The sequence below is a fragment of the Zea mays genome, chromosome 10, assembly GCF_902167145.1.
Source record: "Zea mays cultivar B73 chromosome 10, Zm-B73-REFERENCE-NAM-5.0, whole genome shotgun sequence".
In the NCBI taxonomy this organism is placed as follows: domain Eukaryota; kingdom Viridiplantae; phylum Streptophyta; class Magnoliopsida; order Poales; family Poaceae; genus Zea; species Zea mays.
Window position 1 is genome coordinate 111,471,492 of NC_050105.1, and position 71,780 is coordinate 111,543,271.

General features: G+C 51.3%; 1 protein-coding gene across 1 annotated transcript; it reads left to right on the top strand.

Annotated features, from left to right (window-relative positions):
* The first annotated feature begins 19,851 nt into the window (after positions 1 to 19,851).
* On the top strand, positions 19,852 to 22,905 carry LOC100383202 (splicing factor-related). The gene is made up of 2 exons (NM_001175864.1): positions 19,852 to 22,064; positions 22,725 to 22,905. The coding sequence occupies exon 1, from the start codon at positions 19,879 to 19,881 to the stop codon at positions 22,021 to 22,023; it is 2,145 nt and encodes a 714-aa protein (NP_001169335.1). The 5' UTR covers positions 19,852 to 19,878; the 3' UTR covers positions 22,024 to 22,064; positions 22,725 to 22,905.
* The last annotated feature ends 48,875 nt before the right edge of the window (positions 22,906 to 71,780 follow it).

Genomic DNA, 71,780 nt, shown 5'->3' on the forward strand with positions numbered 1-71,780 from the left:
GGGATATCTAACAAATCTGAAGCTGATAGGCTGAAGTTTGGTCTGTTCACAGTGTTTCCATGTGTGCAGCCAGCCTTCAAAAAAGCAGCAGCTGTGCCCCGAGAAGCTACCAGGGTGCAGAAGTCAGCGTGCCCACCAATAACTTCATCAAGGGCATCAACTTCGCCTTCAATGTGTTCTAATGTTCTTGGCAAGTTTTCAGCTGAAGGTGTAAATTTCGAAGAGCTAGCTCCGACAGAGTGAAATACATCCTTTAGCCGTTGCACACATCGGATGCCGAAGCTTAAGCATTTTTCCTGAAGTTCTGTAAAGGATTTCTGCAGAATTGAGTACTTATCCACTTCAGTCTTCAGGCTTGCTTCAAAATATTTCTTTTCTTGCTCGAATTTTTCTGATTGACGGAGCAATTCATTCTTTAATTTGTCATTTTCAGTTTGGACTTCAGCCAAAGAGCCTTCCATGGTCTGAATAATAAAATCCTTCTTTTCTAGTGCACCTTCGTGCTCTTTGACCATGATTTCAAGATCTTGAATTGCGACGTCTTTCTTTTTCAGATTGGCTTCATGATTTTCAACTTTTTCAGCCAAATCTTGAATGACGGTTTTGTTTTTCTCGTCCTCCAGATCTTGTTGCATCTTCAGAACTTTGCTTAATAATATGCTCTGTCGAGATGATCTTCGTCAGAACACGACACAAAAGTTAAATAATAATAGTAATAAAATAATAAAAAATATTCGTTACCTTGAAGTTAGCATAAAGCAAACTTCCGGCGATGTGTTGTCGTTGGTAACGGCATAAGTCCGTTTCCAGCTTCGGCAAGCCAATGCTTTTGGAAAAGGATCTAACAATTTTGGCTTCGGTGCGGTTCCGAAGGCATCTTAATTTCCCTTCGTTGACCCCACCAAAAAGCATAGCCCCTGATTTGTATCCGCAAGATATGGCATATTTTTTCAATTCCTCCTTTTTGGCGTCCGTTAATTCTTGTCCGAGCAAATCTTGAAAGTTAAAATCTTCTTCTTCTGAAATTTCATCAATTTGTTCTTTCCCCTTCTCAGTTGCCGTATTCACTGTAGCCACGGTAGCTTCCTCTTCAGCCATTTTCAGCAGAATGTTGTCAATAACTTCAAGAGTGGTTTCCAGGTTCGACTCTTCGGTGGCCCCGGCTTCAGCCCCGGTAGCTTCGGCTTCGCCAGATTCAGCTTCAGTAGTTTTCATTCCCGTAGCTTCGGCTTCGGCAGTTTCAACAAAAACAATTTTTGACACCGTTGCCGGTGGCGGCGTCTGGTGGATCACATCTGTTACTTGAATAATTCTCCGCTTTTTTGGCTTCGCAGGACTTTCTACTGCCGAAGCTGCCTTGTCCTTCTGAAAAAACCTCGTCAGTTCCAGTGCCAGCGGACTTAGCCTGAAAGGCAAAGGTTCAGTCATTACCTTCATAATTTCTTCTACTTCAGCAGCAGAAGGAGAAGCAGGAGTTTCTTCTTCTTGGACCGGCGTTTCCGGCTCTGGCGATGCACTTTTTCTCTTTTTTGTCGTAGCCACCTTCGGCTCAGGATTTAACTCTTCAGCACTAATGTTATCAGAATCTTTCTTTTTCTTTTTTGCTGCCTTGATGACTTCTTCGTCAGTAGTGCTAGCAATCCTTTTTCGCTTCGGGCCCCCAGCATCTCCGCCCAGTCGACCGTAGTCGGCATATTCAAATCCTATGGCATCAAGTACCCTGTTCAGCCTTCGTTTCGGCCGAGTGCCGAAGGCCGCTGTCATTAGTTGGTCCTCTTTCTTAGAGTAATTCCCAAGAATTTCATTGCTCATTATTTCAATCGTATCAAGCCATTCTTGGCAGGGTACTTTAAAGTATTTCTTGAATTTGTAATGATAGGGCAGTCGGACGAGTTCCCCCTTCTTCTTTTCCCCTTTAAGCTTCGACATTGTCCAATCTTTCATAGTTGGAAAAACCCTGAAGGCCAAGAATTCCTGCACTAAATCTCTAGTGCCAATATGTTCTGCAATAATTTTGAATTCGCCCAGAGCAGCCCAAGTTGGACCTTCTACTTCCATTCTGCATCGGGGTCTTGTTTCTCCGAAGGTTAGTTCAAGAGGGCTCTGAACCAGCTTCTCTTTGTCTTCGTCAACTTTGACATAAAACCATTCTGATTTCCAGCCGGCCGACCACTTGCTTCGGTAGCTAATCACGGGAAACTTTGTGGTTTTCCGATAAGCAAAGTTATAGCAACCAAAATTTTCGTGCAATCCATCTTTTCTGGATTTTGTTTGGTAATGCAGCTCATGAACTCGACAGAAGCTATCAGCAAATGGCTCCACCGCCTGGCTTCGGAGAGCCCAGATATAGACGCTGAGCCTGACAATCGCGTTGGGAGTCAGTTGGTGAAAATATATGCCAAATTTTTGCAGCACATCAGAGATCATTCTATTTAAGGGAAATCTCAACCCAGCTTTTAGGAAGCTCTTGAAAATGACTATTTCATCCTTTCCTGACTTCGGGGTAGTTTCTTCCCCCCCCCCCCCCCGAAGCGAAGTAGCTTCTTCTCATTCTCACTGAAATAACCTGACTTCACCATCTTGGAGAGATCAGCCTTGGAGACAGTCGACTTTCCGAAGTCCAAGTGGCTGGGTTTGCTTGGCACGGCAATATGGTAATCGTCATCGGGATCAGCTTCCTCAACATTTCCTTCTTCCGCTTCGGCAACAACTTCTTCTGTCTCAGCAACAGTCTGCTCTGCCTCGGCAGTACGGATTGTTTCCGAGGTCACCAGCCCAGATCGTTGCATCGCTTTGGAGATAGGAACAGTCTCCGATCCTTCAGCTTCGCCTCCCTCACGCTCAACCCTAGCGGTAGAGCGCACTCTGGCCATTTAATTCTGAATTTTTTGGGAACTAAAAACTTTTTCTTCCGAAGTTTTTTCTTCTGACGAAGTAGGCTTTAAACTGGAGCTTCGTTTGATTGCGAGAGTCAAGCTTCGGCTATGGTTAAAATTTTGGCAGCAAAACAGTGCAATAGCAATGAATGTTGTGGTAACTTCACACCTACCCGTCTGTTTATATAGTGCTGCAGGTAAGAAGGTGAATCGTCAGGATTTTTACACCAGGCGAACAGTTGCTTGCACCCGCTGCACGGTGGACCGCACAGACCAAATAGTAACTCTGTAGGGTGGGACCGCTATGCGCTCGAAAACTGAATCGTTTCTCGACAACGAGCTCAGGGAAGGTGTTTTTCGGACCTTCGGCTTCCTGAAGCCTAAGAGACTTTTTTCACGGATCAAGCTCGTTACGAAAAACGATCTAGCACCGCGAAGGGGCTACTGTTGGGACCATGCTTCGTCGCCGAAGGTCCTGCAGGAAGAAACAGCTTCGGCTGAAGCTGTCCGCATGTGACGACCGAAGGTTCCTCTTCATGAAGCTTCGGAATTACAAACCGACTTAAAAGTAGAATGACCTTTTAGTCCATAAATGTTTGAGTCGTTGTTGTAAACTTTTATGAGGGGCGTAATTGTAATTCCTCACACGCTGTGTCCCGTGCCTATAAATAGTGAACAATATTCCTTTACTGTTCACGCATTCCGGTAATTGCAATCACATCATTCTGGAATCAACCTTTGCCAAGGCAGAGGTGTAATTGTATCTAATATTTGAATACATTAAGTTGATATAATGTGAAATTAATGTTGTTCGTTCATAATTTATTTGTCTTTAATGCTTCATATTTCATATTACTTTATATAATTTATTAGAGTTCGATTACGAAGATTTAACCTTCGTAATTGTATCGTCTTAAACCTTTGTCGGCGTTTCGAGACCGGGGGGTCCCTAAGCCGACGAGTGAGTGTGCTGCGTGCCCCAGCCCAGATGGGTCGAGCGCGTGGGCGAGCGCGAAGGGGGGAGAGGCGAGGTGGCCGGAGACGGGCGTGAGAGAGGTGGAAGTCCCGCGGCCTTCGTGTTCGTCCCGCGCCCAGGTCGGGTGCGCTTGCAGTAGGGGGGTTACAAGCGTCCACGCGGGTGAGGGAAGCGAGCGGCCCCAAGAGAGCGCCTGTCCCGTCCTCGGTCCCGCGCGGCCAACCCCCTCTGAGAAGGCCCTAGTCCTTCCTTTTATAGGCGTAAGGAGAGGATCCAGGTGTACAATGGGGGTGTAGCAGGGTGCTACGTGTCTAGCGGAGAGAGAGCTAGCGCCCTAAGTACATGCCAATGTGGCAGCCGGAGAGATCTTGGCACCCTGCTGGTGTGATGTCGTGGCTGTCGGAGGAGCAATGGAGCTTGGTGGAAGGACAGCTGTCGGAGCGGTCGAGTCCTTGCTGACATCCACCTGCTTCCGTAAGAGAGCTGAGAGCCGCCGCCGTCATAGAGCTTGGGAGGCGCCATCATTGCCTATCTGGCGGAGCTGGTCAGATGGGACACCGGTCTTGTTCTCTGCGGCCCGAGTCGGCTCGGGGTAGAGTGATGATGGCGCTCCCTGTTGACGTGGCGGGCCCGCGCCCGAGGCCGGGCGACGTGGGGGCTCCTCCGAAGCTGGGGTCGAATCTGTCTTCCGTTGCCGAGCCCGAGCCCGAGCCCCTGGGTCGGGCGAGGCGGAAGTCGTTCGGCAGAGGTCAGGGCGGAGTCCGAGCCCTGGGGTCGGGCGAGGCGAAGTTCGTCGTCTTCCGGGGCCGAGCCTGAGTCCGAGCCCTGGGGTCGGGCGGAGCGGAGTTCGCCGTCTTCCGGGTCTTAGCCCGAGTCCGAGCCCTGGGGTCGGGCGGAGCGGAGTTCGCCGTCTTCCGGGTCTTAGCCCGAGTCCGAGCCCTGGGGTCGGGCGGAGCGGAGTTCGCCGTCTTCCGGGTCTTAGCCCGAGTCCGAGCCCTGGGGTCGGGCGGAGCGGAGTTCGCCGTCTTCCGGGTCTTAGCCCGAGTCCGAGCCCTGGGGTCGGGCGGAGCGGAGTTCGCCGTCTTCCGGGTCTTAGCCCGAGTCCGAGCCCTAGGGTCGGGCGGAGCGGAGTTCCCTATGGCGCCCCTGGCGAGGCCTGACTGTCTGTCAGACTCACTCTGTCGAGTGGCACTGCAGTCGGAGTGGCGCAGGCGGCGTTGTCCTTCTGTCAGACCGGTCAGTGGAGCAGCGGAGTGACGGCGGTCACTTCGGCTCTGCCGGGGGGCGCGCGTCAGGATAGAGGTGTCAGGCCACCTTTGCGTTAAATGCTCCTGCAACTTGGTCAGTCGGTGCGGCGATTTAGTCAGGGTTGCTTCTTAGCGAAGCCAAGGCCTCGGGCGAGCCGGAGATGTGTCCGCTGTTAAAAGGGGGGCCTCGGGCGAGACGGAAGTCCCTCGAGGTCGGCTGCCCGAGTCCGAGGCTAGGCTCGGGTGAAGCGTGATCGAGTCACTCGTATGGACTGATCCCTGACTTAATCGCACCCATCAGGCCTCTGCAGCTTTATGCTGATGGGGGTTACCAGCTGAGAATTAGGCGTCTTGAGGGTACCCCTAATTATGGTCCCCGACAGTAGCCCCCGAGCCTCGAAGGGAGTGTTAGCACTTGCTTGGAGGCTTTCGTCGCACTTTTTTGCAAGGGGACCAGCCTTCCTCGGTTGCATTTTATTCCGGTGGGTGCGCGCGAGCGCACCCGCCGGGTGTAGCCCCCGAGGCCTCGGAGGAGTGGTTTCACTCCTTCGAGGTCTTAATGCCTTGCGTAACGTTTCGGCTGGTCTGGTCGTTCCCTCATGCGAACTGGCCGTAGCCCGGGTGCACGGTCGGGGCCCAAGTTCTCGGGCTGGTATGTTGACGCTGTCAACGGTTCGGCCGGAGCCGGGTTTGCGAGAGCAGCCCTCGAGCCTCTGCACAGGGCGAGAGGACGATCAGGGACAGACTCGACTTTTTGCATACGCCCCTACGTCGCCTTTCCGCAAGGAGGAGGGGGGGAGTGCGCCATGTTACCCTCGATGGGCACCGAACATGGTGTCTCCGGTGAGCTGCAAGCGGGTAATTCGAGTGGACGTCCGTGCCCCGTTCGTTGGGGGTCGGCTAGGGGCCCGGAGGCACGCCCAAAAGTACCTGCGGGTGATCTGCCGGACCCGGTCCCCTGGCGACGGGGTCCGAGGGCTCGATGCCTCCCTCCGATGGGATTCCATTACAAGATCGCTCCCGCTGGTCTCGGAAATGTCCTAGGGTACCTCGGGAGCGCAGCCCGAGCCTCGGTTATGTATCGAACGTACCCCTGGTCATCCCTCGCTCGGCGTCTGAGGCGACTGTGAACCCTTCGGGGGCCAGCCTTCGAACCTCTGATCAGTAATGGGCGCGGAGCCCGAGTAGCCTGAGGCGGCCATAGAGCCCTTCGGGGGGCTGGCCTTCGAACCCCTGACCAGTAGTGGGTGTCGGGCCCACACGATCTGAGGCGACTGTTGAACCCTTCGGAGGGCCAGCCTTCGAACCTCTGATCAGTAGGGGGGCTCGGAGCCCGGTTCCTTCACAGGGAAGGATCCTTTTCGGGGTATCCCCCTTTCCCGGTCCCTGTTGCAAGAGATAGAGAAAGAGGAAAAAAGGAAAAGGATACGAAATCGAACGACGTGGCGTACCTTTTTTGGCGCAGTTATTACGGCGAAGGCGAAGCGTCGTCCGCTTCTCCTGCCGGAAGCGCCGCCTGTCCCGCCGCGGAGTTAATGCGACGGGGCGAGTGGTTGGCGGGGCGGCCGTTGCGCGTGCGCGAGCCGTTCGAGGAACGGATCACGGGCGCACCGTCTTCACGCCGTGGGAGGAGGCTCTCTTGCTGTCCCTGGATGGGACGTGAGCCTGGCTGACGACGTGACTGCTGCTCCCGTCCGCCTGCCACCGTCATTACTGCCGGCCCACTTTCGGCCGCATTGACCGTCGCGCCAGGCTAGCGCCGCTGGGTCGTGCGCTGGGTCGCCTCGAGTCGTGGCATAGGCTCCGCAACCGAAGAGGTGCGACGGTGGCACAAGTGGTGGCGCGGTTGCTTGCATGCAGCAACTGGCGCGCTGGTTGCGTGACGCGTGGGCGTGGGCCTCCAGGCTGGCGTGTCAGAAGTCGGAGAAGCGCGTCCACCTGGCGCGGTTGCATGCCGCCTGCATGGCTGCCCGCCCCTCCCGCCCGTTGGTCTGGGCAAAAGTGGGGGGTCGCTTGTAACCGCTGGGCGGTTGTGCGCACCACGCGCGGCGGTTTGGCTTCTTCTGCTCTGAGCCGGTCTGCATGACGTGCGGGACCCAGCCCCCGAGTCGCAGGGGTGGGCCTTGGAGCGTGTTGGAGAAGACTTAGCCCGCGGCGTTTGGGGGCGCACGTAGGAAGAGTTGCCTTTAAAAGGAGGGCGACCCCTTTCGGAAGGCAACCATGTTTTCTTCCTCCCTCATGCGTCGTGTCTTTCCATCTTCCAAGCCCCCGGATGGGGGGTATCCGCCGTCTTCCCGCCTCCCCGTTGGAGGAACGCAACTCCGTGTGAGTTGGTACCTTTCAGCCATCGTTCGGCTTCAAGGATTTTCATCACACAGCCTGGTTCCTCCCCTCCGCCGGTGGTCACCCAAGACGGTGACCTCCAGCTCCTGGATGGGGAGAGGCAAACCAGGCTGTGATCCCGTCCCCAGCATCGGGCGTGTTCGTCATCCTCGCTGGGGCGGGGAGCGAGGCGAGCCGGGGCTCTACCTCCTGCGCGGGTTGGCAAACCACCTCCTCTTCCAGCTTCTGGTGGTGGCAATCGTCCTCCCGCGCTGCGACGGAGCCGTCCTCCAGTCATGCCGGGGAAGGCGAACTGTTGCTGTCCAGCTAGGATGCAACATTCCGCCCTTTCCCTCGCATTCGCGGCGAGGACGGCAGCGAGGATCTGCCAGAGCGCTTGGGAGCGGCCCGCTCTTTGGCTTTGATGGCTTGTTCGCGTCCCTTGAGCGGGACCGCGAACAAGAGCCCTCTGGTGGCCGCGTCCACCCGGGACCATGGCTGCTGTTACAGAGGTCGCTGACGAGCCTCCCGATGTTCGTCCCCCCACAGGCCCGAGGTCGCTCGTACCCGCGGGGACGGAACCGGAGTTCCGTTTGTGAGGGCACCTTGAATGCCAGTGTTTATGTTCATTGTGGCTGTCGAGGCCTGAACACGTATGTAATTTCGGCATGGAGCTGTGTTTTTTCCTTATTTTCGAGCACTAAGTCTCGCCTGTTGATTATCTGAACCGCTTCACCAAGCATGAGTCGCCCCGTGTCAAGGTGACGAGTGAGGTATCCGTATCCCGGAGGTGTAGGAGTCCCTCGGCTCGATCGGCCTTGTTGTCTGAGGCTCCTCTAGCTTAGTTAAAGAGACCCCTCGTCCGCTCTTCGATGAGCCGAGGCCAGGGGTAGCGATATCAGTACGTACAGAGGCGGGGTTGGCTCGAAAATGGGAACCTGGTTGGCCGGAGCCTAGCCGGGTTGTCCGTCAGCGGAGCCGACGCCGGAGTCGATCAGCCGAGGACTCGGGTCGGGCTGGCGCCCTTGGAAGATGGTCGGTCGAGGCCCCAGGGGTAACCGGCTAAGCCGCCTGCTCGGGCCGGATTCCCAGAGAAGTCCTCGGATCGCGCCGCCGTCCGAGGCTGGGTCGGACATTGCTGAAGACGTCGTCGATGCCGAGGGTGCTACGGCCCCCTTCAGTGTGAAGACCCGAGCCTGCAGGATCAGATTGTCTTGTAGCGTGCGCCTTCTGCGGCCGCTGAGGCCAGAAAACACACCCTCGCCGCGCTTGTAAAGCTGCGTCTCTTTTCCTCTTATTCCGAGCATCTGGACTTTTTCGTCGGTAATAGGGATGTTTGTGCGGGCGAGAGTTGCTTCTCGCGGAAGGTGATGAGTGAGGTATCCGTATCCCGGAGGCGTAGGAGTCCCTCGGCTCGGTTGGCCTTGCCGCTTACGTGTACTTTCACCCGTCCATGAGGCCCTGTCTCCGATTTAGTCGAGAAAGCTTGAAGGACCGCTTCGGCAGAAGAGCTTCCGAACGTAAAGACTTGTCCGGTCCACGGAGTCACTTTATCCGAACGCGAGTTACTTATCGCAGAAGGTGATGAGTGAGGTATCCGTATCCCGGAGGCGTAGGAGTCCCTCGGCTCGGTCAGCCTTGGCTGCTTACGTGTACTCCGTCGTTTCCAGGATCCGCTTTTCGAAGTAGTCAAAAAGCACGAAAGAAATTCTGCTAAAAAGAGATCTTTTTTCGAGGAAAAATTCGACGCAGAGGGGGTCTCCCCCCTTTTAGCCCCTGAGGGAGGGTCGGGCTTTGCCGAGGCGAGGCCGACCCTTCCTTGATGACTAAACTTTTGCGTGGTTGCGAGGTATATGAACAACTTGAAAACATCTTAAGGGTAGAAGCGACGTAGCTGTTTGATGTTCCAAGCGTTGCCGTAGACCTCGCCTTGATTGTTGGCCAGCTTGTATGTTCCGGGCTTCAAGACTTTGGCGATGACGAATGGCCCCTCCCAGGGGGGCGTGAGCTTGTGCCTCCCTCGGGCGTCTTGCCGCAGTCGAAGTACCAGACCGCCCACCTGGAGGTCTCGGGACCGGACCCCTCGGGCGTGGTAGCGTCGCAGGGACTGCTGGTACCGCGCCGAGTGTAGTAAGGCCTTGTCCCGAGCCTCTTCCAGCTGGGCCAGTGAGTCTTCTCGGCTAGCTTGGTTGCTTTGTTCGTTGTAGGCCCTCGCCCTCGGGGAGCCGTATTCCAGGTCAGTGGGCAAGATGGCCTCAGCCCCATAGACCAGGAAGAACGGCGTGAAACCCGTGGCTCGGCTTGGCGTTGTCCTCAGGCTCCAGACCACCGAGGGGAGTTCCTTCATCCATCGCTTGCCGAACTTGTTGAGGCCGTTGTAGATCCGGGGCTTGAGCCCTTGTAGAATCATGCCGTTGGCACGCTCTACTTGCCCATTCGTCATGGGATGAGCCACGGCAGCCCAGTCCACCCGGATGTGGTGATCTTCGCAAAAATCCAAGAATTTTTTGCCGGTGAACTGGGTACCGTTGTCGGTGATGATGGAGTTTGGGACCCCGAAGCGATGGATGATGTTGGTGAAGAACGCCACCGCCTGCTCAGACCTGATGCTGTTCAGGGGTCGGACCTCGATCCACTTGGAGAATTTGTCGATGGCGACCAGCAGGTGCGTGTAGCCCCCGGGCGCCTTCTGCAAGGGACCGACGAGGTCCAGACCCCATACAGCAAAGGGCCAGGTGATGGGTATCGTCTGCAGAGCCTGAGCGGGCAGGTGGGTCTGCTTCGCATAGAATTGGCACCCTTCGCAGGTGCGGACAATTCTAGTGGCGTCCGCCATCGCCGTTGGCCAGTAGAAGCCTTGCCGGAAAGCATTCCCGACAAGGGCTCGGGGTGCTGCATGATGGCCGCAAACCCCCGAGTGTATTTCTTGCAGGAGTTCCTGACCTTCGGCGATGGAGATGCATCGCTGGAGGATGCCCGAGGGGCTGCGGTGGTAGAGCTCCTCCTCATCGCCCAGCAAGACGAACGACTTGGCGCGTCGAGCTACCCGCCGAGCCTCGGCTTGGTCGAGGGGTAGCTCTCCCTGGCGGAGATATCGCAGGTACGGGGCCTGCCAATTTCGATCAGGCGTGGCCCCGCTCTGCTCTTCCTCGACGTGCAGCGCCTCGCCCCTCGGGGGCCGAGGGTACCTCGGGCTGAGCCGAGGGTGCCTCGGGCTGTGTCGAGCGTGCCTCGGGCTGTGCCGAGGGTGCCTCGGGCTGTGCCGAGGGTGCCTCGGGCTCGGGAGCGTCGTTGATCTTGACGGAGGGTTGATGCAGATCCCGGGAGAAGACGTCCGGGGGGACCGTCGTTCGCCCCGAGGCTATTTTAGCTAGCTCGTCTGCAGTCTCGTTGTAGCGCCGAGCGATGTGGTTGAGCTCGAGCCCGAAGAACTTGTCTTCCAGGCGCCGAACCTCATCGCAGTAGGCCTCCATCTTCGGGTCGCGGCAGTGGGAGTTCTTCATGACTTGGTCGATGACGAGCTGCGAGTCACCGCGGGCGTCGAGGCGTCTGACCCCTAGCTCGATGGCGATCCGCAACCCGTTGACCAGAGCTTCGTACTCGGCCACATTGTTGGATGCCGGGAAATGGAGGTGTAGCACGTAGCGTAGGTGCTTCCCGAGGGGCGAGATGAAGAGCAGGCCCGCACCGGCTCCCATCTTCATCAACGACCCGTCGAAAAACATGGTCCAGAGCTCCGGTTGGATCGGAGCTGTCAGCAGCTGGGTGTCGACCCATTCGGCCACGAAGTCCGCCAACACCTGGGACTTGATGGCCTTCCGAGGGGCGAACGAGATTGTTTCGCCCATGATTTCCACCGCCCATTTTGCGATCCTGCCCGAGGCCTCTCGGCACTGGATGATCTCCCCCAGGGGGAAGGATGACACCACAGTTACCGGATGAGACTCGAAGTAGTGTCGTAACTTCCGCCTTGTCAGGATCACAGCATACAGCAGCTTCTGAACTTGTGGGTAGCGGATCTTGGTCTCGGACAGTACTTCGCTGACGAAGTAGACTGGCCTCTAAACGGGCAATGCATGCCCTTCCTCTTGCCTCTCGACCACAATCGCGGCGCTAACCACCTGAGTGGTCGCGGCGACGTAGACCAAGAGGGCTTCTCCATCAGCTGGGGGCACCAAGACAGGCGCCTTCGTAAGGAGCGCCTTCAGGTTCCCGAGGGCTTCCTCGGCCTCAGGGGTCCAAGCGAAACACTCGGCCTTCCTTAAGAGGCGGTACAGAGGCAGACCTCTTTCGTCGAGGCGTGAGATGAAGCGGCTCAGGGCCGCAAGACATCCCATGACCCTCTGTACGCCTTTTAAGTCCTTGATGGGTCCCATGCTGGTGATGGCTGCGATCTTCTCCGGGTTGGCTTCGATGCCTCGCTCGGAGACGATGAACCCCAGGAGCATGCCCCGGGGCAGCCCGAAGACACACTTCTCAGGATTGAGTTTGACTCCTTTCGCCTTGAGACATCGGAATGTCACTTCAAGGTCGGAGAGGAGGTCGGAAGCCTTCCTTGTCTTGACTACGATGTCATCGACGTAGGCCTCGACTGTGCGACCGATGTGTTCGCCGAACACATGGTTCATGCACCGCTGGTACGTCGCGCCCGCATTCCTCAAACCGAACGGCATGGTGACATAGCAGTACATGCCGAACGGCGTGATGAAAGAAGTCGCGAGCTGGTCGGACTCTTTCATCCGGATTTGGTGATACCCTGAGTAGGCATCGAGGAAGGACAGGGTTTCGCACCCAGCAGTGGAATCCACGATTTGATCGATGTGAGGCAGAGGGTAGGGAACCTTCGGACATGCTTTGTTGAGACCAGTGTAGTCTACGCACATCCGCCATCTCCCCCTTTCTTCCTCACAAGCACAGGGTTGGCAAGCCATTCGGGATGGAATACCTCTTTGATGAACCCTGCTGCCATTAGCTTGTGGATCTCTTCGCCAATCACTCTGCGCTTCTCCTCGTCGAATCGGCGCAGAGGCTGCCTGACGGGTCGGGCCCCGGCCCGAATATCCAGCGAGTGCTCGGCGACATCCCTCGGTATGCCGGGCATGTCCGAGGGACTCCACGCAAAGACGTCGGCGTTTGCGCGGAGAAAGTCGACGAGCACTGCTTCCTATTTGGGGTCGAGCCCGGAACCGATCCGGATCTGCTTGGAGGCGTCGCCACTGGGGTCGAGTGGGACGGCCTTAACCGTCTCCGCTGGCTCGAAGTTGCCGGCATGACGCTTCACATCTGGCACCTCTTTGGAGAGGTTCTCCAGGTCGGCGATGAGGGCCTCGGACTCGGCGAGGGCCTCGGCGTACTCCACGCACTCCACGTCGCATTCGAACGCGTGTTTGTACGTGGGGCCGACGGTGATGACCCCGTTGGGGCCCGACATCTTCAGCTTCAGGTAGGTGTAGTTGGGGACGGCCATGAACTTCGCGTAGCATGGCCTTCCCAGTACCGCGTGGTAGGTTCCTCGGAACCCGACCACCTCGAACGTCAAGGTCTCCCTTCGGAAGTTGGAGGGCGTTCCGAAGCAGACGGGGAGGTCGAGTCGTCCGAGGGGCTGGACGCGCTTCCCAGGGATGATCCCGTGGAAGGGCGCAGCGCCTGCTCGGACGGAGGACAGATCGACGCGCAAGAGCTTGAGGGTCTCGGCGTAGATGATGTTGAGGCAGCTGCCCCCATCCATCAGGACCTTGGTGAGCCTGACGTCGCCGATGACGGGGTCGACGACGAGCGGGTATTTCCCCGGGCTCGGCACGTGGTCCGGGTGGTCAGCCTGGTCGAAGGTGATGGGCTTGTCGGACCAGTCTAGGTAGACTGGCGCCGCCACCTTCACCGAGCAGACCTCCCGGCGCTCTTGCTTGCGATGCCGAGCCGAGGCATTCGCCGCATGCCCACTGTAGATCATGAAGCAGTCGCGGACCTCGGGGTATTCTCCTGCATGGTGATCTTCTTTCTTGTCGTCGTCGTGGGCCCTGCCACCCTCCGCGGGTGGCCCGACCCTGTGGAAGTGGCGCCGAAGCATGGCGCACTCCTCGAGAGTGTGCTTGACGGGCCCCTGATGATAGGGGCACGGCCCCTTGAGCATCTTGTCGAAAAGGTTAGCACCTCCGGGGGGCTTCCGAGGGTTCTTGTACTCGGCGGCGGCGACAAGGTCCGCGTCGGCGGCGTCGCGTTTCGATTGCGACTTCTTCTTGCCCTTCTTCTTGGCGCCGCGCGGAGTAGACGCCTCGGGAGCCTCTTCCGATGGGCGGCCCTGGGGCTGCTTGTCCTTTCGGAAGATAGCCTTGACCGCCTCCTGGCCAGAGGCGAACTTGGTGGCGATGTCCATCAGCTCGCTCGCCCTGGTGGGGGTTTTGCGACCCAACTTGCTCACCAGGTCACGGCAAGTAGTGCCGGCAAGGAACGCGCCGATGACATCCGAGTCGGTGATGTTGGGCAGCTCGGTGCGCTGCTTCGAGAATCGCCGGATGTAGTCCCGGAGCGACTCTCCCGGCTGTTGCTGGCAGCTTCGGAGGTCCCAGGAATTCCCGGGGCGCACGTATGTGCCCTGGAAATTGCCGGTGAAGGCTTGGACCAAGTCGTCCCAGTTGGAGATCTGCCCCGGAGGCAGGTGCTCCTAGGGATGTAATCGGATCGAATACGGACGGATATCACTGAAATCATATTTGTTTTCATATTTTTATTCGGATTCGAATTCGAATACGGATAGCTTCAGATACGAATACGAATACGGATATTCTCGGATACAAATACGAATAGTTGTGTGTCGAATACGGAACTAGTCGGACACGGATATTGTCGGTAACGAATTTTTTGTCGGATATCATGTAATACATCATTTCACACATATCATGGTTCTAATCATGTATCCACTCCTTGAGTCCAAACATTTTTTAGTATTATATGTGTACATATGTCATGTTTTTTTTGTAAAAAATCATGAATTTTTAGCCTATATGCGTGTTATTAATTTATTTTCAATAAAATCATCAAATGCAAATAAGTTACCAAAACTAATAAACATTCTATAAAAATATAACATGAAGTCTACATATGAAAATGATAAAGTGAACTTGGATACTTAGAGTGATTTCACGTGTAATTCACACAACAAGTGAAAGTGAAATGAAAGAAACACTATCATATTGTAGATTTTATGGTCCAAATATTTTGGAGGATTATATGTGGACATGTAGTATGCCTCCATAAATTTTCATGAATTTCTGATGCTATTTGTGTATTATTAATTTCTTTCTACAAAAAATAAAAAAATGCACACAGCTATCCGGATAAGCTATCCGGATATCCGAGAAGATTTATCCGAGAAAATATCCGGATATTCGATATCCGACGGATATCAGACATATTGTATTCGAATTCGATATCCGAACAAAATATCCGTATTCGTATCCGTTATCCGAAAAAAGTCCGGATATCCGAAAATTCTATCCGAACCAGTGTTCACCATCTTCGAATCCGGATCCGGACGGATATTTTCCGAACCATATTACATCCCTAGGTGCTCCAACCAGGCGCGAGCAGTGTCGGAGAGGAACAGGGGGAGGTTTCGGATGATGAGGTTGTCGTCGTCCGTTCCACCCAGTTGGCAGGCCAGGCGGTAGTCCGCGAGCCACAGTTCCGGTCTCGTTTCCCCCGAGTACTTCGTGATAGTAGTCGGGGGTCGGAACCGGGTCGGGAATGGCGCCCGTCGGATGGCCCGATTGAAGGCCTGCGGACCGGGTGGTTCGGGCGAGGGACTCCGATCCTCCCCGCTGTCGTAGCGCCCCCCACGCCTGGGGTGGTAGCCTCGGCGCACCCTTTCGTCGAGGTGGGCCCGACGGTCGCGTCGATGGTGCTCGTTGCCGAGGTGGCCCGGGGCCGCAGGCGCGGTGTTGCGCGTGCGCCCGGTGTAGACCGAGGCTTCCCGCATGAATCGGGAAGTCGCGGCATGAGGTTCTGAGGGGTATCCCTGCCTTCGGGAGGCAGTGCTCTCAGCCCGTCGGGCCGCAGCGCCTTCCAGGAGATTCTTGAGCTCTCCCTGGATTCGCCGACCCTCGGTAGTTGATGGTTCCGGCATCGCGCGGAGGAGCATCGCTGCGGCTGCCAGGTTCTGACCAACCCCGCTGGATGCGGGCGGCGGCCTGACCCTGACATCGTTGACGACGCGGTGCTGGAGACCTTGGGGCAGGTGACGTATTTCTCCGGCCGGGGGTTGGCCCGCCCATACCCGTCCGACGTCCCGACGGATCAGCTCAAGCGCTCCTGTTCCCTCGTTGAGCCTGGCCTGTGCCTCGCGGACTTGCTCGAGTTGTGGGTCGTGACCCCCCGCCGGAACGGGGACCACAGCTAGCTCCCGCGGGATGTCGGCGCGAGGCGCCGGCCTAGGAAGATCACCGTCCTCCGGCATGCCGAGATGGTTGCCTTCAGAGGGATCCCCTAGCTCGATGTGGAAACATTCGCGGCTTGGGCCGCAGCCCTCGTCGTCAAGGCTGCGGCTTCCGTCGGAACAGTCGGAGAGGCAGTAGTTACATGCGGTCATGAAGTCCCGCATGGCACTAGGGTTGCCAAGTCCAGAGAAATCCCAACAGATGCTGGGATCGTCATCTTCCTCGGACCCAGAGGGCCCGTAGGTTGAGACGTCCGTCAACCGGTCCCAAGGCGACCGCATACGAAACCCCAGTGGGGTTGCACTCGCCTCAATGAGAGCGCCCGTCAAAGCAAGGTTGCTAGGCGGGTTGAGGCCGAGTCGAAATGACGTAAGATGGGAGTTAGTCAGTACCTTTTGGTCGACGAGGAGCGACGTAGTCACATCGGGGACTGGTTGCACCGTCGTCCTAGGTACGAGGGCGACGTCCTGCAAGCTTTCAGCGAGCGCGCTGGCGTCGTCTTCTTGCTCGGGATCAGCGTGTCGCGGGGGGACGGCGCTTGCCTTCGTCTCGAACGCGAGGTCGACGCCCGGCGTGCCTTCCGTCTGGGCGTCGGGGGCGTCGATTCGCTCGACGGCTGACGAAGCGCGGCCTCCCGCTTGGCCTTGGTTGCCCCGCCTCCTCCTCCGTTGGCGGGGGAGAGGACGGAGCGAGCTCGAATGTTGTTCTTCCACCACGCGGGGAAGATGTCGTCGATTCCGCCGCCGGCGGGCGGGTTGTCGGCCGCCATTGTCGTTGTCGCGCGGCGGTGGAAGGAGTATCATGTCGTAGCTGCCGTCGAAGGACATGAACTCAAGACTCCCGAAATGGAGCACCGTCCCGGGCCGGAGAGGTTGCTGGAGACTGCCCATCTGGAGCTTGACGGGAAGCTGTTCGTCAGCACGCAGCGTGCCCCTACCTGGCGCGCCAAGTGTCGGCGTTTTGAGACCGGGGGGGTCCCTAAGCCGACGAGTGAGTGTGCTGCGTGCCCCAGCCCAGATGGGTCGAGCGCGTGGGCGAGCGCGAAGGGGGGAGAGGCGAGGTGGCCGGAGACGGGCGTGAGAGAGGTGGAAGTCCCGCGGCCTTCGTGTTCGTCCCGCGCCCAGGTCGGGTGCGCTTGCAGTAGGGGGTTACAAGCGTCCACGCGGGTGAGGGAAGCGAGCGGCCCCAAGAGAGCGCCTGTCCCGTCCTCGGTCCCGCGCGGCCAACCCCCTCTGAGAAGGCCCTAGTCCTTCCTTTTATAGGCGTAAGGAGAGGATCCAGGTGTACAATGGGGGTGTAGCAGGGTGCTACGTGTCTAGCGGAGAGAGAGCTAGCGCCCTAAGTACATGCCAATGTGGCAGCCAGAGAGATCTTGGCACCCTGCTGGTGTGATGTCGTGGCTGTCGGAGGAGCAACGGAGCTTGGCGGAAGGACAGCTGTCGGAGCGGTCGAGTCCTTGCTGACGTCCACCTGCTTCCGTAAGAGAGCTGAGAGCCGCCACCGTCATAGAGCTTGGGAGGCGCCATCATTGCCTATCTGGCGGAGCTGGTCAGATGGGACACCGGTCTTGTTCTCTGCGGCCCGAGTCGGCTCGGGGTAGAGTGATGATGGCGCTCCCTGTTGACGTGGCGGGCCCGCGCCCGAGGCCGGGCGACGTGGGGGCTCCTCCGAAGCTGGGGTCGAATCTGTCTTCCGTTGCCGAGCCTGAGCCCGAGCCCCTGGGTCGGGCGAGGCGGAAGTCGTTCGGCAGAGGTCAGGGCGGAGTCCGAGCCCTGGGGTCGGGTGAGGCGGAGTTCGTCGTCTTCCGGGGCCGAGCCCGAGTCCGAGCCCTGGGGTCGGGCGGAGCGGAGTTCGCCGTCTTCCGGGTCTTAGCCCGAGTCCGAGCCATGGGGTCGGGCGGAGCGGAGTTCGCCGTCTTCCGGGTCTTAGCCCGAGTCCGAGCCCTGGGGTCGGGCGGAGCGGAGTTCGCCGTCTTCCGGGTCTTAGCCCGAGTCCGAGCCCTGGGGTCGGGCGGAGCGGAGTTCGCCGTCTTCCGGGTCTTAGCCCGAGTCCGAGCCCTGGGGTCGGGCGGAGCGGAGTTCCCTATGGCGCCCCTGGCGAGGCCTGACTGCCTGTCAGACTCACTCTGTCGAGTGGCACTGCAGTCGGAGTGGCGCAGGCGGCGCTGTCCTTCTGTCAGACCGGTCAGTGGAGCAGCGGAGTGACGGCGGTCACTTCGGCTCTGCCGGGGGGCGCGCGTCAGGATAGAGGTGTCAGGCCACCTTTGCGTTAAATGCTCCTGCAACTTGGTCAGTCGGTGCGGCGATTTAGTCAGAGTTGCTTCTTAGCGAAGCCAAGGCCTCGGGCGAGCCGGAGATGTGTCCGCCGTTAAAAGGGGGGCCTCGGGCGAGACGGAAGTCCCTCGAGGTCGGCTGCCCGAGTCCGAGGCTAGGCTCGGGTGAAGCGTGATCGAGTCACTCGTATGGACTGATCCCTGACTTAATCGCACCCATCAGGCCTCTGCAGCTTTATGCTGATGGGGGTTACCAGCTGAGAATTAGGCGTCTTGAGGGTACCCCTAATTATGGTCCCCGACAACCTTCGTCCGAGGTGCATTAATTCTTAAAGGAATAATGCTTCATTGGACGAAGGGTATTAACATTTAACATTTTATGTTGCCTTGTTCTTAATTCATAGCATTTGAGAACGAGTCCCCAACAATACAATTTATATTCAATATTAAAAACATCTTAGCGTGATAATCTACTGGTTAGACAGTTTCACCTGGTGTCTCCCGCCCTTCTTCCATCAAGGCATGGGTTCACACCCCACCTCCTGCACTGTTTTTTAACATTTTACGCTGATTTAATTAAATGGATCGACGGGCTAACGGGCTGGCCTGGCACAGTTAGCAGGCTGGTGTGACGTGCCTGTGCCATAGTTGTGGCCCGTGTGCATTTAGCCCGTGTCGGGCGTCGTTACGCTGATTTAATTAAATGAATCGACGGGCTAACGAGCTGGCCCGACACAGTTAGCAGGCCGGCATGACGTGTCTGTGCCATAGTTGTGGCCCGCGTGTATCTAGTCCGTGTCGGATATCATTTGGTATCTATAGACGTGCAGCGGATTAATTTAAAATAGCTGTGATAAATTATTTGTAAAAAAATGACGCATGACGACCGTTGAAACTGGTGCTTTAATGTAATATATAGATATGGATTTTATAGAATTAGAATGAGCGTTTATAGGTCAAATCTGAAAACCGATCTAAATATTACTTTTTTGTTTTATTACTTTCCGAAATTTGTTTAAGTTTTCGTTTGAAATCCGTTGCAGCGTTTTCATATTTCGTTTCAGCGGGCTAACGGGCTGGCCTGGCACAGTTAGCAGGCTGGCGTGACGTGCCTGTGCCATAGTTGTGGCCCATGTGCATTTAGCCCGTGTCGGGCGTCGTTACGCTGATTTAATTAAATGAATCGACGGGCTAACGAGCTGGCCCGACACAGTTAGCAGGCCGGCATGACGTGTCTGTGCCATAGTTGTGGCCCGCGTGCATCTAGTCCGTGTCGGATATCATTTGGTATCTATAGACGTGCAGCGGATTAATTTAAAATAGCTGTGATAAATTATTTATAAAAAATGACGCATGACGACCGTTGAAACTGGTGCTTTAATATAATATATATAGATATATAGATATAGATTTTATAGAATTAGAATGAGCGTTTATAGGTCAAATCTGAAAACCGATCTAAATATTACTTTTTTGTTTTATTACTTTCCGAAATTTGTTTAAGTTTTCGTTTGAAATCCGTTGCAGCGTTTTCATATTTCGTTTCAGCGAAAACTCGTCAAATAGAAAAATTGGCATCAAAATTTTCGAAATCTCACAATTGGGCCTTCTCCGATAAGGCGATAACCGAACCGATTCCGTGAACCGCCCCCGAACTTTCCATCGACCTTTTCTCCCCTAAAAAAAACCGAGCGATTCCAAATCAGACTGCCTTCCGGTTCCCCATCTCCCCTCCCTCAGCGCAGACTCAGCCATGGCTTCCGCCGAAACCCTAGCCCGCTCCCCCTCGCGCGAGCCTTCCTCCGACCCGCCCCGCGCAGGCTCTTCCGAGCCCCACCACAACGGCGCCGGTGACTCGTCTCGCCGCCGCCGCCGCAGCCGCTGGGAGCAGTCTAACGACGACTCCGCCAACAACTCCGGCGGCGAGGGCGGGGCCGTGGGCCGGAAGCGCAAAACGCGGTGGGCCGAGGAGGAGCCGCGCCCAGCCATCGCGCTGCCGGACTTCATGAAGGACTTCGCGGCCGAGATGGACCCCGAGGTGCACGCTCTCAACGCGCGCCTCCTCGACATCTCGCGCCTGCTGCAGTCGGGCCTCCCGCTCGACGACCGGCCCGAGGGCGCGCGCTCTCCGTCCCCCGAGCCCGTCTACGACAACTTCGGCATCCGCATAAACACCCGCGAATACCGCGCCAGGGAGCGCCTCAACCGCGAGAGGCAGGATATTATCTCGCAGCTCATCCGCCGCAACCCCGCCTTCAAGCCCCCCTCCGACTACCGCCCACCCAAGCTCCAGAAGAAACTCTACATCCCCATGAAGGAATACCCCGGCTACAACTTTATCGGCCTCATCATTGGCCCTCGTGGCAACACGCAGAAGCGTATGGAGAAGGAGACTGGTGCCAAGATTGTCATTAGGGGGAAGGGTAGTGTCAAGGAAGGGAAGTTTCTGCAGAAGAGGGACCTCAAGCCGGATCCCAGTGAGAACGAAGATCTCCACGTGCTTGTTGAGGCAGAGACGCAGGAGGCACTCGATGCGGCTGCTGGTATGGTGGAGAAGCTGCTCACCCCGGTGGATGAGGTGCTCAATGAGCACAAGCGGCAGCAGCTCCGGGAGCTTGCCGCTCTTAATGGAACAATTAGGGACGACGAGTTTTGTAGAACATGTGGTGAGGCTGGTCACAGGCAGTATGCTTGCCCTAACAAGATGAACACGTTTAAGAGTGATGTGCAGTGCAAGATCTGTGGGGATGGTGGGCACCCGACTATTGATTGTCCAGTCAAGGGCACTTCTGGTAAGAAGATGGATGATGAATACCAGAACTTCCTGGCTGAGCTTGGTGGCGGCAGTGCACCTGAGTCCATGAACAAATCTGGTGGTCCAATGTTGGCTCTTACAGGAAGTGGTGGTAGCGGTGGTGCTTCTGCTGGAACGGGGAGTAACCCGCCTTGGTCAGCCGGTGGTGGTGCTGCTGTCATTGGGCTCAATGGTATCAAGAAAGACTATGACGAGACAAATCTGTATATCGGCTACCTGCCACCTACAATGGATGATGATGGATTAGTCAGTCTGTTTTCGCAATTTGGGGATATTGTCATGGCTAAGGTGATCAAGGATCGAAACACCGGACAGAGCAAAGGATATGGATTTGTCAAGTATTCAGACGTGTCAGAGGCCAATGCAGCGATTGCTGCAATGAACGGTCACCATCTTGAAGGTAGAGTTATTGCGGTTAGAGTTGCTGGAAAGCCACCACAGCCGGCACCAGCAGTGTCAGCACCCCCATCGTATCCTCCTACGGATCCTACTTCAGGTGGATATTCCTCCCAATCCTACATGGGGGTACCACCACCACCTCCTCCAGGGAGTTACGCTCCAGTTCCTTGGGGACAGCCACCACCGTATGCTTCATATCCTCCGCCACCACCAGGCTCTAGCATCTACAATCCTGCACCCCCTGCACCTGGCCATGCTGCCCCACCTCCATATGGGGTGCAGTATCCACCACCCCCAGCAGCTCCCATCCCTCCACCAGGCACTACATCAAGTGATGGAGCTCAGAACTACCCCCCCGGTGTAACACCACCAAGTTCTGGTACACCCACTCACCCTGTTGCAACATCAGTATATGCATCATCTGGCGCACCAAATGCACCATTGATGTACCCTCCACCACCTTATAGTTATTCCCCATACTATCCTCCTCCACCATTTCAGCCACCACCTCCACCACCACTGGCTAGTGTTGATCCCTCTCAGAGTATTGCAACTGCACCTTGGGCTACCCACAGTGCAGTGCCTCCACCACCACCACCACCTTTGTCCTCCACAACCGACCAGCCTACTGCTCCCTATGGTGCCGATGCAGAATATGACAAGTTTATGGCAGATATGAAGTGATATAAGCGAAGTTGGGTGATTCTTCCAATGAAGGGCAAAAGGTAACTTAACATGATCTCTCTCTGCGTGTTCTATTAATTTCGCAAGATGCAATTGGGCATGATTTGCAATTTTATTGACATGGAAACCCATGTTTGTGTTATTCTATGTGTTTTGTTATTTATGTACTATATACTACTATACTTAAATTTGACCATTGTGCTGATATACCATATACTAATATCTTACCCATTGTTTCGTTTTGACTTAATGAGTCTACACTGTAAAAGTTTTCTGGAGTCTATATTATGCCAGATTTTCACCTTTCAACATCTTTTGGTGTTATGGATTTTCATGCTTTTGCTAGAGGTATTGTTTTTTTATTAAACCAAACACACATATTATCTCATTGAGGATGCTTATTTATGATAATATCTTTTTTTAAAATTGAGGTCAGGACTAACATGCTCATTGCTTGTTTGGGATGATAAGGAAGTCAGAAGAAATCAAAGACAACATTTGCTTTTGATAGGATGTGACATTATCATTTTTTAGAATGCCTGGATATTTTTGGGGATCTGATATCTAATGCACTTCCTCAAGCAGTGTGGTCCTTTAATAGACCATATGCTTTATGCTTACCCTGCTCCCCTCTTTTACGTGCAATGCTCGGTTTACTAATTAAACCTCACCTTTTCTATGTTGTCTCGACTTGTTGACAGGCTTGATCTTTCTTGGAGCTTATACCAACCTGATTTATTTCTTGTTGGAAGTTTGGGACTCACATCTTAACCTTGCTGTGTGCTGTTGTAAACCATTGCAGAGGTTGCATGCTTAAGAAGGCATCAAGTGTTACTGGCTCAGCTGGCATCGAAATATTTGCTTATGTCCTTGAACTATTTTAAAGAACCTTTTACTAATGCTTTTGTTTTGATATCTATTCTTGTTATTATTTGAGATTATCCTGTTATGTCACTTTAATGCTCTGTTCTTCGTGACAGTGTGTTAACCCTCACTATTATTCATATTTTGTTCTTCATCTTGATTTGGTAGTGCTAGCAGTCCTTTTGATCTGGAACAGAAAAGCTTGCTGCACCATGCTGGTTGGTATAACACCAAAATTAAAATGCATGTTTGGTATCTTCTGATGAATCTGTCATGCTTTTCTATCTTATGACTTCACCTAAGTTGTTTGGCAGTTGTTGTGACAGCTTGGCACAGGCAATAGCACTTGATGAATATCAGGTATACTGAGGTGCTAATTATTGTGTGGACCTAATGTTTTTCATTTGGTTTCTGCACAATTTTCAACTGACAGACAGTAACTAGTTTCTCATTTTTGGTAGTTGATGTTTGTGCATTAGAGTATCTAAGCATGCACGTAATGCTGAAAAAAAATCTTTGATGAAGAGCTTACAAATATATTTTATGTTGCTAATGCTCTTTTGACATCATTGGAATTTTTGTTTGCGGTTCAAGTAGGACATGCTGGCATGCAGATCTAGTCTGGAGTCCTGTGCGCAAGACACTTGTCACAATGATATTTGTGAGATGGTCTGAAGGTTTGGAGGTTGGCTTCGATTATGTTTTTCTAAGTAGGATATCACCATAAGCTTATTCTAGTCAAAGAATGCGATAGTCAGTCCACAACCAGCATTAGGAACCTTCATCATGTTGCAGATATACCAGCTTCCTAGGGTTGTCTCATAGATTTCTAGGTGTTAACTGTCCTACTTTTTGTCTATTTTTTGAAGTTACTTTCTTATCCAGTGTGCTGTGTAGATGGGAAAAAATATGTGATGTAATGATTAAGGGTACAAGTCTTTTTCCCTTGTCATTTGTTTCCTTTCTCCCTTGCTTTCTTCCTTTCTCCCTTAATGTAAGCCTAGTTAGTTTTGCGATGGATGTTTTTTCATGATTGTGGTGTCTAAGTGGGACGCAGCCTCACTGTTGTTGGCCCAATAGTATTGTAGACATAGGTTGCTTATATTCAGTTTAATGTGACCTCGAATCTAGAGCGTTAGCCACCTCAATTTGCAATATAAATTTATTTAGCCTTTGGCATATCGTTTTTTTAAGTGGAACATGAACTTTGCCATTTAGGTTTGTCTTTGATTTCTTGCATGAAAATGCTTGAGCCAACCTGGATTACTGGTTGAAGCAAATCATAAATCAAGTTTGTCAGCTGAGTGCACACAATTATTATGGATTGATGTAGTTCATTCTGGGCTTGTTTTAAACAGTTTTAGTTTGTAGCTATTTAAATTCATAGTCAACAGAAAATACAATGATATTATATAAATCTTGTGGCACTTGCTTTCTTTATTAACAGTTTGTGCGCCCCTAAACCCTAAGGAAATGATCTAGGGGTGCTTTGATTTTTTTTTCTTGCTTCGTTTGTGCTGCTTTGCAACTAGTGAGAACATTTTTTGTTATTATGATGCTTGTGCTCTGTTTACTCTCTTCAATCTTGGTATATACGGAGAAGGCAAATTTTAAGGCCTTCCATGTTGACCTGTTTGTTCATTAGAACATCGATTTGATTTGGTGGCATCCCTGTGTTGTTGACATAACACTGTTTATTTGGTTTCTTCTATTACTACCGTTCCATCTATTAGCAGCTTCTGTATTTGAATCCTTGTGTCGTTTCCTGTTTGCTTGTTTTTTTTTAGCACGATTACTCTACTGGTCATATTGCCCGAGATCCTCAAAGCCAACATAATTTATTCTGCATGCAAATCTTCGGCTAAAATCGAACGCTTTAGCCAACTGGTTCATTTTCCAGCTGTGGGTGTATTGAAAAACCAGAAATTGGAATGTGCTTGTTTCATGTAATGTCACAAAGGGAATCGAGAATGGAACTTTGATATTGCATTGATCTCTTTGTACCTATATACAGTGGGAATGGACATGTTGAAAGGGTGTGGTCCCTTCGCAGAAGAGGTGTGGCCCTTCGGTAAGTAACCACCGATGACAGTTATGGTCACCAATAATGATTTTCAACACTCCCCTTAATCAACTCCATAATTCCTTCAAAAATCCTGTGGAAAAAATGAGCAATGTATAATTCGATGTCACTAAAACTCCTTTAAACATGTAAACCCTAATATGAGATTCTCAAGACTTGGGTCATTCAATGAATAATAATAGAGATTACTTTGATTATGTGTTCTACTTTTAATGCATATTTCTTTTGTTAAAAATAAATAAATACATGTTAAATAAATATGTGAAATTATGCATTATGTTGAAGTTTATTTATTTGGAAGGCTTAATTTTGAAGATTGAACTTTAGTTGGAGTTGAATTTGAAAATCAAAATCTAGGAAGAAAACTTTGATTAAGTACATTCACAGAAAGAGTTTAGTTTGAATTTTTGGAAATAAAAAAAAAGAAAGAAAAGGAAAGGAGAAGTTGGCGTCATGGGTAGAAACTTCACCTCATCGGCCCATTTAGGTTTGTTCGGTTAGCTCTCAATCCATGTGGATTGAGTGAGATTGGATGGGTTTAAATCACAAGCAAGTCAAACTTCTTAATTTTTTCCAATCCCATCAAATCTGTGGCTAACGGGATTAATCGAACAAGGCCTTACCTTTTTCTCCCCGTCGCGCTTGCTTCATCTGTTGCCATAGCGCTACCCAGCTCGCTCATGCGTTGGTTGCCCACTTGCCTCTGGTGTGTGGACCTGCCCTCACTAGAGCTCCTCTCACTACCGTGTTAAGCTCGCACGAGCGATGTGGATTTGGTTAGTTGAGTTCCTCTCGTTAGCCATTGGGAGCTTGGGACCAAAATCGCACCCCTGAGTCCCTGACTCCGGGTATATATACAAGGACGACCTTGTTTATCGCCATGAACGAGGGGGGGGGGTCAAGGATTATCTCAATCGAGCGTCGTCAGGCCACGTCGACCACGCACTATGCAGGGCATCGCTTTGCAGCGTCGAACCCACCGCAAATCGGGCCCCGGGCACACTTCGACGATCAAGCCAGGGCTTCGCTCCATCGCAGCGTCGCTGACCCCTCTTCGTCGAGCTTCGTCGCAAGGTCAGATCACATGTACAAGGATGCAACGTATTCCCTGAGTGAACACTCGTCTAGGGCCTCGGCCGAGCGGCCATGGCAGACTCGACGCTTAACCCTCGGGTGGGGAGAGCCTGTAGTCCTCACCCTGCGCAACCATGCGGTGCGTCGGTAGGTAGGAGGGTTGGTGGTCGTTAATTCGGCGATGTAGGGCGGTGATTGAATCTAGGGTACCGATTCGGCCGAAGGGCTATCTGGGTCGTGGATCGACGGGTGTGTGGTTGAGATTTAAATTCTGGCATTTTGAATCACATACGTCGATATGAGATCGTAGGGACTATATTACGTACCTGTTCGGTGTGGGCTGGGTCTAATCTGGACCGCCAGATCACGATCGGATGGCTGAGAAACAAACGTACCCCTTCGCCGTGGAGTTTTTATAAAAGAGCCCCTCGAGTTTGGAAGAATAAACCCGCAATGTACTCGTATAGAAAGAATAGAACAACAAGGTCCTAATTCTTGCGAATTTAGCCCTTAACTTTTGGAAAATAATATCCACACACCAAATGAACTCCTCTCACTTATAAAGGAATTATGAAAATGATTTTTCTTATAAAAATAATACCAATAACTTGGAAATTCATATCTTCATCGTTTTAACTCCGAATTGACCCGGTCAAATTGCGTTAGGTTCATAATAAACTTTGCTATACAGTGACAACCATTGTTTTGTCATGTCATACACTTTTATATTTAAATATTTATTTACCACATATATAGTAGGTTGATCTTTCCGATCAAAGAAATGTGTTTATGATTATAAGTTGATAGAAGATAGTTTCTAAGTAAGATGATCTTTAATTCATATCTTACCTGATTTATAAATCGACTAATAATCTAGGTTTGTCATAATTAGCACCTAAAAGTTCATATAACTATATCTTTTCAACCATAACTCCAATTTTAGTGGTTCTCCAATCTATGATCTTGTAGCAACGCGTATATCATTATTATGCGGTTTGTTCTCATGTTTGATGTGATGTTAATTTCTTCTATACATATTGTTTGTTTGTATTGTTGCGAGTAGACGAGCAAGTGATCGATGAGTCTCAGGTTGAAGATCCTGAGAGGAGCTCGCTGAAGGCAAGTTGTGCCCTTGATCACTCTTATTTACCCAATAATGTTCATGTTAATCAATGTGACATGTTCAGGTTAATTTTATGGGACCTAATAGGCTACCCTAGTTTAGTTTACCTTGCTCCTTGCTTACCACTGAACTATTGGGTAGTATCTGCTATTGCTCTATGTGGTTTTGGGTGTTATGATACATATTATTCATGACCATGGTATTTACTGTCGATGGATTATTTACTGTTCATGACAAGACTATTGTGTTAATTGGAACATGGAGAACCACCCGAGAAAATAGTGCTACCACAGGGTGGAATGAGACGCCCTTTGTTGATTAATTAGGAAAGCTAGTGTGTGTTACACCCTGTTTGTTTTGGATTATAATCTCTCCAGATTATATAATCTAGCAGGTAAACAAACACCTAGATTATGGGTTTAGATTATATAATCTAAAGCCCAAATTATGATAATTTCATAATCTCCTCAAGAGTAGCTTATTTGAGATTATTTTCGGCAAAAGACCCACTACCCATGGTTATGTAAATAGAAATTACAATATATGCCATCCTTCTTCCCTCACCTCAAATAAACAAACAAGGGTATTGTTGTCTTTGTGAATAATCTAGACTACCAAACAACTACATGTAAATTATAATCTATCTAGATTATAATCTGAATTATATAATTTAGATTATAATCCAGATTATATAATATATAAGCTGTAACAAACATGCCCTTAATCCTTTCTCGAAAAGGGCAAGCGGGGTGGACGAGTGTATGTGTAGGGAGGTCCTCGAGTCGGACTGTCTTTTTAGCTTTTCGGACGAGGCATTCCTATATTGCCTTTGTCCCGGAATCCGTAGCGGGTTCTCTCCTCTGGTGGAACTTTGTAAAAGCCTCCCACTGTACCCTCGCCTACTCACATTGGTAGTATTTAAGGGTCCGATCACCCGAGATGATAGAGGGAACACGTCTTGTGAGTAAAGATGCACAACCTCTGCTGAGCGTAAAACTGGTATATCAGCCGTGTTCACGGTCAAGGTCGGCTCAAACACTCACATGAGTAACTTATGAAATAAACTTAATTGTCATATGCATTGTATTGTGGGATTATTTATTATTAATTGTGACATGTTATTTAATTGAGTTGGTAAATACCTATAATTAGTAACTGATAATAAAATTTTGACCAACTTGTTAAAAACAATGCTCAACCTTAACCATTATTTGTTGCTCAACCTTACACTACACGTGAACTCCCACCGTAAGTGAGCTCATGCACATTAATCTCCATACTTGCTGAGCGATGAACACTGTGAGCTCACCCTTGCAATAAACCCTCCACAGGTGAAGAGCAGGTGCCACCGGAGGAGGACTACTACGACGACTTCGACGAGATGTATGTGTTGTCTCCCAGTCAGCTTGATGGCGCCGAGGAAATAATATTAGTTCGATTTATTTATTATCAGTTATTTTGTAAGGCATTTTCGTTATGTAATAAAGTTTGTGACATTCGTCTCTATACACTGAGTCATTGTATGTGTTGATCTTGTCTGGCACACATATGAGACGCACCCGAGTTTACCTTTAAAACCGGGTGTGACAGAAGTGGTATCAGAGGAATATTGACTATAGGACGTAACTTGGATAGACTTAGACAAAACCCTTACCTGCTTACCTTTACTCTAATTCTTTCTATACTTTCCTTTGATCGTGTCTCACCTTTTAGTTGTTCTACTCTGACTATCCTTATCTTTTCTACTCTAAAAGACAAAAGGGATTTCATACCTTGGATTCCTATACCTACAAATATCCAAAGAGATAAGAGACAAAAGTAATATATATAGTTTATGTATTAGGAGCTCTGGGCTCTCTCTAACTAGAGAAAGCCCTGACCCTCACCCGACTAGCCCACAAGATGTTTCAGATGCACCGTCTGATCCATTCAATATAATGTCAACAGACTTTTATGCTTTGTTGTACACAAGTTTACGCTTAATTTGTCATATTATCTGAAATCGCCTCCTGTACTATAATATAAAATCGAATGCGATGACTGCTTTGCCCGAGAAGACTAGGGTTTCAGCAGCGGCGGCTGCCGATCCCCATTCCCCGATCCGAAGCACCTCAAACCACCGCTCTGCCCAGTTCCACCCAGCGCAGCGCGGCTGTCTTCGGCGGCAGAGACGTCGCAGGAGCTGCTGCTCGACTTCAAGGCGTCCCTTTAGGACCCGTCGGGCGCTCTCTCCGCCTGGTCGCACTCCATGCCCTACTGCAACTGGCCGCACGTCGCCTGCGCCACCAGTGCCGCCGCAAACACGATCGTCTCGGTCTCCATCTCGCTCCAGGGCCTCGGCCTCTCGGGCGAGCTCGCTGCCTCCTCCCTCTGCCGCGTGCGGGGCCTGGTCGTGCTGAGCCTCGCGTCCAATGGCTTCGAGGGCCAGGTGCCCGCTGGCCTCACCGCACTCGGCGGCATCCTCCAGGTGCTCGACCTCGAGGAGAACCTGCTCTCCGGCGTGCTCCACCCGGCGCTTTTCGACAACCTCACCAGCCTTTTGAACGGTAAGATTTGTTATTCTTTAGTTATACAATTTCTAGTAGAGACAACTTAAGTATTACAGCTATGTGTTAGGGAGGGTTCAGGAAGAAGAATGAATTTTGTATTAAGCATATGTGCATAATAGGACTTTGATTCTCAAGTCCTGCAATATTGGAAGTATGCATAACAGAGTTTATTAAAGAAATAAATGTCCTCACTTGCTGGCAGTTTGCCCATTGTATTTTTGTAAATTAAGGTTATTAAAGAAATAAATGTCCTCACTTCCTTCGAAAATATAGTATCTCATGGGTTAATTTATGATCTTAGCACTTGCTACGGCCTATAGGGTTTATATAGGTTCACATCTTCTTAGTGTCCACTAGGCTTCTTCAGCTGCATTGTTTGTAAGGGACAGAAACTAGCTAACTGTTGTGACTTAATTACTCCTCCATTTTCCCTGTTGATTAAACTGATATCTGAAAAAAATAAGAATTTCGCTGCCAAAGATATACTTATGTTGATGATTTTAGAACCTTGTATCAATTATCGACAGTTCGTGCTGGCTTACAACTTCTAAATAGTCAACGAATTCTTTGGAATTAAAATTTCTTTAAAAACACATGGGATAAACAATAAAATTCGCTAGACCACAAAATATATTGTCTCTTTCTTGCACAGATGCTCAATCTACCTGTTTACTGACATATACTGTATGTCATCTATGCAAATTCTAAATAAAAAAACTGTAGTGCCACATGGGTTAGTTTTTATGATCTTAGCACTTGCAATGGCCTATATATGCGGTTTATTTAAGTTGACAAGTTAATATCCCCTAGCCTTCTCAAGATGTGTTTTCTCTCTGTCTTCCTTTTTTTATCAGATCAGTGTTTTGAAAAAAGTGATTTGTGCATTTGACCCTGCTGGAGCACCACATTCTTCATGAGTGTTGGATTGCTTTCTCGGGGGAATCTAGAGAGGGAGTGTCGCACAGTCGGCTCCATTGCCCGGGGTTGTGCTCACGCCATCAGTTTTGGAGTTCGGAGGAGGTAGGACACTCACTATTCTCGTTTCCCCCAAAATAGAACATCTCTTCCAACATTGTTACGTCCAGTTGAGTACATACTGTCAAAATCCATCAGAAATATCTAACTGACTCTTGTTATCGGTAGCTCTCCTACTCGATTTGTTAAATATCTAACCGACCGTTGATATATGCAGTGAGGAAAAGTAGGGTAGCCAGAATCTCTGTTGGTCTCGCCTGTTTCATTGTGTTCATGATGATCCTTTCAGTAATAGGCCTTTTTAGGTAGTAAAGGAAACGTTTGTGCTCTGGTTTCTGCAAGAGGTTTGCACATAAACAATTTTTTATTGCAGTCTAGGCTCCAACCTTTGGTTGATAAACACTCTCACCATAAGTAACGAAGGAATAAGAATAAATGATGGGAGATACAAGAATATGAAAATGAATAAATGATGTAACAGGTTGTAGGAGAGCGGCATGATCTAAGTGAATGCATAACTCTACTCTTATATTATATCATTCCTCTCAATCCATGTCTTTTAACTGTTGAATCATTTTAGGTTTATGTTTGATTTACTTATGCTTGTTCTGATGTGTCTTTATGCTTTATACAGGCTTACACGGACCTGTTTTGACAATAGTTGAGCAGCGATGCTTCCATTTCGGACCACGACCTAGCTAAAGGCTAATGGTTCCAAATGTCTGAAGTACCGAAGACAGGGCTAGCTCCTCGTTTTTTGTCATGCCAAAAAAATCGTGTATGATTGCAACAATATTGGCAAAATATCGTTGTACTTTATATTTTGATATAATGTGAACAAAACAAGTGCCCCATGAGACCATCGTGATTTATGCATTTTCAAACTAAATTTTACTACACTTCTTGTTGTGTTTTATGTTTCCATTAAAAACAGTCTTACTGCGTTTTACGCCAAATTTATGACATTTTTATGTGTTTTACATCAATCTCTTGCGAAGTGAGATTGTGCACGCGTTTTACACTAAATTTCATACTTATTTACGCTGTTTTAGCTCACGTTTTACCCTAAAATCATTCGAGCCAGAACCCACACACGATCGGCTGCACACGATTTTCACGCCATAATTTTGGGCCTCGTTTGCTGTTACAAAACAGATATAGGATTTACGATAAATTTCGTACTCATTTACTCTGTTTTAGATCACATTTTACGCTGGAATCCGCCCGAGCCAGAACCCACGCACGATCGGCTGCATGCGATTTTCACGCCGTAATTTTGGGCCCCGTTTGCTGTTACAAAACAGATATAGGATTTTCGCTAAATTTCATACTCATTTACGCTGTTTTAGCTCACGTTTTACGCTGGAATCCGCCCGAGCCAGAACCCGCGCACGATCGACTGCACGCGATTTTCATGTCGTAATTTTGGGCTCTGTTTGTTGTTACAAAACAGATATAGGATTTAAGCTAAATTTCGTACTCATTTACGTTGTTTTAGCTCACGTTTACGCTGGAATCTGCTTGAGCCAGAACCCGCGCACGATCGGCTGCACGCGATTTTCACGCCGTAATTTTGGGCCCCGTTTGCTGTTACAAAACATATATAGGATTTACGCTAAATTTCGTACTCATTTACGCTGTTTTAGCTCACGTTTTACGCTGGAATCCGCCTGAACCAGAACCAGATCGGACGCGCGTGGATATACCTGACTAATGGAAGCCCACGACTTCCATTACCTTGTCCCTATATATATATAGTTTATCGGTATTTAGGCACTAGCATGTTTGTTCTATGATAATTGCTTGATTCACTTCTTTGATTCATTGAAATATTTGTGGGGATGTATACACCATAAAACCTAGTATAGTGGATACATTATAGCATGTACCAATGTAGAGGTAGTGTAGTAATGATAGGTAGAAAGCACTCTAATCAACTGAGCTATTGTGACCCAAAGGATCGTAACCCAAAAGTCAAGTGTTCTGTATTTACTCATTTGTCTTATCTACAAATCTATCTTACCTTATGTCTCTAACCCAGATGGTCAATTCCAAGAAGGGAGGAGGTGTCGATCTGCCTGCACGCCTTCGTCGAAGGAGGCCAGTAGCTAATCTAGAATCAGAGATGGATCCCCCAAAGCCTCTTCCTGCTGGGTCTCTGGGCCAGAGACCGTTTTCGCCACCCATATCCAGCTGCTGCAACAGATGTCTAACACCATGGCGGATATGCAAGCTTAGCTCCACCATAATCAGCAGCACCGACCACACCACCACCCAGGGACAAGCATCGTGAGTTCATGAGTCACAAGCCACCACTTTCTCCAGCTCCCCAGATCCTCTATAGTTGATGATTGGTTGAAGCTAGTGGATAAGATGCTCATCAACGCCCAATGCACTAACAAAGAGAAGGTATTATATGCATTGGGTTGCCTTACTAGCCTCACTGCTGACTGGTGGGATTCTTACTGTGCTGCTCGTGCCGCTGCTGACACCATCACCTAGGCAGAGTTCTCAGCTAATTTCAGAAACTACCATATTCCTGTGTTTTGATGAAGATTAAGAAGGAGTTCCTTTCCCTCAGGCAGGGAAGCATGTCAGTGAGTGAGTATAGAGATAAATTTATCCAACTGTCCAGGTATGCTCCGGAGGAGGTTGCTGAAGATGAAAAGAAGCAGGAATTATTTTTGGAGGGACTCATCGGGCCACTCGAGTACCAGCTGATGTCACATTTCTTTCCATCTTTCCAGAAGCTTTTGGACAAGGCCATAGCTCTTGAACACAAGCGTGTTCAGCTAGGCGAAATGAAGACGAAGGCTATCACCTAGGGACATGGTGGCAGCAGTAGTCGTTCTCGTTACACTCAGCCTCAGGGTACACCGGTTTGTTCAGGAGCTAGGAGGGCAACAAACATATCAGCGCCCTGTTCAGTAGACATCGCAGGCCACACCTCAGACACCACGCCCTTGTTAGGAAGCCCTAGGTGGCACCCCAGTGAGACCTACAAGCCAGAACACCACTACTGGTAACTCATGCTTCAAGTGTGGTGAAGTTGGGCATTATGCCAATGTCCGTCCTAAGAGGAACACCTGTACTCCAGGTCGAGGTTCCTTATTAATTCAGTTACCGCATCTATATTATTTGATTCTAGAGCTTCACATTCGTTCATCTCTGCTTGTTATGCTAATACGCATGATTTACCTTATATAATTATGCGTAAACCTATGGTAGTTATAACACATAAAGGGCTTATTGAAGTAAATTTTACATGTTGCAAAATAGGAATAACCTTTTTAGGGATAATTTTTTGGTCTACACCCATAGTACGAGAGGAGAGCGACATAGATCTGATCCTTGGTATGCAATGGTTATAAGAATGCAATGCAGTTATACACTTTGCTAAGGGAACTGTTGAACTCACTAGTCCAGACGGAGATAGGTTTGAGGTCGCAGTCACCTAGTCACCATCCACTAAACCTACTATCTACCTACTAGATGACAAATTCATTGGTGACCGTATCCGAGTTGTTAGGGATTTCCCAGATGTCTTTTTAGAGGAGTTGCCCGGAATGCTACCAGATAGAGATGTGGAGTTTGTGATTGACCTCTTACCTGGAACCACTCATATTTCTAAAAGACCCTATAGATTGTATATAGAAGAACTAAAAGAACTTAAGAAACAGTAGAAGGAGTTATAGGATTCGGGGTATATTCGCTCTAGTTCCTCACCTTGGGGAGTGTCGGTCCTGTTCATTAAGAAGAAGGATGGTTCCCAGAGGATGTGTGTTGATTATCGGTCTCTTAATGATGTCACCATTAAAAATAAAAATCCCTTACCGCGTATTGAAGATTTGTTTGATCAAATGAGAGGTGCAAGGTATTCTCCAAGATTGATCTCAGGTCGAGTTATCATCAGATGAAGATTAGACCTTCTGATATTCCCAAGACGACTTTCTCTACTCGTTATGGGCTATACGAGGCCACTGTCATGTTTTTTTCTTGACCAATGCACCGGACTATTTTATGAATCTGATGAATAAGGTGTTCATGGAATATCTTGATAAGTACATCATGGTTTTCATCGATGACATTCTGATTTATTCCAAGGATGATGGAGAGTATGAGAAACATCAGTGGCTAGTATTGTAGAAATTAAGAGATAATCAACTTTATGCCAAATACAGTAAATATGAGTTTTGGTTGGATGAGATACCTTTCCTTGGTCATATTATCTCCAATGGATGAATCGCAGTAGATCCAACCAAAGTAAAATATATAGTGGGATGGAAGATACCGGAGCCGGTTACAAAAATCTAGAGTTTCCTAGGACTCGCAGGATATCACCGGCGTTTCATCGAAGGATTCTCCAAAATAGCAAAGTCGATGACCTCGCTGTTAGAGAAGGGAAAAGAATTTAAGTGGACTCTGGCCAGCCAGGACAATTTCAATCAGTTGAAGTTTAAGTTTATGTCTCCTCTAGTGTTGGTAATGTCAGATCTACAAAAGGATTTGATATATATTGTGATGCATATCGTCAATGATTGGGATGTGTTCTTAGGCAAGAGGGACATGTCATAGCCTACGCCTATCGCTAGTTGAGGAAACATGAGTTAAACTACCCCACTCAAGATTTAGAACTAGCCGCCGTAGTGCATGCTCTCAAGATTTGAAGACATTATATAATGGGAACCAAGTGTCAAATCTATACGGACCATAAGAGCTTGAAGTATACTTTTACTTAGAAAGATCTCAACCTTAGGCAACGCCATTGGTGGAACTCATCAAGGATTATGACTTGGAGATTCACTACCATCCAGGCAAGGCAAATCTGGTTGCAGATGCCTTGAGTCGGAAGGACCACGCTCATGCCGCTATAGCTACCCCGTTACCCGATAGGTTGGTAGATGAGTTTGATCGGCTCAACCCAGGGATAGTTGTCTATGCAAAGGGAGTTACTATTGAGGTGGAACCTACCTTGGAGCAAGATATACACAAAGGTCAGATTGATGATGCTGAGATTCAAGAAATCAAAGACCTGATGGCTAAAGGTAGAGGTCCTTACATCACGGAAGATGAGCGAGACACAATCTGGTTCAAGAGCAGGATATGTGTTCCTGAGATAGGCAATCTCCATGAGATCATATTAAAGGAAGCTCATGAGTCGACCTATTCTATTCACCCTGCTAGTACCAAGATGTATCAGGATCTGAAACAGAAGTACTGGTGGTATGGCATGAAGAGAGATGTAGCTTCACATGTAGCAGGGTGTGATGTTTGTTAGAGGGTAAAAGCTGAACATCAGAGGCTAGTCGGATTACTTCACCCGCTAAATACACCCGAGTAGAAATGGGAAGAAATCAATATAGACTTCATCGCTGGTCTACCCTGCACTCCTGCTGGGTATGATTCTATTTGGGTAATTGTGGACAGACTAACCAAAGTAGCCCACTTTACCCCAGTGAGGACCAATTACACGAGAGTCAAGCTAGCAGAGTTGTATATCTCCCGAAAAGTCTGCCTACATGGAGTACCTAAGAAGATTGTGTCTGATACGAGATCACAGTTCACTTCACGATTATGGCAGAATTTACATGAGTGCATGGACATGAAACTGAACTTTAGTTCAGCCTACCATCCCCAAATAGATGGACAGACTGAAAGAACAAATCAGGTGTTAGAGGATATGTTGAGAGCCAATACTCTTAAACATGGTGGCAGTTGGTATAAGAGTTCACCCTATACAGAGTTTTCATATAATAACAGTTACCAAGCCAATTTGAAGATGTCCTCGTTTGAGGCATTATATGGAAGAAAGTGTAGAACTCCGTTGTATTGGGATCAAACTGGTGAAAGACAGTTCTTTGGACCAGAAATTATCCAAGAAGCAGAGGAGCAAGTTCGAATAATCAGGGAGAACCTGAGAACCCCACAGTCAAGGCAGAAAAAGTTATGCTGATACCCGAAGAAGATAATTTGAGTTTGAGAAAGGTGATCACGTGTACCTAAAAGTGTCACCGATTCGAGGTATGAGAAGATTTAAAGTCAAAGGGAGGTTATCCCCTCGCTTTATTGGACCCTTCAAAATCGTAAAGCGAGTTGGGAAAGTCGCCTACCGACTGGAGTTACCCAGCCATCTGGCACATGCACATGACGTGTTTCATGTGTCCTAATTGAAAAACTGCCTCAAAGTCCTAGAAGAACGGTTGCGTATGGAAGAACTCAGTGTGCAGGGTGATCTGACCTATATGGAATATCATATCAAGATCATCGATACCCTGACCCGAGTTATCAGAAACAAAATGATGCAGTGCAGCCATGAAGCCACCTAGGAGCGAGAAGACGAATTGCGAATAGAGTTTCCCCATCTTTTTACTAGTTCGTCGTAATCTCGAGGTCGAGATTATCTTTAAAGGGTAGGATTTGTAAATCCTAATATGAGATTCTCAAGACTTGAGTCATTCAAGGAATAATAATAGAGATTAATTTGCTTATGTGTTTTACTTTTCAAACATATTTCTTTTGTTAAAAAAATACATGTTAAATAAACATGTAAAATTATGCATCATGTTGGAGTTTATTTATTTGTGCACTTATTTGGAAGGCTTAATTTTGAAGTTTGAACTTTAGTTGGATTTGAATTTGGAAATCGAAATCTAGGAAGAAAACTTTGATTAAGTACATTTCCGCTTCCATAAGTAAACAATACGATGTAAAATAAATAATATTAAAGTAATAGAAAGAGACCTAGATCCTTCACGAAATATCGGCAGATTTTTCTAGAAAATCCGGTGGCAGAGAGCAAGACTGGAGGACGAGTTTTCCAATTCCACCGCTATCGCTCCTTCAAGTTTTCAACAAAAAGAGAGAGAGAGAGCTTGCATGATCGAAGGAGTGACCGTGGAAAAAATCTGGACGACGCATCGCACCATTGTTGCCGTCATGGCAATGGCATTCCCATCTCCGCTCCTTTTTGAAGCAGCCAGCCACCCATCAGAAGGGGGAAAAGCAATGTGACGGAGACCAACACAGCCAGCCGGTTCCCTTTTGACCGTGTTTCTGGTCTCACGTCGGTCAATCCTCCTCGACTTGGACTGGGTGACCGGCAAATAGCCCAGTACCACTGATGTTCACACAAAATAATTCTTTGTTTCAGTACACACAAGCAGCTATGCTGATTTGCCTTTTTTTTCTTTTTGTGATCCTGCTCGTGAAAAATGTTGCACAGCATCCAGGGTGGTTTGTTCGTATAAATAAAGATTAGGTACGCATGACATAATACTCCCTCGAAATGTCAAGGAATTTGAACTACAAATGTAACGAGTTCTAAATTTCACACTATAAAATTCAAGGATCAATTTAGATTAAGATATGAGTTTTAGTTCTGGTATAAATGAAATTGTACTGAATGACCGGTGAGGCGATCAAATAGGAGTGAATGTGAGCCACTAAAAATTCTCTGTGGAGAACATCATCGTGACTTTGATCCCGACTTCAATGAAACCCCACGGGGACGATTGAAACTGCATAGCACAGTAATACTCAGTCTAGTGTCGACTGAATATACCAAATTGCTACTTATGGAACTGTCCAACTGTGTGCAAAGATTCAGAGCGGCAGTGTCGCGCAGAGGTCCGGTAGTGCCGGGCGAGCAAAGTTTCTAAGAATTTGCTCAAATTTCACAGGGCGTTTGCGCAGAGGGAAAGAATATGATTTGTGAAGTTTCAACCCGAGCAAAACAAAAGTCCGAGCACAGATCAAATTTCTCGAGAAGGTTGGAGTTTTGTTGGGGTTTTCTCAAACGAACTCAAATGGAGATCAACTCGAACCACGACCAAGAACTGCACCAACAGGGCGTATGCGGTGATCCAAGAAGTGTATCTCCCCACCAATCAATCCCCAACAACACCCACAACACAAGGACTTGATGGTTCTTCCACAAATCCAAAGAGAGAAGAAAGGGAAGAACATGGGAACAAAATCGACTCAAAACTTCAGCGGAGACAAAACTGAGTACAAGAGTCGAACCGGTCCTGTGGATGGATCCGGCCACCCTTCCTTTGAATAGAGCAGTGAAGATTACAAAACACAGACGCGAGCCCAAAACATATGTGGATCTCGGCTATGCTAGGGAATGGAAACAAGAGTTTCTAAGTGCTAAATGAAACTAGTCTAATGATATAGCCAAAAGAGATAGCTGAAACAATCAGCCCACCCTTTTATTTATAGAGGGTTATTACTGCTTCCTAAACTACCCTTACATGAATAGAGCATATCCATTTATCTAGGGGCGAAATGGACCAACTCCAAGGATTTTGATCTAGCGGCCATATTGGGGGCCTTCGTCTTTCGAAGGTCCTCCAAAACACAGTTAACCATTGTTTTCAGTACATTCCTAAGTGTTGTAGGTGTCTCGGTGCTAGATACCTTCGGAACAGACCAAGGAAAAAGACGAAGATATGCTTCGTCATGACTATACAGGGAAACGAAGGTAGAAGTGAAACAAGGCTGGAAGAAGGTGTTCACAAGATTCCGTAACCAAGACAATAAAGACAGAAGATAATACTACCCTTATGTCATTTGTAAACCATATATAAAAGTTTTGTGGACATACTTGTAATTTCACACGAAGATGTACATATGCACTATAAATAGATGAACAGAGCCTTGCATAAAGTACTTTTAGTCGGGTGTAACATCTCGGTATAGTTCAATCTCCGAAGCGCCTTCGCGCTATCTAACATCAAGAAGTCGAAGGTACGATTGTAAATTTATTTCATACAAAGAAAAGAATAAAACACCAAGGTACTTGATATGAGTTATCTCATTTAACTTTGTTACAATCTTATGTGTAATTATTATTGTATCCTAGTGTAATCCACTCGATTATATGACGACCTTCGTAGTTGGGAGAGTTGTTCCGAAGGAAGAACACTCCAAGGATGAAGTATTGTTGGTACTTGCTCTCAGTCGCAAGGAGGCCAACAAGGGTGAACAGTGATGACAACAGGGTTACGTGCTAGAAGGCAATAGCTCTGTTAATCTGGCCTCTCACGGGCACTGTGCGGGGGTATTTATAGGTACCTGAGTGCCCAACGCCTTGTGCTAAGGACGCATGTGCCCTCAGCTACCTAGGTTATCCCCAGAATATTCCCATAAAGCGGGGTTACAGACTGTAATTACAGGGATGCCTTTACAAATTAGGCCCGTAACGCGCGGCGGCCACGCAGGGCCCATTACGATGGGCCGGATCGCACGTGGGCCTCTGAGCTGGACGAGGCCGCACTGTGGGATGACGTCGTCGCCGGTCTTCGTCTGGTGCCGATCAAGCGAAGGGTGTCCCTGCCTGTTTTGTCTGTCAGACCAGCGGCTGCAGCGAAGGCTTCGAGCGAAGGGTGGCGTCTTTGACTTCGCCCCAACATTTGCCCTCCGAGGGACCAGTTCGGCAAAGTCACCTGGTGCCGAAGACGTCGCTAGATGGCGGAGACGCTGCCCTCGCTCGAAGTGGTTCCGCGGGGGTTTTTGATGTGACCGTTGATTGACGGCGTACTGTTGGATTGCGGGTTTCCCGAAGCGCCGCGCCCTGTTGGATTGCGGGTTTCCCGAAGAGCCGCGCCCTGCCTATAAAAGGGGGCGGGGGGCGGCGCTTTTTGAACTTCACTTTCCGCGCTCCGTGAAAACCCTAGCCGCTCGCCGTCTTGCTGCTCGTCTGCCCGCCGTGCTCTTGTTCGCCGGAGATCTGGCTCAAGTGAAGCAGACCGCCCGCCGCCGCCGCCGGTACGTAGCGATGCCGACCTCCTCTTCTTCCGCTGCCGCTACGCCGCCGACCGATCCCTCGCCGCCGGCCGCCGCCTCGTCTGAGGAGACGCTGAGTAGTTTGATGGCGGAGGAGTTGCGCGCCGGCGATTCTGTTGATTTTGGCGTGTCGCGGATGTCGTCGGTCCGCGTGCAAGATATGCAGCGGTTGGGTTACTTCGGCGGCGGAGTTGCTCGTGTCCCGGGGACAGAGGAAGTCCCCGAGCCGGAGGGCGAGTTGGTTGTTTTTGAGGCGTTCTTCGCCGCCGGTCTCCGCTTGCCTACACACTCCAAGGATGAAGTATACTACTTTTTAACATTGTGTTGCCTTGTTTTTGATTGTATACAACAATTGAAAACAAGTGACCAACATTGGCGCACACCTCCGGTGAACTCACTTACGACCACGACCTGGTTCGTCATGCCACTAAAAAAGGCGACGTCACCTAGTCCCGTCCTCACTCCCCTGGATCTTAACCAAGATGGAGTCCTCTTGAGAGAAGCACGAAGCCAGAAAAGGAAATTTGTTAGTCCAACTCCACAAGATGACGAGTTGGACCATGAGATCAGCAATCTCGAAGCCATCCATCAACAAGTGGAAAAGAGAAAAGAAAAGATGCTTCGGCTTTCTGAGCTACAGAAGAAGATCGATGAGGCAACCGAAGAAATGCGAAACATTTCGCACGGAACTGAGCGACAAGGGTACCGTCAGAATCAGAAAGGCCTTCGGCAGGAAGGTCAGAACCATGAAGATATGTGGGGGGGGGGTGAATAGACAAATCTGAAATTTACAAACTTTAAGCACAATCTACAAGCCGGGTTAGCGTTAGAAATAAAAGCGAGTCCGAAAGAGAGGGTGAAAACAAATAACAAGCAAATGAAGAGTGTGACACAGTGATTTGTTTTACCGAGGTTCGGTTCTTGCAAACCTACTCCCCATTGAGGTGGTCACAAAGACCGATTCTCTTTCAACCCTTTCCCTCTCTCAAACGGTCACCTAGACCGAGTGAGCTTTTCTCCTTAATCAAACGGGTCACTTAGACCCCTACAAGGACCACCACAACTTGGTGTCTCTTTCTTTGATTACAAGTTGCTTGAGAACAAGAATAGAGGAAGAAGAAAAGCGATCCAAGCGACAAGAACTCAAATGAACACAAATGTCTCTCTCTCACAAGCCACTAAATCTTTGGAATGTGTTTGGGACTTGGAGAGGATTTGATCTTTGCTTTTGTGTCTTGGAGTGAAGTCTAGAGCTCTAGTATTGAATGCAATGGCTGAAAACTTGGATGCCTTGAAGTGTGGTGGTTGGGGGTATTTATAGCCCCAACCACCAAAATGGCCGTTGGGAGGGGCTACAGTCGATGGGCGCACCGGACAGTCCGGTGCGCCACCGGACACTGTCCGGTGCGCCAGCCACGTCACTCAACCGTTAGGGTTCGACCATTGGAGCTCTGACAGATGGGGCCACCGGACAGTCCGGTGGTGCACCGGACAGGTACTGTTCACTGTTCGGTGCGCCTTCTGGCGCCTGCTCTGACTCTGCGCGAACTGTCCGCGCACTATAGCTGTGTCAGCCGACCGTTGAACTCGACCATTGCGCTGGCGACCGTTGCTCCGCTTGGCACACCGGACAGTCCGGTGAATTATAGCGGAGTGGCTTTCTAAAAACCCGAAGCTGAGCAGTTCAGAGTGGATCTCCCTGGTGCACTGGACACTGTCCGGTGGTGCACCGGACACTGTCCGGTGCGCCAGACCAAGACAGCCTTCGGTTGGTTTTCCTCCTTTCTTTTTGAACCCTGTCTTGGACTTTTTTTTGGTTTGTGTTGAACCTTTGGCACCTGTAGAACTCATAATCTAGAGCAAACTAGTTAGTCCAATTATTTGTGTTGGGCAATTCAATCACCAAAATCATTTAGGAAAAGGTTTGACCCTATTTGCCTTTCAATTTTCCCCTTTTTGGTGATTGATGCCAACACAAACCAAAGCAAATATATAAGTGCAGAATTGAACTAGTTTGCATAAGGCAAGTGCAAAGGTTGCTTGGAGTTAAACCAATTTACATTTTCATAAGATATGCATGGATTGCTTTCTTTCTTTTAACATTTTGGACCACGCTTGCACCACATGTTTTGTTTTTGCAAATTCTTTTGGAAAATCTTTTCAAAGTCTTTTTGCAAATAGTCAAAGGTATATGATTAAGATTTCGAGAAGCATTTTCAAGATTTGAAATTTTCTCCCCTTGTTTCAAATGCTTTTCCTTTGACTAAACAAAACTCCCCCTTAATGAATTCTCCTCTTAGTGTTCAAGAGGGTTTTATAAATTGAAAGAATATCAAATATTTTAGATACCAATTTTGAAAAAAACTCCTCCTTAAGATATAGATATCAAATGAGATAGAATTTCTTAGAGGACTACAAATTTGAAGAATACCAATTGAAAACAACATTTAAAACTTAAACTTGTTTCGAAAATTTTTGAAATTGGCATGGTGGTGCGGTCCTTTTTCTTTGGGCTAATACTCTCTCCCCCTTTGGCATTAATCACCAAAAATGGAGTCTTTAGAGCCCTTTTTACTTTCTCCCCAATGGTACAAATGAATATGAGTGAAGATTATACCGAAGTTGGAGAGCGATGCGGAGTGACGGTGAAGGATAAATAATACGATGGAGTGGAGTGGAAGCCCTGTCTTCACCAAAGACTCCATTTCCCTTTCAATCTATGACTTAGCATAAGAATTTTCTTGAAAACACATTAGTCATAGCAAATGAAAGAGACATGATCAAAGATATATAATTGAGCTAAGTGTGCAAAGTATCAATCAAAATTCCTAGAATCGAGAATGTTTAGCTCATTCCTAAGTTTGGTAAAGGTTTTCTCATCTAGTGGTTTGGTAAAGATATCAGCTAATTGTTCTTTGGTGCTAACATAGGCAATCTTGATATCCCCCCTTTGTTGATGATCCCTCAAAAAGTGATACCGAATGGCTATGTGCTTAGTGCGGCTGTGCTCAACGGGATTATCCGACATGCGGATTGCACTCTCATTATCACATAGGAGAGAGACTTTGGTTAATTTGTAGCCATAGTCCCTAAGGGTTTGTCCCATCCAAAGCAATTGCGCGCAACAATGGCCTGCGGCAATATACTCGGCTTCGACGGTAGAAAGAGCTACTGAGTTTTGTTTCTTTGAAGCCCAAGACACCAGGGATCTTCCCAAGAACTGACAAGTCCCTGATGTGCTCTTTCTATCAATTTTACACCCTGCCCAATCAGCATCTGAATAACCTATTAAATCAAAGGTGGATCCCTTGGGGTACCAAAGACCAAACTTAGGTGTATGAACTAAATATCTCAATATTCGTTTCACGGCCCTAAGGTGAACTTCCTTAGGATCGGCTTGGAATCTTGCACACATGCATACGGAAAGCATAATATCCGGTCGAGATGCACATAAATAGAGTAGAGATCCTATCATCGACCGGTATACCTTTTGATCTATGGATTTACCTCCCGTGTCGAGGTCGAGATGCCCATTGGTTCCCATTGGCATCCTTCATTCCAAACTTGGTGAGTATGTCTTGAATGTACTTAGTTTGGCTGATGAAGGTGCCCTCTTGGAGTTGCTTTACTTGAAATCCTAAGAAATACTTTAACTTCCCCATCATTGACATCTCGAATTTTTGAATCATGATCCTACTAAACTCTTCACATGTAGATTTGTTAGTAGACCCAAATATGATATCATCAACATAAATTTGGCATACAAACAAATCATTTGCAATTGTTTTAGTAAAGAGAGTAGGATCGGCTTTGCCGACTTTGAAGCTATTAGTGATAAGAAAATCTCTTAGGCATTCATACCATGCTCTTGGGGCTTGCTTGAGCCCATAAAGCGCCTTAGAGAGTTTATACACATGGTTAGGGTACTCACTATCTTCAAAGCCGGGGGTTGCTCAACATAGACCTCCTCCTTGATTGGTCCATTGAGGAAGGCACTTTTCACGTCCATTTGGTAAAACTTAAATCCATGGTAAGTAGCATAGGCAAGTAATATACGAATTGACTCAAGCCTAGCTACGGGTGCATAGGTTTCACCGAAATCCAAACCTTCGACTTGTGAATATCCCTTGGCCACAAGTCGGGCTTTGTTCCTTGTCACCACACCATGCTCATCTTGCTTGTTGCGGAAGACCCACTTGGTTCCTACAACATTTTGATTAGGACATGGAACAAGATGCCATACCTCATTCCTCGTGAAGTTGTTGAGTTCCTCTTGCATTGCCAACACTCAATCTGAATCCCTTAATGCGTCTTCCACCCTGTATGGCTCAATAGAAGACATAAAGGAGTAATGTTCACAAAAATGAGTGACACGAGATCGAGTGGTTACCCCCTTATGAATATCGGTCTTGGACCCTGATCATCTTCCTTATCTTGATTATTGGCATCTCCCCCTTGATCATTGTCCTCCTCTTGAGGTGGCTCTTCTTGATCTTCGTTTTCATCATCTTGAGCTTGATCCTCATCTTGAGTTGGTGGAGATGCTTGTATGGAAGATGATGGTTGATCTTGTGCTTGTGGAGGCTCTTCGTATTCCTTAGGACACACATCCCCAATGGACATGTTCCTTAGCGCGACACATGGAGCCTCTTCATCATCTAGCTCATCAAGATCAACTTGCTCTACTTGAGAGCCGTTAGTCTCATCAAACACAATGTCACAAGAAACTTCAACTAGTCGAGTGGACTTGTTAAAGACTCTATATGCCCTTATGTTTGAATCATATCCTAGTAAAAAGCCTTCTATAGCCTTAGGAGCAAATTTAGATTTTCTACCTCTTTTAACAAGAATAAAACATTGCTACCAAAGACTCTAAAATATGAAACATTGGGTTTTTTACCGGTGAGGAGTTCATATGATGTTTTTTTGAGGATTCGGTGAAGGTAGAGCCGGTTGATGGAGTAGCAGGCGGTGTTAATCGCCTCGGACGAAAACCGGTCCGATGTCTTGTACTCATCAAGCATGGTCCTCGCCATGTCAAGTAGAGTTCTATTCTTCCTCTCCACTACACCATTTTTTATGGTGTGTAGGGAGAAGAGAACTCATGCTTGATGCCCTCCTCCTCAAGAAAGCCTTCTATTTGAGAGTTCTTGAACTCTGTCCCATTGTCGCTTCTAATCTTTTTGATCCTTAAGCCAAACTCATTTTGAGCTCGTCTCAAGAACCCCTTTAAGGTTTCTTGGGTTTGAGAATTATCCTGCAAAAAGAACACCCAAGTGAAGCGAGAATAATCATCCACAATTACAAGACAATACTTACTCCCGCCGATGCTTATGTAAGCTATCGGGCCGAATAGATCCATGTGGAGTAGTCAAGCGGCCTGTCGGTCGTCATGATGTTCTTGTGTGGATGATGGGCACCAACTTGCTTTCCTGCTTGACATGCGCTACAAACCCTGTCTTTCTCAAAATGAACATTTGTTAGTCCCAAAATGTGCTATCCCTTTAGAAGCTTGTGAAGATTCTTCATCTCAACATGGGCTAGTCGGCGATGCCAGAGCCAACCCATATTAGTCTTAGCAAATAAGTAAGTATCGAGTTCAGCTCTATTAAAATCAACTAAGTATAGCTGACCCTCTAGTACTCCCTTAAATGCTACTGAATCATCACTTCTTCTAAAGACAGTAACACCTATATCCGTAAAAAGACAATTGTAGCCCATCTTGCATAATTGAGAAACTGAAAGCAAGTTGTAATCTAAAGAATCTACAAGAAAAACATTGGAAATCGAATGGTCAGGTGATATAGCAATTTTACCAAGTCCTTTGACCAAACCTTGATTTCCATCCCCGAATGTGATAGCTCTTTGGGGATCATCATTTTTCTCGTAGGAGGAGAACATCCTTTTCTCCCCTGTCATGTGGTTTGTGCACCTGCTATCAATTATCCAACTTGAGCCCCCGGATGCATAAACCTACAGAACAAGTTTAGGCCTTGTTCTTAGGTACCCAAATGACCTTGGGTCCTTTGACATTAGAAACAAGCACCTTGGGTACCCAAACACAAGTCTTTGAACCCTTGTGTTTGCCCCCAACATATTTGGCAACTACTTTGCCTGATTTGTTAGTGAACACATATGAAGCATCAAAAGTCTTAAATGAAACATTAGGTTCATTTGATGCAATATGAGATTTCTTTTTAGGCAATTTAACATGAGTGGATTGCCTAGAACTAGATGCCTCATTTTTGTACATAAAAGCATGATGTGAAACATTATGAGGTTTCCTAGCATGAATTCTCCTAATTTTGTGCTAGGGATAACCGGCAGGATATAAAATGTAACCCTTGTTATCCTAAGCCATGGGAGCCTTGCCCTTAACAAAGTTAGACAATCTCTTAGGGGCATTAAGCTTGACATTGTCTCCCTGTTGGAAGCCAATGCCATCCTTAATGTCAGGGCGTCTCCCATTATAGAGCATGCTTCTAGCAAATTTAAATTTTTCATTTTCTATCTCATGCTCATTAATTTTGGCACTAAGTTGAGCTATGTGATCATTTTGTTGTTTAATTAAAGCAAGGTGATCATGAATAGCATCAACATTAAGATCTCTACATCTAGTACAAATAGTAACATGATCAACACTAGATGTAGAGGGTTTGCATGCATTAAGTTCATCAATCTTAGCATGTAACATGGCATTCTCATCTCTAAGATTGGAAATAGAAACATTGCAAACATTTAAATCTTTAGCCTTAGAAATTAATTTATCATTCTCAATCTTAAGGCTAGAAAGTGATTTATTCATCTTGTCAATTTTAGAAATCAAACTAGCATTATCATTTTTGAGGTTGACAAGAGAATTATCACAAACATTTAACTTCTCAACCTTAGCAATTAATTTAACATTCTTATTTCTAAGGTTGGAGATAGTATCATGGCAAATGCTAAGCTCACTAGTTAATTTTTCACATTTTTCTATCTCCTGAGCATAAGCATTTTTAACCTTAACATGCTTCTTGTTTTCTTTAATAAGGAAGTCCTCTTGGCTATCCAAGAGTTCATCCTTCTCATGAATAGCACCTATCAATTCATTTAATTTTTCCTTTTGTTGCATGTTTAGGTTGGCAAAAAGCGCAAGCAAATTATCTTCATCATCACTAGAGTTATCCTCATCACTATATGTTGCATATTTAGTGGAGGTTCTAGATTTTACCTTCCTTTTGTCGTCCTTTGCCATGAGGCACTTGTGGCCGACGTTGGGGAAGAGAAGGCCTTTGGTGACGGCGATGTTGGCGGCGTCCTCGTCGGAGGAGTCGGTGGAGCTCTCATCGGAGTCCCATTCCCGACACACGTGGGCATCATCGCCCTTCTTCTTATAGTATCTCTTCTTTTCCCTCCTCTTTCCCTTCTTGTCGTCGCCCCTGTCACTATCACTTGATAATGGACATTTAGCAATAAAGTGACCGGGCTTACCACACTTGTAGCAAACCTTCTTGGAACGGGGTTTGTAGTCTCTCCCCTTCCTTTGCTTGAGGATTTGGTGAAAGCTTTTGATGATTAGCGTCATCTCCTCATTGTCGAGCTTGGAGGCGTCGATGGGGAGCCTACTTGATGTAGAGTCTTCTTTCTTCTCCTCCGTCGCTTTGAATGCGACGGGTTGCACCTTGGGTGTGGAGGTGGCGCCTCGCTCGATGATTTGTTTAGAGCCTTTGATCATCAATTCAAAGCTCACAAACTTTCCTATCACCTCCTCGGGAGACATTAACTTGTATCTAGGATCACCACGAATTAATTGAACTTGTGTAGGATTAAGAAAAACGAGTGATCTTAGAATAACCTTGACCATTTCATGGTCATCCCATTTCGTGCTCCCGAGGTTGCGCACTTGGTTCACCAAGGTCTTGAGCCGGTTCTACATGGCTTGTGCCTCCTCTCCTTGGTTGAGCATGAATCGACTGAGCTCCCCCTCGATCGTTTCCCTTTTGGTGACTTGGTCACCTCATCTCCTTCGTGCGCGGTCTTGAGCACATCCCAAATCTCTTTGGCACTCTTCAACCCTTGCACATTATTATACTCCTCTCGACTTAGAGAGGCGAGGAGTATAGTAGTGGCTTGGGAGTTGAAGTGCCGGATTTGGTCTACCTCCTCCGAATCATAGTCCTTGTCCCCTTTCTTCGGTACCTGCGCTCCATACTCAACAATATCCCATATGCTTTTGTGGAGTGAGGTTAGGTGATGCCTCATTTTATCACTCCACATAGAATAATCTTCACCTTCAAAAACCGGTGGTTTGCCTAATGGGACGGAAAGTAATGGAGTGTGTTTTGAAATACGAGGATAGCAAAGGGGCATCTTACTATACTTCTTACGCTCATGGCGCTTAGAAGTGACAGACGTCGATTTGGAGCCGGAGGTGGAGGGTGACGAAGAGTCGGTCTCGTAGTAGACCACTTTCTTCATCTTCTTCTTCTTGTCACCTCTCCGTTGTGTCTTGATGGAGGAAGAGGATTCCTCCTTGTGCTTGTGGGTGGACTCCCTCGAATGGGTTCTCCCCGAGCTTGTGGACATGTCGCCGCCGGTCCCAATCTCCCTCTTGGCGGATGCTCCCGACATCACTTCGAGTGGTTAGACTCTAATGAAGTATCAGGCTCTGATACCAATTGAAAGTCGCCTAGAGGGGGTGAATAGGCAAATCTGAAATTTACAAACTTTAAGCACAATCTACAAGCTGGGTTAGCGTTAGAAATAAAAGCGAGTCTGAAAGAGAGGGCGAAAACAAATCACAAGCAAATGAAGAGTGTGACACGGTGATTTGTTTTACCGAGGTTCGGTTCTTGCAAACCTACTCCCTGTTGAGGTGGTCACAAAGACCCGGTCTCTTTCAACCCTTTCCCTCTCTCAAACGGTCACCTAGACCGAGTGAGCTTTTCTCCTTAATCAAACGGGTCACTTAGACCCCTACAAGGACCACCACAACTTGGTGTCTCTTGCTTTGATTACAAGTTGCTTGAGAACAAGAATAGAGGAAGAAGAAAAGCGATCCAAGCGACAAGAACTCAAATGAACACAAATGTCTCTCTCTCCAAGCCACTAAATCTTTGGAATGTGTTTGGGACTTGGAGAGGATTTGATCTTTGCTTTTGTGTCTTGGAGTGAAGTCTAGAGCTCTTGTATTGAACACAATGGCTGAAAACTTGGATGCCTTGAAGTGTGGTGGTTGGGGGGTATTTATAGCCCCAACCACCAAAATGGCCGTTGGGAGGGGCTGCAGTCGATGGGCGCACCGGACAGTCCGGTGCGCCACCGGACATTGTCCGGTGCGCCAGCCACATCACCCAACCGTTAGGGTTTGACCGTTGGAGCTCTAACAGATGGGGCCACCGGACAGTCCGGTGGTGCACCGGGCAGGTACTGTTCACGGTCTGGTGCGCCTTCTGGCGCCTGCTCTGACTCTGCGTGAACTGTCTGCGCACTATAGCTGTGTCAGCCGACCGTTGAACTCGACCGTTGCGCTGGCGACCGTTGCTCTGCTTGGCACACCGGACAGTCCAGTGCTATACCGGACAGTCTGGTGAATTATAGCGGAGTGGCTTTCCAAAAAACCCGAAGCTGAGCAGTTCAGAGTGGATCTCCCTGGTGCATCGGACATTGTCCGGTGGTGCACCGGACAGTCCGGTGCGCCAGACCAGGGCAGCCTTCGGTTGGTTTTGCTCCTTTCTTTTTGAACCCTGTCTTGGACTTTTTATTGTTTGTGTTGAACCTTTGGCACCTGTAGAACTTATAATCTAGAGCAAACTAGTTAGTACAATTATTTGTGTTGGACAATTCAACCACCAAAATCATTTAGGAAAAGGTTTGACCCTATTTCCCTTTCACCAATCTGATCCAAAGCAGTTCCTAAAAAGTTATGAAGCAACAATAACTGAGTTTGCAGCGGATTACAAATGAAAAGATGTGAGTGCGAGAGGTTGTAAGCATTGTCATTGTCTAACTTTTCAACCAGGTGTAGCATATGCAGAAAAGCAATCAGAAGCTAAAGACACCGACGTCGATCATCCACTACACTGCTCAAGTTCAGCCAAAAGTGTAAATGGAAGCAATCTCGATACAATGATGTGGTGACAAATGCAAACCCATCTCGATCTTTGTAAAATTCACTTATCTTGATTTTGAATTTAACATAGAATTAATGAATTAAGACAGCGAATGACTCAAGGCATGATACATAGCCACCTTGCATACTAGTGACAGCAAAAAGGATCTCAACATATCCTACACATGTTAGGTGCCAATCTCAATGGTGAACTATTTTTCGATTCAACAAGTAATAGTCAAGTTCACAAGTACAAAAACATTCTTAGCTCAATAATATTGTATCAATATGAGCAAAAAGAGCCTAAGCATGCCATAGCATCATCATCAACACAAAAAAACACACTACTCAAAGCATAGTCACATTCTAGCAGTTATACAGATGAAGCTCAAAATGATACATGAGATGCAAATGCTGATATAATATAGAAATCAAGAAACAAAAACTAAAATATACATGAAAAGTAGAAGAAAAGAAGAACCAAAAGGGGGCCCTTAGTCAAAAAGGGAAGCAAACACCCAATTTTCCCCACAAATAAGCAAATGTAGATTGATCAAGGGATTTGGTCAAAATGTCAGCAAGTTGCCTATGGGTATCAACATGGCACAAATCGATGTGCCCTTTCTCATAATGATCTCAGAGAAAGTGAAACATCAATGTGCTTGGTCTTCGAATGCAGCACATGATTCTTGGCAATAGTTATGGCACTCATGCTATCACAAAGCAAGGGCACATGATGAACATCCAAGCCAAAATATCGTAAAGTAGCTATCATCCAAAGCAATTGTGAGCAACAACTAGCAACAATGATATACTAAGCCTCTGTGGTAGACTGAGCAATGCTAGACTATTTACGCGAAGAGAAGTAGATATGTGATCCAAGTGGTATCCTACAAAATCAACATCTGAATAATCGTATGGAGACAGAACGGAAGACGAGGAGTACCATAAACCAATCTCAGGAGTGAAACACAGGTACCTCATAATCCACTTGACAACCTACTTGTGGTGTACATGGGCGTCAAAAGAGGCTTGACCTCACCCATGTGAAACTTCTTTAGGACATCCTTTGTGTATTTGCCTTGGTGCACAAAAGTCCTGTCTTGGGTCTTCTTGGTTTGCAGCCCAACGAATAAGTTGAGTTCTCCCATCTTGCTCATATAAAACTCCCTGTTCATAGTATCTAAAAACATGGAAACAAGAGCATGAGAGAAACCACCAAAAATAATATCATCCATGTATATCTGAACTAAAAGGGTATCATTGCTCATTTTTAAACCCTTTGCAAGCAAGAAAGATTTCAACGCTCATACCAGGCTCTAGGGGCTTGTTTTAAACCATACAAAGCTTTCTGGAGTTAAAAACATGGTTTGGAAACTTGGAGGTCTCAAAACCAGGGGACTGCCTCACATAAATCTCTTCATGTATATACCCATTCAAGAAAGCACTTTTGACATCCATTTGAAAAAGTTTAAAACCCTTCAAAGCAACGAAAGCAAGAAGGATTTCAATGGCTTCTAAATGGGCAACAAGGGCAAAGGTTTCCTCATACTCAATACCCTCCTCCTGGCAAAACCCATGGCCATCCAACCTCGCCTTGTTTCACACCACCATTCCATCCTCACTCTATTTGTTTTTGAAACCCCATTTGGTACCAATGGAATGGCAGTTTGAAGGGGGTGGTACCAAACCCCAAACCTGATTTCTCGCAAAGTTTTCAAGCTCCTCATGCATAGCATTGACCCAGTCCAGATTAGGCAAAGCGTGACCAACATCCTAGGGCTAAAAAGAGGAAACAAAACATGAGTGAGCAAATTGGTACAACTCATGATACCTAGAGCGAGTGACTCATTAACCTCACTGTCGGGTACCGTAATTAGGGGTACCCCCAACACTCCTAAACATGGCTGGTAACCACCATCAGCACAAGCTGAAGAGACTGATGGGCACGATTCAGGTCAAGGCTTCGTCTACCCAAGGGACGCGATCTCGCCTCGCCCGAGCCCAGCCTCGGGTGGGAACTGTAGTCCTGGACGAAGTTACGTCTCGCCCGAGGACCTCCTCAGGCAGTGGGCGCACCCTCGGCACGCCCGAGGCCCAACTCAGGTCAAGGCTTCGTCGAGAAGCAACCTTGGCCAAATCGCCTCTCCAACCGACCGTATCGCAGGCGCATTCAATGCGAGGATCGCCTGACACCTTATCCTGACACGCGTGCCTCAGTTGGCCCGGTCGAAGTGACCGCAGTCACTTCACCCTTTCACTGACCGACCTGACAGGAAAACAACGCCGCTCGCCCCGCTCCGACTGCTGTGCCACCCACCAGGGTGAGGCTGACAACAGCCAAGTTCAGCCTCAGGCGCAACAGGAAGCTCCACCTCGCCCGACCTTAGGCCTCGGCCTCGAAAGGTGGTCTCCGCCTCGCCCGACCCCAGGGCTCGGCCTCAACCACGACCTCAGAAGGTGGTCTCTGCCTCGCCCGACCCCAGGGCTCGGCCTCAACCTCGGCCTCGGAAGGTGGTCTCGGCCTCGCCCGACCCCAGGGCTCGGCCTCAACCTCGGCCTCGGGAGGAATCGCGTCCTCACCTGACCCCGGCCTCAGCGTCAGGAGAAGTCTCTGCCTCGCCCGACCTTGGGCTCGGACCGACCGCGCCACGGGGGATACATCATTACCCTACCCCTAGCTAGCTCAGGCTACGGGGGAACAAGACCGACATCCCATCTGGCTCGCCCCGGTAACAAGTAATGTTGGCTCCCCGCGTGCGTCCATGACGACAGTGGTTCTCAGCCCCCCTACGGAAGCAAGGATACGTCAGCAAGATCCCAGCAGCACTTCTACAGGGCTCAAGCACTTCTCCGACGGCCACATTATCACCTACGCAGGGCTCAAGCACTTCTCCGACAGCCACGTTGGCATGTACACAGGGCTCAGGCACCCCTCTGCCAGACACGTTAGCACATAGCTACACCCCCCATTGTACACCTGGACCCTCTCCTTGCATCTATAAAAGGGAGGTCCAGGGCCTTCATGCGAGAGGGTCACGCGGGAGAACGAGCTGACGAAGAGGCTCACACACACACTCTCTGTCTCGCGAACGCTTGTAACCCCTACTACGAGCACACCCCCCTGACGCGGGATAACACGAGCCGCGTTTTCCCCCTTGTGTTCCATCTCGCGCCAACCCATCTGGGCTGGGACGCGCAGCGACAAATTTACTCGTCGGTCCAGAGACCCCCCGGGGTCGAAACACCGACAGTTGGCGCGCTAGGTAGGGGCCTGCTGCGTGTTAACGAACAACTTCCCGTTGAGTTCCAGATGGGTAGTCTCCAGCAACCTCTTCAGCCCAGGACGCTGCTCCGCTTTGGGAGTCTCGAGTTCATGTCCCTCGACGACAGCTACGACATGGTACTCCTCCCCCCGCAGCGCGACAGCAACAACGACGGCTGTCAGCTCGCCCGGCGGCGGCGAACTCGACGACGTCTTCCCCCCGTGGCGGAAGAGCAGCATCCGGGTTTGTCCCGCCATCCTCCTCGCTGCAGAAGGACGAGACGGGGCAACCATGGCCAGGCAGAAGGCGACATCTCGTCGGTTGCTGAGCGAGTCGACGACACCGGCACCCCAGCGGGGGACATGTCGGGCGTTGTCCTCACGCCTGAGACAATGACGAGCGTCGCTTCCCCGCAACGTGCCAACCCCAAGCGGACAGATGATGCCAGCACACTCGTGAAGGGTTTGCTGGGTGTTAGCCTCGTACCTGGGATAACGGTGCAGTCCGTCCCCGACGCGACTTTGTCACCGTCCATCGATAAAGAGGTACCGTCCGTTTTCCACCCTATGCCTTTTAGATTCAACTTTGATCCACCAAGTGACCCCGCTTCGGTGAGCGCTTTCGTAAAGGCATACCGTAACCTTCAGGGGTACCACATGTGGTCATCTTGGGACCGACTGACGGCCGTCTCAACCTACGGGCCCCCAGGTTCCGAGGAAGAAGACGAGCCGACTCTGGTTGGATTTCTCCGGGCTCGGTAATCCCAGTGCCATGCAAGACTTCATGACCGCATGTGACTCCTGCCTCTCCGATTGCTCCGATGATGGCCACAGCCTTGACGAGGGTTGTGGCCCAAGTCGCAAATGTTTCCACGTCGATCTAGGGGGTCACGACGAAGGCAACCACCTCGGTATGCCAGAGGATGATGATTCCCCTAGGCCTGCGCCTCACATTGACATCCTGCGAGAGCTAGCTGTGGTCCTAGTCCCTGCGGGGGGTCAGGACACACAGCTCGAGCAAATCCGTGAGATGCAGGCCAAGCTCGACGAGGAAGCAGGATGACTTGTGCAGCTCCGGCAAAACGTCGAGCAGGAGTGGGCAGGCCGAGCACTCGCCGGAGAAGCGCGTCATCAGGCCCGGGACGTCCAACGCCGTATTGTTGACGATGCCAGGGCAAGGCTGCCCCCGGCCTCCAGCGGGGTCGGCCAGAATCTGGCTGCAGCGGCAATACTACTCCGAGCGATACCGGAGCCATCCACCACCGAGGGGCGACGTATCCAGGGAGAACTCAAGAATCTCCTGGATGATGCCACGGTCCGACGGGCCGAAAGTTCTACCTCCCGAAGGCAAGGCTGCCCCCCGGAGCATCGCGCAACAACTTCCCGACTCATGCGGGAGGCCTCGGTCCACACCGGGCGCACGCGGGACGCGACGCCTGCAGCCCCGGGTTGCCTCGGCAACGAGCACCACCGCCGCGACCGTCGAGCCCGCCTTGACGAGAAGGTGCACCGAGGCTACCACCCTAGGCGTGGGGGACGCTACGATAGTGAGGAGGATCGGAGCCCCTCACTCGAACCACCAGGACCGCAAGCCTTCAGCCGGGCCATACGACGGGCGCCGTTTCCGACCTGGTTCCGGGCCCCGACTACCATCACCAAGTACTCGGGGGAAACAAGGCCGGAGTTGTGGCTTGCGGACTACCGGCTGGCCTGCCAGCTGGGTGGAACGGACGATGACAACCTCATCATCCGCAACCTCCCCCTGTTCCTCTCTGACGCCGCCCAGGCCTGGCTGGAGCATCTGCCTCCTGCGCAGATCTCCAACTGGGACGACCTGGTCAAGGCCTTCGCTGGAAACTTCTAGGGCACGTACGTGCGCCCTGGAAACTCCTGGGATCTCTGAAGCTGCCGCCAGCAGCCAGGGGAATCCCTACGAGAGTACATCCGGCGGTTTTCGATGCAGCGCACCGAGCTGCCCAACATCACCGACTCGGATGTCATCGGGGCATTCCTCGCCAGCACCACTTGTCACGACTTGGTGAGCAAACTGGGCCGCAAGACTCCCACCAAGGCGAGCGAGTTGATGGACATCACCACCAAGTTCGCCTCTGGTCAGGAGGCGGTCGAAGCCATCTTCCGGAAGGACAAGCAGCCTTAGGGACGCCAGCAGGAAGACGCCCCGAGGCGTCCGCCCAGCGTGGCGCAAAGAAGAAGGCGAAAAAGAAGTCGCAAACGAAGCGCGACGCCGCCGATGCAGATCTTGTCGCTGCCTCCGAGCACAGGAACCCTCGGAAGCCTCTCGGAGGGGCCAACCTGTTCGACAAGATGCTCAAGGAGTCGTGCCCCTATCACCAGGGCCCCGTCAAGCACACCCTTGAGGAATGCGTCATGCTTCGGCGCTATTTCCATAAGGCCGGGTCCCCGGCGGGAGATGGCAAAGGCCAAGACAATGACAAGAAGGAGGACGACAAGGCAGAGGAGTTCCCTGAGGTCCATGGCTGTTTCATGATCTACGGTGGGCAAGTGGCGAACGCCTCGGCTAGGCACCACAAGCAGGAGCACCGGGAGGTCTGCTCGGTAAAGGTGGCGGCACCAGTCTACCTAGACTGGTCCGACAAGCCCATCACCTTCGACCAAGGCGACCACCCCGACAGCGTGCCGAGCCGAGGAAAGTACCCGCTCGTTGTCGACCCCGTCATCGGCAACGCCAGGCTCACCAAGGTCCTCATGGACGGAGGCAGTAGCCTCAACATCATCTACGCCGAGACCCTCGTGCTCTTGAAGATCGATTTGTCCACGATCCGGGCTGGTGCGGTGCCCTTTCACGGGATCATCCCCTGGAAGCGCGTCCTGCCCCTTGGACAACTCGATCTGCCCGTCTGCTTTGGAACTCCCTCCAACTTCCGCAGGGAAACCCTCACGTTCGAGGTGGTCGGGTTCCGAGGAACCTACCACGCGGTTTTGGGGAGACCGTGCTACGCCAAATTCATGGCCGTCCCCAACTACACCTACCTCAAGCTCAAGATGCCGGGCCCCAACGGGGTCATCATCGTCGGATCCACGTACCGACACGCGTACGAATGCGACGTGGAGTGCGTGGAATACGCTGAGGCCCTCGCCGAGTCCGAGGCCCTCATCGCCGACCTAGAGTGCCTCTCCAAGGAGGTGCCTGATGCGAAGCGCCACGCCGACAACTTCGAACCAGCTGAGGCAATTAAGTCCGTCCCTCTCGGCCCCAGCAACGACGCCTGCAAGCAAGTCCGGATCGGTTCCGAGCTCGACCCCAAATAGGAAGCAGTGCTCGTCGACTTTCTCCGCGCAAACGCCGAAGTTTTTGCATTGAGTCCCTCGGACATGCTGGGCATACCGAGGGATGTCGTCGAGCACTCGCTGGATATCCGAGCTGGGGCCCGACCCGTGAAGTAGCACCTGCGCCACTTTGACAAAGAGAAGCGTAGGGCCATAGGCGAGGAAATCCACAAGCTGATGGCCGCATGGTTCATCAAAGAGGTATTCCATCCCGAATGGTTAGCTAACCCTGTGCTTGTGAAAAAGAAAGGTGGGAAGTGGAGGATGTGCGTAGACTACACTGGTTTAAACAAAGCATGTCCAAAGGTTCCCTACCCTCTGCCTCGCATCGATCAAATTGTGGAATCCACTGCTGGGTGCGAAACCCTGTCATTCCTCGACACCTATTCAGGTTATCACCAAATCAAAATGAAAGAGTCCGACCAACTCGTGACTTCTTTCATCACACCTTTTGGCATGTACTGCTATACTACTATGCCATTTGGCTTGAGGAATGCAGGTGCGACATACCAAAGGTGCATGAACCACGTGTTCGGAGAGCACATCGGCCGAACGATCGAGGCTTACGTCGATGACATCGTTGTCAAGACGAGGAAAGCTTCCGACCTCCTCTCTGACCTTGAAATGACATTCAAGTGTCTGAGAGCGAAGGGCGTGAAGCTCAATCCCGAGAAGTGTGTCTTCGGAGTCCCCCGAGGCATGCTCCTGGGGTTCATCGTCTCCGAGCGGGGCATCGAGGCCAACCCGGAGAAAATCGCGGCCATCACCAACATGGGGCCTATCAAAGATTTGAAAGGAGTACAAAGGGTCATGTGATGCCTTGCGGCTCTGAGCCGCTTCATCTCGATCCTCGGCAAAAAAGGCCTACCCTTGTACCGCCTCTTAAGGAAGACCGAGCGCTTCACTTGGACCCTCGAGGCTGAGGAAGCCCTCGGAAACTTAAAGGCGCTCCTTACAAACGCGCCCATCTTAGTGCCCCCCGCTGCAGGAGAAGCCCTCTTGATCTACGTAGCCGCAACCACTCAGGTGGTCAGCGCCGCGATCGTAGTCGAGAGACGAGAAGAAGGGCATACACTGCTCATCCAGAGGCCGGTCTACTTCATCAGTGAAGTGCTATCCGAGACCAAGATCCGCTACCCGCAAATTCAGAAGCTAGTGTACGCAGTAATTCTGATGCGGCGAAAGTTGCGACACTACTTCGAGTCTCATCCGGTGACTGTGGTGTCATCCTTCCCCCTGGGGGAGATCATCCAGTGCCGAGAGGCGTCGGGTAGGATAGTAAAGTGGGCAGTGGAGCTCATGGGCGAAACACTCTCATTCGTCCCTCAGAAGGCCATAAAATCCCAAGTCTTGGCAGATTTCCTGGCGGAATGGGTCGACACCCAATTGCCAACAGCCCCGATCCAACCGGAACTTTGGACCATGTACTTCGATGGGTCGCTGATGAAAACGGGAGCAGGTGCTGGCCTGCATTTCATCTCACCCCTCAGGAAACATCTCCGCTACGTGTTGTGCCTCCATTTCCCGGCGTCAAACAATATGGCCGAGTACGAGGCTCTGGTTAACGGGTTGCGCATCGCCATCGAGCTAGGGGTTCGGCGCCTCGATGCCCGTGGCGACTCGCAGCTTGTCATTGACCAAGTCATGAAGAACTCCCACTGCCGCGACCGGAAGATGGAGGCCTACTGCGACGAAGTTTGGCGCCTGGAAGACAAGTTCTACGGGCTCAAGCTCAACCATATCGCTCGACGGTACAACGAGACTGCAGATGAGCTGACTAAAATAGCCTCGGGGCAGACAACGGTTCCCCCGGACGTCTTCTCTAGAGACATACATCAACCCTCCGTCAAGATCGACGACACGCCCGAGCCCGAGGAGGCCTCGGCCCAGCCCGAGGTATCCTCGGCCACCGAGGGTGAGGCCCTGCGCGTCGAGGGAGAGCGGAATGGGGTCACGCCTAACCTGAACTGGCAGGCCCCGTACCTGGAATATCTCCTCCGAGGAGAGCTACCCCTCGACAAGGCCAAAGCTCGGCGACTGGCGCGACGCGCCAAGTCGTTCGTCTTACTGGGTGATGAAAAGGAGCTCTACCACCGCAGCTCCTCAAGCATTCTCCAACGATGCATATCTGTCGTCGAAGGACATGAGCTATTGCAAGAAATACACTCGGGGGCTTGCGGTCACCATGCAGCACCTCGAGCCCTCGTGGGGAACGCCTTCCGACAAGGCTTCTACTGGCCGACCGCGGTGGCCGACGCCACTAGGATTGTACGCTCCTGCCAAGGGTGTCAATTCTACACGAGACAGACGCACCTGCCTGCTCAGGCCCTATAGACAATACCCATCACCTGGTCGTTTGCTGTGTGGGGTCTGGACCTCGTCGGTCCCTTGCAGAAGGCACCCGGGGGCTTCTCGCACCTGCTGGTCGCCATCGACAAATTCTCCAAGTGGATCGAGGTCCGACCCCTAACCAGCATCAGGTCCGAGCAGGCGGTGGCGTTCTTCACCAACATCATCCATCGCTTTGGAGTCCCGAACTCCATCATCACCGACAATGACACGCAGTTCACTGGGAAGAAGTTCCTGGACTTTTGCGAGGACCACCACATCCGTGTGGACTGGGCCGCCGTAGCTCACCCCATGACGAATGGGCAGTAGGAGCGTGCCAACGGTATGATTTTGCAGGGACTTAAACCGAGGATCTACAACAACCTCAACAAGTTTGGCAAGCGATGGATGAAAGAGCTACCCTCGGTGGTCTGGAGTCTGAGGACGACGCCAAGTCGAGCCATGGGTTTCTCGCCGTTCTTTCTAGTCTATGGGGCCGAGGCTATCTTACCCACAGACTTAGAATACGGTTCCCCGAGGACAAAGGCGTGCGATGACCTAAGCAACCAGACCAACCGAGAAGACTCACTGGACCAGCTCGAAGAAGCTCGGGACGTGGCCTTACTACACTCGGCGCGGTATCAGCAGTCTCTGCGACGCTACCACGCCTGAGGGGTTCGGCCCCGAGGCTTCCAGGTGGGAGACTTGGTACTTCGGCTGCGGCAGGACGCCCGAGGGCGTCACAAGCTTACTCCTCCCTGGGAAGGGCCGTTCATCATCGCTAAGATTTTGAAGCCCGGAACATACAAGCTGGCCAACGATCAAGGCGAGGTCTACAGCAACGCTTGGAACATCCAACAGCTATGTCGCTTCTACCCTTAAGATGTTTCAAGTCGTTCATATACCTCGTTCTCTTTACATACATAAATAAAGCCTAACCGTCAAGGAAGGGTCAGCCTTGCCTCGGCAAAGCCCGACCCTCCCTCGGGGGCTAGAAGGGGGAACCCCCTCTGCGTCAAAATTTTCCTCGGAAAAAAGTCTTTTTGCCAGAACGTCTTTCGTACCGTTTCGACTGCTTCGATAGCGGGATCCTGAAAACGACGAGAGTACACGTAAGCGGCAAGGCCGACCGAGCCGAGGGACTCCCACGCCTCCGGGATACGGATACCTCACTCATCACCTTCCACGATAAGTAACTCACGCTCGGATAAGCGATTCTGCTACCGAACGAGTCCTAACGTTCGAAAACTTTTCTGCCAAAACGATTTTCGTGCCTTCTCGACTATATCGATAACAGAATCCTGCAAACGAGTAAGAGTGCACGTAAGTGGCAAGGCCAACCGAGCCGAGGGACTCCTACGCCTCCGGGATACGGATAGCTCACTCATCACCTTCCGCGAAAAGTAACTCTCGCTCGGATAAGCGATTCTGCTACCGACGAACAAGTCCTGATACTCGAAACAAGAGGAAAGGAAACACAACTTTATAACACGACAATAAGATGTTTAGGCCTTGGCGGCCACAAAAAACATACACATACTACAGACAAACTGTTCCTGCAGGTTCAGACATCGACAGAGGGAGCAGCAGCACCCTCGGTGTCATTTACAGCTTCGGCGGAATCTGGCCCGGCCTCGGACGGCGACGCGGGCGGAAGGATCTCCATCTCGAAGGAGGACGCCAGCACCGCGCTTGGGCCATCGCAGCCAGGGTCTCCTCCAGGGTCCCGACCCGAGCAGACACCTCGGCTGGCCGCTCCGTAGCCACAGCCAGCTGTCCCCCGAGGACCTCAGCCCGGCTCACGACCTTGGCAGCATGACTCCGAGGTTGGTCCCACTCGCGGATGACCTAGCCTAGCTCCAGCCGCCGCTGCTGCACCTCCTCGGCCTGGGAAGCCACCTGCTCCTGGGCCGACGAAGCCTCTTTTCGAGCCGACTCCGCCTCTGTCCACGCCGACACCGCTGCCTCCGGCTCCAGCACATCGCAGAGCAGCCGAAGGTTCTAAAACTGAGCAAGAGAGGCCTTGAGTGGCAAGGTCGACCGAGCCGAGGGACTCCTACGCCTCCGTGATACGAATACCTCATTCGTCACCTTCCGCGCAAGGCAACTCACACTCGGTTAAGCGGTTCAGCTAGCCGACAGGCGAGTCCTAGTGCTCGAAATGAGGAAGAAACACAATATTACGCTCAAATACCCAGATATTCAGGCCTCGACAGCCACAATGAACAAACACCCATACTCAGGGTGCCATTACAAACGGAACTCCGGTTCCACTCCCGCGGGTATGAACAACCTCTACACCAGAGGGCCTGCGGGACAACAAACTCCGGGTGGCTTGCCGGCGATTGCTCCATCAGCAGCGCGGCAACGACCTCCGTCTCAGGTGGCTAGACAGCAGCAGCGATGGCCCCATGGCAAACGCTACCATTGGAAGGCCCTCGTTCACGTCCCCTCACAGGGGACGAGAACCAGCCATTAAAGCCAAAGAGCCGGAGGCCCGGAGCGCAGGTGGCACTGACGGTCTCGTCAGCAGGGGCAACCACTTCAGCAGAAGCAACCTCCTCTGGCGACCACCACCTTAGCACCGACGACAGCGGCCACCTGCCCACCAACACCGCACCAGCGAGCGGCGACCGCCCCAAAGCGCACCGGCAGGTCCTCACTCCCGTTCTTGCCACGAGAATGAGAACGGGGCCGTCCCAGAACACGAGTACCGCCCTCGCGGCGTACGACGTGTTGTGCAGCCGAAGGCACAGGGAGGACCTGGACGTAGCCGACCCACGCGCGGCACGGTCGTCGCCCGGGTGGAGGACGGACAGTTGCACCCTGTCCAGGAAGCAGCAGTTCGCCTTCCCCCGCATGGCTGGAGGACGCCTCCTCCGTAGAGCTGGAGTATGCCCTTCTCTCCTGAATGTCGGAGGAAGAAGCGGGTCGCCAGCCCACGTGGAGGCAGGGCCTGGCTCAGCTCGCCCTCCGCCACAGCAAGGATGATGAAGATCCTTGAAGCTGAGGGCGGGGCAGAGGCCGCAGCCTGGCTTGCTTCTCCCACCATCGAACTGGTGGTCATCATCCTAGATGACCATTGGTGAGGGAATGCAGCCGGGCTGCATGATGAAAATCCTTGAAGCCGAGCGATGGCTAAAGGGTGCCAACCCCCGCGAGGTTGCGCTCCTCCAACAGCAGCAAGACGAAGGCAACGCGGGCGCTCCCAATCCGGGGGCTCGGAAGGTGGAAGGGCGTGATGCATGAGGGGAGTGTGAAGGCATGTCTACCGCCCGGGGGATCGATCCCTTTTTAAAGGCGGCTCTCCCCACTCGCATCCTCAGGCGTCACGGACAAAGTCTTCACCGACGTGCTCCAAGGTCCTCCCCCTGCGACACGAGGGCTGGGTCCCACACGTCAGGCAAGCTGACCCGAAATGGAAGAAGCCAAACCGCTGCACGCGGAGCATGTAACCGCCCCACGGTTACAAGCACTCCTCCATCCTCGTCGAAACCAGCGGTCGAAAGGGCGGACCGCCATGCAGGTGGCGTGCAACCGCACCATGGGGGCACACCCCTTCGGCTTCGTCGCATCCAGCATGGAGGCCCAGGCCCACACGTCATGTAACCGGCGCGCTGGTTACTACGTGCAAGAAACCGCACCCCCACCTGCGCCAATGCCGCGCCTTCTCGACTGCGGTACCGGTGCCGCGACTCGAGGCAACCCTGCGCATGGCCCAACAGTGCCAATCGAGCACAACGATCATGGGTCAGTCAGCCGCGGGAGGAGACACGACGGTTGATATGGCCAAAAGTGGACCAGCAGTAATGGCGGCAGAAGACGAGCGGAAGCAGCGGTCAAATCGCCTGCAGGCTCACGTCCCCTCCTGAAGCGGCAGAGGAGCCCTCTCCCACGACGTGAAGACGACACGCCCGTGTTCCGTTCCTCGAATGACTTGTGCACGCGGCCGTCCCGCGAATCGCCCGTCCTGTCGCATTAACTCCTCGGCAGAGCAGGCGACACCTTTGGCAGGCGAAGCGAGCGTCGTTTCACCTCTGCCATGATGACCGTGTCAAAAAAGGTGTGCCACACCATTTAAATTCATATCCTTTTCCTCTTCCCCTTTCTCTCTCTTGCTACAGGGGTCGGGAAAGGGGATATTTCGAAAGGGATCCTTCTCCGTGAAGGAAGCGGGCCCCAAGCCCTCCTACTGATCAGGGGTTCGAAGGCTGGCCCCTCGGAAGGGTTCGACAGCCGCCCTAGAGCACTCGGGCTCCGCACCCACTACTGATCAGGGGTTCCAAGGCTAGCCCCTCGGAAGGGTTCGACAGCCGCCCCAGAGCACGCAGAGCGAGGGATGACTCTGGGTGCGTCTGTTACGTGGCCGAGGCTCAGGCTACGCTCCCGAGGTACCCTAGGACATTTCTGAGACCAGCATGAGCGATTTTGTAACGGAATCCCACCAAAGGGAGGCATCGAGCCCTCGGACCCTATCGAACGGGTCCGGGTCCGGCAAATCACCTGTAGGTACTTTTGGAGCGCGCCTTTGGGCCACTAGCCGACCCTTATCGAACGGGGCACGGGCGTCCACTCGGATCACCCGTTAGCAACTCACTGGAGACACCATGTTCGGCGCCCTCCGAGGACAACATGGCGCTTTCCCCCCCTTCCTCCTTGCGGAAAGGCGACGAAGGGGCGTATAATAAAAGTCGAGAAAGTCCTTGATCGTCCTCTTGCTCCGTGCAGAGGCTCGGGGGCTGCTCTCGCAAACCCGGCTACGGCCAAACCGTTGATAGCGTCAATAAACCAGCCTAAAAACTCGGAACCTGACCATGCACCCGGGCTACAATCAGGTCGCATGAGGGAACAACCAGGCCGGTCAAGGCATCACGAAAGGCATTAAGACCTCAGAGGAGTCAAACCACTCCTCCGAGGCCTCGGGGGCTACACCGGAACAAAGTGTAACCGAGAAAGGCCGGTCCCCTCGCAAAAAAGTGCGGCAAAGCCTCCAAGCGAGTACCAACACTCCCTTTGAGGCTCGGGGGCTACTGTCGGGTACCGTAATTAGGGGTACCCCCAACACTCCTAAACACGGCTGGTAACCACCATCAGCACAAGCTGCAGAGACTGATGGGCACGATTCAGGTCAAGGCTTCGTCTACCCAAGGGATGTGATCTCGCCTCGCCCGAGCCCAGCCTCGGGCGGGAACTGTAGTCCTGGACGAAGTTACGTCTCGCCCGAGGACCTCCTCAGGCAGTGGGCGCACCCTCGGCACGCCCAAGGCCCAACTCAGGTCAAGGCTTCGTCGAGAAGCAACCTTGGCCAAATCGTCTCTCCAACCGACCGTATCGCAGGCGCATTCAATGCGAGGATCGCCTGACACCTTATCCTGACACGTGTGCCTCAGTCGGTCAGGTCGAAGTGACCACAGTCACTTCGCCCTTTCACTGACCGACCTGATAGGAAAACAGCATCGCTTGCCCCGCTCCGACTGCTGTGCCCCACCAGGGTGAGGCTGAAGACAGCCAAGTTCAACCTCAGGCGCAATAGGAAGCTCTGCCTCGCCTGACCTTAGGCCTCGGCCTCGGAAGGTGGTCTCCACCTCGCCTGACCCCAGAGCTCGGCCTCAACCTCGGCCTCAAAAGGTGGTCTCCGCCTCGCCCGACCCCAGGGCTCGGCCTCAACCTCGGCCTCGGAAGGTGGTCTCCGCCTCACCCGACCCCAGGGCTCGGCCTCAACCTCGGCCTCGGGAGGAATCACGTCCTCACCCGACCCCGGCCTCGGCCTCAGGAGAAGTCTCCACCTCGCCCGACCTTGGGCTCGGACCGAGCGCGCCACGGGGGATACATCATTACCCTACCCCTAGCTAGCTCAGGCTACAGGGGAACAAGACCGGCGTTCCATCTGGCTCGCCCCGGTAACAAGTAATGATGTCTCCCCGCGTGCGTCCATGACGACGGTGGTTCTCAGCCCCCTACAGAAGCAAGGATACGTCAGCAAGATCCCAGCAGCACCGACAGTTGTGCTTCTACAGGGCTCAAGCACTTCTCCGACGACCACGTTATCGCCTACGCAGGGCTCAAGCACTTCTCCGACAGCCACATTGGCATGTACACAGGGCTCAGGCACCTCTCTGTCAGACACGTTAGCGCATAGCTACACCCCCCATTGTACACCTGGACCCTCTCCTTGCATCTATAAAAGGGAGGTCCAGGGCCTTCATGCGAGAGGGTCGCGCGGGAGAACGAGCTGACGAACAGGCTCACACTCTCTCTCGTGCGAACGCTTGTAACCCCTACTACAAGCACACCCCTCTGGCGCAGGATAACACGAGCCGCGTTTTCCCCCTTGTGTTCCATCTCGCCCCAACCCATCTGGGCTGGGACGCGCAGCGACAAATTTACTCGTCGGTCCAGGGACCCCCTAGGGTCGAAACGCCGACACTCACCAATCATCTATTGAGGAGGGTGATCACGCTAGACATGTCGTGGAGCCTCCCTCAAAGAAGAGGACTCCCCCTCATCAGTAGCATGAACTCCTCTAGGCTCAGCACCCTCAGGCTCGAGCGGACCCCAAGTGGTGGAAGTAGACATGTTGGGTCCATCGTCTAAGGTCCTCGATGTAAGCTCAACCGGGGCAGCCGGTGGAGTTGGCTCAGGATCACCTCAGTCAGCGTCGTCATGCTCCTCCTCCACAAAGATGGTCTCTCCCATCTGATATGGACCTGCAGGCTCAAGGATAGGGGATGGACTAGGGCGAAGTTTCATCAAAGGTCACCTCACAAGTCTCCATGATTTAGTTAGTCTCAAGGATAAGAACACGATAAGCATGAGAGTGTAATGCATAACTGAGAAAAACAATGTCAGAAGACTCTGACTCAAACCTGTCCAAATTTCCCTGTTTCAAGACAACACATACAACCAAACAAACTGAAATGGCTAACCGTGGGTGGACATCCAAATCGCAACATGTCTTGTTCAGAAAAGCACGAAGAAAGATGCAATTGGACAAATAACAGGCAGTGTTAATCGCTGTCGGCGTTTCGGACCCGTGAGGACTGTCAACCGACCAGTGAATTTGTCGCTGCGTGTCCCTGCCCAGATGGGTTGATGCAAGATGGAACACAAGCAGGAGGATGGGGCTTATATTATCTTGCACCGGGGTGCTCGTAGTAGGGGTTACAAGCGTTGCGAGAGAGCAAGCGAGAGAGAGAGAGAGGGAGTCTAGCCCTGAGGTGAGCTGTCTGAGTTAGCCTCCTCTGCGTTTCTCCTACTCTGCCTGCCTCTCTTCGCTCGCCCCGTCCCTGCGTCTCCGTTCGCGTGTGTCTGTGTGTGTGTCTCTGTGTGTCTGTGTGTGTGTCTCTGTGTGTGTCTGTGTGTGTGTTTCTGTCCCTTAGAAAGGCCCTGGACATCCCCTTTTATAGATACAAGGAGATGGCCCAGCTGTACAATGGGGGTGTAGCTATGTGCTAACGTGGCTAGCGGAGAAGTGCCTTGAGCCCTGTACACGTGCTAATGTGGCCGTCGGAGAAGCGCTTGAGCCCCGTAGAATCGTAGCTGATGGTGCGGCCCGGGGTCCTGCTGACGTTTCCTTGCTTTCGTAAGGAGCTGAGAGCCATCGACGTCATGGTCGCACGCGGGGAACCATCATTACCTGCTATTAGAGTAATTTGATGTGACTTCGGTCTTGTTCCTTCGTAGCAAGGGGTGGCTAGCTAGCGGTAGGGTAATGATGTATCCCCTGTAGCATAGTCGGTCCAAGGCCGAGGTTGGGCGAGGCGGAGATTTCTCCTGAGGCCGAGGCCAAGGTCGGGCGAGGATGTGAATCCTCCCGAGGCCGAGGCTGAGGCCGAGGCCTGGGGTCAGGCGAGGCGGAGACCTTCTCCCGAGGCCGAGGCTGAGGCCTGAGGTCGGGCGAAGCGGAGCTCCTTGTTGCGCCCGAGGCTGAACTCGGGGGAGGTCGTGACTCAGCTTTACCATGGTGGTTGGCACAGTAGTCGGAACGAGGTGAATAGCGCTGTTTCCCTATCAGAACGGTCAGTAAAGGGGCGAAGTGACTGCGGTCACTTCGACCTTGCCGACTGAGGCACGTGTGTCAGAATAAGGTGTCAGGCGATCCCCGCATTAAATGTGCATGCGATACGGTCGGTTGGTAGGGCGATTTGGCTGAGGTCGCTGTACGACAAAGTTTGCCTAAGCTGGGCTTCGGGCGAGCCGAGCGTGCGCCCACTACCTGAGGAGGCCCTCGGGCGAGGCGTGAATCCGTCTTGGACTACTGTTCCCGCCCAAGGCCGAGGCTGGGCTCGGATGAGGTCGCGTCCCTTGGTAGACGAGGCCCTGACTTGAATCGTGCTTATCAGTCTTTGCAGTTTGTTCCGAAGATGTTTTTCAGCCAGGTTAAGGAGCATTGGGGGTACCCCTAATTACGGTCCCCGACAGTAGCCCTCGAGCCTCGAAGGGAGTGTAGGTACTCGCTTGGAGGTTCTGCCGGAGTTTTTGCAAGGGGACCAGCCCTTCTCGGTCATGTTCCGTTCCGATGGGTGCGCGCGAGCGCACCCGTCGGGTGTAGCCCCCGAGGCCTCAGAGGAGTGGTTTGACTCCTCTGAGGTCTTAATTCTTTCTGTGATGCCTCGGTCAGCCTTGTTGTTCCTTCATGCGACCTGGCCGTAGCCCGGGTGCACGGTCAGGCTCCAAGTTTTTAAGCTGGTTTGTTGACATGGTCAACAGTTTAGCCGTAGCCTGTTGCGAGAGCAGCCCCCGAGCCTCTGCACGGAGCGAGAGGACGATCAAGGACTGTCTCGACTTTTATTGTACGCCCCTTCATCGCCTCTCCGCAAGGAGGAAGGGGGGAAAGCACCATGTTACCCTCGGAGGGCACCGAACATGGTGTTTCCAGTGAGTTGCTAGCGGGTGATCCGAGTGGACGCCTGAGCCCCATTCGATAAGGGTCGGCTAGTGGCCCAGAGGCGTGCTCCAAAAGTACCTGCAGGTGATTTGCTGGACTCGAACCCATTTGATAAGGTCCGAGGGCTTGGTGCCTCCCTCCGGTGGGATTCCATTACAAATCGTTCCCGCTGGTCTCGGAAATGTCCTAGGGTACCTCGGGAGCGTAGCCCGAGTCTCGGCCATGTAATGGACGTACCCAGGGTCATCCTTGACTCTGCGTGCTCTAGGGCGGCTGTCGAACCCTTTCGAGGGCCCAGCCTTCGAACCCCTGATCAGTAAAGGGCTCGAAGCCCGAGTGCTCTGGGGCGGTTGCCGAACCCCAGAGGGCACAACCTTCGAACCCCTGATCAGTAGGAGGGCTCGGGACCCGTTTCCTTCTCTAAGAAGGATCCTTTTCGAAATATCCCCTTTCCCGGTCCCTGTGGCAAGAGAGAGAGAGAGAGAGAGGAAAAGGAAAATGATATAAATTTTAATAATGTGGCACACCTTTTTTGACGCGGTCATCATGACGGAGGTGAAACGGCGCCCGCTTCGCCTGCCAGAGGTGTCGCTTGCCCTGCCAAGGGGTTAATGCGATGGGACGGGCGATTCGCGGGGCGTCTGTTTCGCGTGCACGAGTCGTTCGAGGAACAGAAAAACCTTTTCACCTTCGAGTTTGAATTTCGCGGCGGGTTCTTTGGGTGGATCTCGCCCGGGCCTTTATATACCCAGAAGAGGGGTCGGCGGTGTTTCTTTACCCTGCCATTTGCGCTTGCCTTCTGCTTTGGTTTCCACAACCTAAGAGAATAGCCAGAGAAGAGAAAACCAGTCATCTCATCCCCTTCGCCTCCACCGCTTTCGTTCGGCGATGGCTGACAAGGTGACCGTCGTTCCGCCGCGCGACCCGTGGCCTTTCTCCACCGTTGCTGTGGAGGATCTGGAGGCTCTTGTTGCCAACGGTTTGCTCTGTCCTCTCTTCGGCGAGCCGCAGCCTGAGTGGATGGCCCCCGGGAGCGAGGCCGACCCGACTCCGTCGCCGGGGTACGTGGTCAGTTTCATCCCCTTCCATGAGCGGGGGTTTGGAGTGCCAGCGAGCCGCTTCATGCGGGTGCTCCTGCACTACTACGGGGTGGAGCTGCATAACTTCAACCCCAAATCTATTGCGCAAGCGGCCATCTTCGCGGCGGTTTGCGAGGGTTTTTTGGGGATTGACCCTCACTGGGACCTGTGGACCCATCTCTTCTCCGCGGAGTTCTTCACCGCGATGACGGACGCGAAGAAGGTCCGTATGGCGGTGCGGGCCGGTGGCTGCACCCTCCAGCTGAGGTTGGGGCATGTGCAGCAGTACATCCCTACCTCCCTTGTGTCTTCGAACAAGGGGTGGCAGAACCGGTGGTTTTATCTCCGGAACGACGACGGGAGGCTTCCGCCGTTTTCTCAACGAGTGGTGACCGCCACCGGCAATAACTGGCGCTGGGGGGCCACGCGCGAGAACCAAGAGAAGCTCCAGCCTATTCTGCAGGCCTTGCAGAAGTTACGAGATGAGGGCCTTACCGCTGCGGGGGTTGTCGCCGCTATCCATCGTCGGAGGGTGCTCCCTTTGGCAGTGCGGCGGTTGCGGCTTGCGGAGATGAAGTCAAGGGTCGATTTGGAGGGCTCGCGGATGTCCTCGACCTCCCTCTCCGCCGACGACCTCCTCAAGCGGGTAGCAGGTACGGTAGGGAGGCTGAATGCTGGTGCCCTTAGCCAGCTCGCAATGCGTCCCGACCGTGGGTATGTGTCCCTGGTAAGTGTCCGATCCTCCTTCTGTTTCGCGCCGAGTTCTCTACGCCTTTGATTCTTACTGTTGGGATTTTTGTTCGTCCTCAGGGGTTGAGGATTTTTAAACCCGCCCGGCTACCGGTCCCGGAGGACGCGGCGGACCGAGCCGTGCGTAGGCTCACCGCAGAGAAGGAAAAGGAGAAGAAGGACGCGGAAAAGGCCCGAGCTCGCGAGAGGATGCGAGCTCGGGAAGCCTTGGAGAAGCGTCATCGGAGGTAGGCGAGGGATGGGCTCCCGTTGGAGCTGTTGCCAGAGACGCCTGACGACGACGACGACGACGATGATGATGATGATGATGATGATGATGATGATGATGACATGGCGACCCGACTTGGCCTCAGCCCGGACCCGAGGCTGGGCCAGGGGTCGCCAGCCAGCCTCCAAGTGGGCTGGCACCATCAGTGCCTGGGGCGGGACACCAAGGTCCCGGTCCGAGGAGCAGAGGCAGGCCGAGGGGGTACTTGACCCCTTGGCTGAGATAATTGGGGTGACTCCGGGGAGTCAGGCCGATCCGCATGTCCCCCAAGAACAAGCGCTCGTGCCGGCTCTACAGGAGGTTGGTCCCCCGGCCGTTGTGACGACGCCTGGGAAGACCACCCCTTCAGCGCCTCGAGCGCCCGAGGCAGAAGCGGCACCGAAGCCGGCAGCGGGGCAACCCTCGGCAGCGCCTGCGGAGACCGGGGCCCGAGGGGCCTCCCCGCAGGCACGATTGGCCTTGCCTCGGAGCGGGTAAGTATCTGAGGATACCTCTGTTTTGGTTTTTTCACTGTGTGTCTTGAACTTGCTCTCACTCTTTCTTTCAGCAAGCGGAGGCAGGGCCCGACCAATCTGGCCCCCACGAAGGCCCTTAAGACGGGGTCGGCCTCTGCAGCCGGTGCTGCAGCGCGCCATGCCCGTTGGTTGGCCTCTGCCCAAGGCGCCCTCCAGCGGGGGGCCCAGGCGGCACGAGTTGCCATGGGGCAAGCCTCCGAGGCTGACCCCCTGTTGGAGCGGCCATCATGCTGGGGGAGGCTGCTGACGCGGCCGCGGCCCCGAGCCCGCCTGACTTGTTGTCGGCGCCGGCATCGACTCCTGCCGGGGCCGTCGCTGATTCGCCCGCGGAGCCGCTCATCGCCGCCGACGTCGGGATGGTTGAGGCGCCGCCGCACGGGCTCATCCCCGACCTCCCCGTTCTCGGCCATGAGGAGGGGGCGGTCGTCGTTGCAGAGGTCGGTGATCGGAGGCCTGCCACCTTAGCCAAGGGGAGGCCCAGTACGTCAACTGCGGCGGCACCCAATGCATCGGCTGCAGGGGGACCCGACGCCTTGGTCGAGGGGCGCGCAGAGCCGTGGCCCGTCTTGGGGAGCAGCGGCCTTATCCCCGCGCAGCTCAACCCCAATGAGTGGTGTGGGCAGCCGCTCCTGTTCTGGAGCCGCGCCACCTCGGACTCGGAACCCCTGCTCTCCCTCAACGATGAGCTGGATGAGAGGTCTCGGGATAATTTCCGTGAGTATACCGAGGCGGCGATGAGGTCGCTTCGGTCGACCATGGAAATCCTTTCCAGGGACGTTCCCAGGGGTTTCCAGTTAAGGATTTAG

Coding starts and splice junctions, on each gene's coding strand:
- LOC100383202 (NM_001175864.1), top strand. CDS start 19,879: ATGGCTTCCGCCGAAACCCTAGCCCGCTCCCCCTCGCGCGAGCCTTCC.